The sequence below is a fragment of the Sapajus apella genome, unplaced genomic scaffold, assembly GCF_009761245.1.
Source record: "Sapajus apella isolate SASKATOON/1434 unplaced genomic scaffold, GSC_monkey_1.0 scaffold79, whole genome shotgun sequence".
Classification (NCBI taxonomy): Eukaryota; Metazoa; Chordata; class Mammalia; order Primates; family Cebidae; genus Sapajus; species Sapajus apella.
The window spans coordinates 8,649,570-8,712,842 of NW_022437019.1; the positions used below are offsets into that span (position 1 = coordinate 8,649,570).

General features: G+C 34.7%; 1 protein-coding gene across 3 annotated transcripts; it reads right to left on the reverse strand.

The window, feature by feature from the left end:
* Positions 1-28,725: 28,725 nt before the first annotated feature.
* Positions 28,726-45,525, reverse strand: GABRA6 (gamma-aminobutyric acid type A receptor subunit alpha6). Of its 3 annotated transcripts, none has more exons than XM_032252721.1 (9): positions 45,062-45,525; positions 44,741-44,859; positions 44,090-44,157; positions 41,939-42,159; positions 41,772-41,854; positions 41,329-41,472; positions 40,770-40,922; positions 39,193-39,443; positions 28,726-29,820 (listed from the first exon to the last, which is right to left on the reverse strand). In XM_032252721.1, exons 1-9 carry the CDS (start codon positions 45,097-45,099, stop codon positions 29,545-29,547), a joined length of 1,353 nt encoding a protein of 450 aa, XP_032108612.1. In that variant the 5' UTR covers positions 45,100-45,525; the 3' UTR covers positions 28,726-29,544. The 3 variants fall into 3 exon arrangements, with proteins under 3 accessions (XP_032108612.1, XP_032108611.1, XP_032108613.1); XM_032252720.1 differs by having other exon boundaries at positions 39,184-39,443; XM_032252722.1 differs by having other exon boundaries at positions 28,955-29,820; positions 39,184-39,443; positions 41,939-42,129.
* Positions 45,526-63,273: the final 17,748 nt, after the last annotated feature.

Genomic DNA, 63,273 nt, shown 5'->3' on the forward strand with positions numbered 1-63,273 from the left:
GCTCTGTCACCAGGCTGGAGTGCAGTGGCGCAATCTCGACTCACTGCTACCTCGGCCTCCTGGGTTCAAGCGATTCTTCCACCTCAGCCTCCCGAGTAGCTGGGACCACAGGCGCATGCCACCATGCCTGGCTAATTTTTTTGTATTTTTGGTAGAGACAGGGTTTCACCGTGTTGGCCTGGATGGTCTCAATCTCTTGACCTTGTAATCTGCCTGCCTCGGCCTCCCAAAGTGCTGGGATTACAGGCGCGAGCCACTGCACCTGGCCCCTCTTTGCTATTTCTTATCTGGCTTATATATTTTGGAAAGTACTTTATGTTACTAATTATAGTCACTTTATTTTTAACATCTTGTTTCTTTTGAATCTTCTGTCTTCTCATCTATGTCTATCTTCTTTGAGATTTTTGTTTCAATGACATCTTTTTTAAAAAAAAAATCTGGCAATATGGATACATAGTTGCTTTCTTATGGATTTCTTATTCTAATTTCTATTTTTCCATGCACCTCTTTTTGTTTTATGTTTTCTTTTTACAAAGAGTATCTGTATATGGTGATACGGTTTGGATCTCTGTCCCCACCCAAATCTCATGTCACATTGTAATCCCCAATGTTGGAGATGGGGCCTGGTAGGAGGTGATTGGATCATAGGGATGGGTTCTCATGAATGGATTAGGAACATTCCCTTGGTGCTATTCTTGTGAGAGTGAGTGAGTTCTCATAAGGTCTGGTTGTTTAAAAGTGTGTAGCACCTCCTCACTGTCTCTGTCTCTTGCTCCTACTCCTGCCATCTAAGAAGTGTCTGCTCCTGTTTCAACTTCTGCCATTATTGTAAGTTTCCTGAGGTCTCCCCAGAGGCAGAGCAGATGTCAGTATTATGCTTTCTGTACAGCCTGCAGAACTGTGAGCCTATCAAACTTATTTTCTTTATAAATTACAGTCTCAGGTATTTATTTATAGCAATGCAAGTATGCCCTTAATGCAATGGCATATGTAAGATGGATCTCAAGACATTAATTTTTTATTAAATTTTGAATCATTGATTTGGAAGCATTAAATCTAGATGTGCTGCATGGTAAAGACAAACCTGAGGAAGTGCCAGTGTAATAATTGGACTTAGAAGCAGTCCTTGGTTCAGAAGTGTTATATTGAAACTCTTCCTCACCAGTTGTCTACAACCAAGGCTTTGATAGAGAGATGTACACCACTGCTCTGTTTATTCATGTCCTAATCTCTCATTCACTACATCTAGAGATCCACTTTTTATATTCCATTGAAAAATGTTTCTATCAAGACATTAGTAACACATCTTTTGCTTAGCCATCCCTTCTGCCTACAAAAAAACTTATTTTTGACCCCTGCCTCATTTCAGTATTAATATTCTTCTGTTCTTGAAATTCTTCTCTTGAATTTTGAAGACACTAACATTGTAGTCGTCTTCCTATCACTCAATAACATGTTAGTATTATCTGAAAGCTATCCCTCCTATTCCAATTAATTTTTGCCACAGCTCAGTTCTCATCTTTCCTCCTTTGTAGCTTTGCTCATTTTCCCTTAGTGAAATCAACTCTTGGTTTATAGCTTTTTAGACACTGTTAAATCTTGAACCTAGATTTCTCTGTTGAGTGCTTGACTATACACACATTCTATGAAATAGCCAAACCTGGGAATTCTTAAAATATCTTAAGCTTACAATATCTGTATGAAACAATTGATTTTCCACACCAAATTTGATTTTTGTTCTTATTATTTCTATCTCAGTGAAAGAAAACTCAATTCAGAGCTCTCAATTATGTGATATAAACAATAAGACTTATACAATATGGCGTCATCTTAGAACCCTCCCTGTAATTTCCTTCATATTCACTCAACAGTTTTTAATGTGATTTCCACAATATTTCTAGATTCTGTACCTTTGAGCTCAGGGATCTGTTTTCTATTGTGTACAACAGATATATAATTGATCTTCCAAATAATATTTGGTTCTTTCTAATCAGATCTCTGTACTTGCCATTAGTGTAATCTTTCAAATTACAAATATAAATATATAGTTCAAATATAGCAAATCTTATGTTATATCCCTGCATAAGCCCCTTCAGTGTCATCCCAATACCTCTTGCAACAAATAAAAAAATTCAACATGTACATAAATCCCCCACTAGAAATATTCCCCTTCTCACCATCTCATACCATAATCTAAACTATTTTCATTATTCACAACCCTTTGACTTGGTGATTCCACTAAATTAGTCACTTGCACAGCATGAATGGATCAAAGTCTCAAGACTTAGCACTTTTCATGTCCTTTACTTATAACTCCTTCTGCTTTTGTTATACCACTGATATGGTTTGAATATTTGTCTCCTCCAAATCTCATGTTGAAATATGACCCCCAATATTAGAGATGTTGCCTAGTGAGAGACGTTTGGGTCAGGAGGGAAGAACTCCATGAATGGCTTGGTGCTTTTTCTGAGGTAATGAGTGAGTTCTCACTTTATTAGTTCACAGGAACTCTGGTTGTTAAAAGAGCATGGCACCACCTCCTCTCTCTTTTACTTCCTCTTTCTCCATGTGGTATACCTGCTCCCATTTCACCTTTCACCATAAGCAAAAGCTTCCTGAGGCCTCCCCAGAAGCAGATGCTCATGCCATGCTTCTTGTACAGTCTGCAGAACCAAGAGCCAAATAAATGTTTCTTTATAAAGTACTCAGCCTCCAGTATTCTTTTATACCAATATAAAATAGATCAACACAACCAACTATTTTCAAACCAAGCCAATTGCTGCTTAAACTTAAAGATTTCACTTTAGATGTTACCTTGTTTCCTCCTGGAGCAAGTCTTTACTCATCTTTTATGCTTTATCCTCCTACCTACCTTCCTCCAGTTGAACTTGTTTCCCTCCCAGAGCTTCCGTAGTTCCTATTTATATCACTCTGAATTGCACTAGTGTCTGAGGAAAATGATTTTTTTATGTTTAAGAGAAGGATATATAGCTTTTAAAAATATGTGTATCTTCAGTTCATAGCACCATTCTTGGTTTAGGAAAGTTAAATAAATCATTCTTGAATAGAAAATGAATGACTGAACACATTGCTCAAAAATAAATTAATCTGGAAGTTCTTGGTATAAAGAAAATAAACCTAATAATACATCTCAATAGTCTTTAAGAACCTCCATATATTACAATGCAATAAAAAATCAATATTCATAGTAAGGTCAATTAAACCTCAAGAAAACCCTAATTAGTGTTAATATAAATATATGGGGTGCATTTTAGAAAGATTTTTATCCAAAGTCTAATATAAATTTGTTTTTCAAAAGTAAATAAATGTGACATGGTGTTGCATATAATTTCCCAACGATTTCTGAAGAATAAACCGTAAATCTACCTCATGTTTACATACCTCCAAAGCCCATTAACTTCCACACTAAAGTCACTTTTTAGCCTCTTTTTTTAATTTTGGCAATCATATTTGAGATACGAGAACATTAATATGGGATAATTAAAAACAATTAGTTATGCAGATTCCCTGCACAATGTCTAAGAAATTTATATTTTCTAACAAATTTCAGTCTTAAGATAGAGTTATACCTATCTATCTACATATCTCACTAAATACGTATATCTATCCACCTATCTTACTACACAGGTTGCATCCTGTCTGCATGTAATTTTCCATGTTAAAGATTTCACAGATAAATCCAAATACATAATGCAGAACAGCAAACGAAATTATGTATCTTAAATTCAAAAACAGAATAATAAAAAAACATGGCTGCATTACTGGACTATATGAATATCATTTGCACACAACCACACATACACATGCTATGAAAGAGAAAGACAGTGAGGAAAATGACAATTAGTGATTACGGGTACTGGTGACTATAACAGTGACACACTTTCTACAGAGTTTATAATTCAAATCACACAAGAAACACTGTTGATAATAACACAGAAAAGAACTTTACATAATAAATACACTGGGGTATGTTTAAAAGCAAAGCAATAAATATTATTGATTATTATGTCTAATATGGTACTTAGTATCTGGTAGATGCTTCATTCATACTTATTGATTGATGGTTTTACCAGGCTGCTATGTAGCCAAGCTATTAAAAGAGTATCTCTTTAATATGGATTATCTACTAGCTACTGTTTTAATGTGCTATTCTTGGGGAACTGTACATACAAAACTCAATAAAATCTCTATCTTTTATAGGAATTTTACAGGAATGATATTTTCCCCACATCTCCATATCTTCACTTCATCCAAGTATTTCATCACAAGGGAGGAAATGAATAATATGACTTAATGAAGATATATATATATATATATATCTTCATTATTAATTGAAGTGTGAAAAACACACTTTTAATTAAAGTGTGAAAAAAGATGAAAGTCAGACATAGTGAGAGAGATCAAAGGCACATTATACGAGGACATTCAATTCATTGAAAAGAGGTGAGAAATTCTTTAGTATAAGAAAATAAGCCCTAAAAATAAGTATGCTTGTTTTTTGTTTTTTTTTTTTTTTTTCTGAGACAAGTTCTTGCTCTGTTGCCCTGGCTGGAGTGCAGTAGTGCAATCTGGGCTCACTGCAACCTCTACCTCCCAGGTTCAACAATTCTTCTGCCTCAGCCTCCCGAGAAGCTAGGATTATAGGCGCCCACCACCATGCTCAGCTTATTTTTCTATTTTTAGTAGAGAAAGGCTTTCAGCATGTTAGCAAGGCTGGTCTAAATCTCCTGACTTCAAGTGATCTACCTCCTCAGCCTCCCGAAGTGCTGCTATTATAGGCAGGAGCCACCATGCCCAGATTAAGTGATGCTTTTAGAATGTAAGTCAGATTTTTTTATTCTGCTTAAAGCAGTCCAGTGACTTCTCATTGAATCGAAAGCTGAAGTCTCTAAAACATTGTTTCTCAATGGTTGGAAAGAGGTGGGGTTTACCTCCTCTGAAGACATTTAGCAATATCAGAAGATGTTTGAGGTTGCCCCTGAAATCTAGTAGGCAGAGGTGAGGGATGCTGCCAAACATCTTACAGAGCACAGGACAGCCCCCCACAACAAAGAGTCATCCAGTCCAAATATCCATAGTGCCGAGAGAAACTACTCTGCAAGGGACTAAGGCCCTTCACTAGCAGGCTCCAGTCACCACTCCTTTTTCATCTCCTCCAATTTTCCATATGTTTGTTGAACTCCCATCATATTGGCTCCCTTGCTCTTTCTTATATTGTTTCTTCCTGAAAAGGCTTGTACTAAACCTGCTCTCCTTATAAATTATTTTTCTCAGAGAATATGACATGGGCCATATTATCACCTCCCCCAAGGCTATGTTCTCAGTGAGCCCTTCCCAAATTCTTTGCTTAAAATATTCATTTCTGTCACTGCCCACATTGCCTAGCTTCTTTCTTTATTACACATTGCATTTATTTATTTTATTGCCTATGCCTTCACACCATCTAAAACCTAAAAAGGGTAGGGATTTGATCTATTCTATTTACTACTATATTTCTGGCTTTGGGAATAATTGTAGGCACTCAAATCATATTTTTGAATGAGTAAGAGGAAGATATATACAAAGTAACTCATGTAAAAAATATTCTGTGTTTATGAACAAAGCAAAAATATACAACCAATGCATTGAACATATAGGGAGACTGATTTCAACTCGATAAATAAAATTCACTAGACAAGGTTTCAAAAATAGATTGATGGAGAACTGTATCTTAAAGTGCTCAAGAAAAGACGAAGGAACCACTTAATATGAACGGATAAACGCAATTCAGGCATCAACTCTTCAAGTTTCATACAAGCTCCAAAAGGTGGTGATAGGTACAGGATTTGGAATTAGACCAGTTCAAGCCTGGCTCCAGTTCTGCCACCCTTTTACCATCTGCAAACCCTTGGGCAGATTATTGAATCTCTTAATAATAAAGCCCAGATTTCTTTTTCTGTAAAATAGGATTACTAATAACATATTCTGCAAAAGATTGATTGGAGGAGAAAATGTGAAATTGTTTGTGAAGCATACCGTATATAGTCACATGTATAATTAGTTAACAACTCTTATTAGTGTTATTATTAATAAAGTTTCCAAGATACGTAATTTATCTTTTTATATTTTAGTAATTCTAGACTTTATTTTTACCTTATTACTCACCATATTTTTCTTGGCATCTTTCTAAGGACAGAAGTCAAATCAATCTGAAATACCATTATAGGATTATTACACTATTTTTCTATCATCCCAGGCCCTCCCTCCTCAAAATCCTCAGGATAAGCTCTTATTCTCAATGATGTCCATACCTGCTATATTTTAAATGTCTAGAAATTAGAATAAATATATATTTTATTCACAGATATTGTTCTTCATCACTTCTCAAGGAGTAAGAATTGTATATGAAATGAGATGTCATGCATTTGCCTCCTTGTCATATATAGCTTTTATGTGTTGAGGTACATTTCTTTTATAATTTGTTGACAATTTTTATGATGAAAGAATGGTGAATTTTGTCAAATACGCTTTCTGCCTATACTGAAATGTGTTTTGTCCTGCATTATGTTAACGTGATGTATCACATTTATTGATTTGCATACGTTAAACTATCCTTGCATCCCAAGCATTGTGAATAGTGCTATTACTGTGCTTTTGAATTTGGTTTGCTACGTATTACATCCAAAAACTGTTAGAACTAATAAATAAATTCAGTAAAGTTATAGAATACAAAATCAACATACAAAAATCAGTAGTCTCTATACACTAAAAACAAGCTTGCTGAAAAAGAAATCAAGAAAACAATCTTTTGTAATAGCTAAAAAATAGAATATTTAGGAATAATATAATTAAAGAGAAAAGAACTATACACTAAAAAATATAAAACGATAAAAAATGCAAGAAGACACAAATAAAAAGATTTCCTGTGTTTCATATTGTTAAAATGTGCATATTACTCAAAGCAATCTACAGATACAACAAAATTCTTATCAATATTCCAATGTTACTTTTCACAGAAATTAGGTGCTAAAAATTGCAGTATTCCCAACATTTTAATGATTACAATTTGATTACAACACTACCTCCAATTATTCCATTAGATTCACGACTTCAATCATGCATTTCCATAAATTCTGTGATTTCATAATTTCATCTAGTAATTGACCAAAATTGAGCAAGTAACATAAATATACACTCCTGACTTGTATTCTTCTTAGATCACCCTTTTATAACATCCAGTTTTTATGCAACTAGTAGAAATCTAATACTTTACTAACCCCTACCCTAAGGTATTTCTGTTGATAACTCTAAGTCTAGAAATTTAATGCATAACTACTGTGCTGAAAACACATTGCTGTCTTAATTCTTTATTAATATATCTTTAGACTATTTACTAATTTATTTATTTTGAGATGGAGTCTCACTCTGTCGCCAAGGTGGGAGTGCAGTGGTGCCATCCCCACTCACGGCAACCCCCGCCTCCTGGGTTCAAGTGATTCTCCTGCTCAGGCTCCCAAGTAGCTGGTGTTACAGGTGCCCACCACCATGCCCAGCTAATTTTTTATTTTTAGTACAGACAAGGTTTCACCATGTTGGACAGGCTGGTCTCAAACTCCTGACCTCAGGCAATCCTCCTGCCTTGGTCTCCCAAAGTGCAGGGATTACAGGTGTGAGCCACCACATCCAGACATCTTTAGACTTTTCTAATGATCATATTATAATCACACAAATTCAATCCTATTTTTTTTTTTTTTTAGCTGTGGGAGGAAAAAAGAATGGGGGTGAGCAGAGAAGAGGATTTCATTGGATTGATCATTCCCCTCTGACATGGCCTGGCTCTTTGTCCTTATCCAAATCTCACCTTGAATTGTAATCCTTATAATTCCCATGTGTCAAGGGTGGGACAACGTGGAGGACATTGGATCATGGTAGTGGTTTCCCCCATGCTATTCTCATGATAAGAGTGAGTCCCACAGGATCTGATGGTTTGGTAAGCATTTTGCATTACCCCTGATAGTACTTATTCTCTCTCCTGCCACACCTCTGTGAATAGGTGCCTTCTGCCATGATTGTAAGTTTCCTGATCCTTCCCAGCCAGGTGGAACTGTAGTCAATTAAACCTCTTCATTTATAAATTACCCAGTCAGGTATTTCTTCATAGCAGAGTGAAAATAGACTATACACTCACCATGATTATACAGCCAGAGTGAGCTTGAACTAGCAGAACTGTCTTTTCTATTTCTCTCATTTATTCCCATGTACTCAGAGTATTCCTAATGACATGAGATTTTAGGGTTTACATATATATAATTTCAAACACAGAATCCTGTTTTGTATGTACTAAACATAATTGAGCATACTGTAAATTCTATATACATTACATTATCCATGAGCATTAAAAAAAATTAAAGGCTATTTTTGATACCACATAATTCTTACTTTAATACTGACTTTGAAAGCAAATCCCACATTCAATGTTTCTTCATTACATACAACCTAATTACAGAAAAGTTAAATGTGTAACATTTTGTATTGTAGATATGGAAAATGTAAATTAAAATATTGATGCAGCTGCTGCACAGGGACAACACTATTGTCTTGAAAAACTGGTGCTTTTCAAGAATAGTAGCTAAAATATCTGAATTTTCTTTTAGGGTAAAATAAATACTGATCTCTAAAAGTAATTGTTCTCTATAATTTAGCCTAGTATACATTATGATACACCCAATATATCTTTTCAAAAACATATGTGATCTCCACCATTACACAATATTACTTACACAACAAACTTGCACATGTATACTCTGAAATAAAGAAACAAACCAAAAATTATAATTTTTTTATATCTTTAAAGATAAAAATTAAATATTCACATTGCCTCCTTTGTATGGAGACATTTTGTGGTAGGAATAGACATTTTAATATTTCTGAAGTACAGATATTGCTATACTCAAGAAATGTCCAGAATCCAAATTACAGTAAAATGATTTCTGCCATGACAGATTGAAAACCAAAATTTTTTAAACCATCAAGATATGCAATACACATACACACACACACGAGTGTGTGTGTTTGTGTATCTCCAAATTTACCACGTTGGTAATAACAATAAAAAAATGAGAACACAATCATGATAAAGGTAAAATCACCATTTCAGATATTAATGAAATGCAGCTATTTCCAGAACTAACATCTTAATTATGAAGTTTTACTTTTATTAATTTTCCAACCTGTCAAGAAAAGCATGCTTATATGTTACATTTACCAGAATGCCATTACCGGGATATTAACAATTAAGCTGTCTTTAAGAAATGTCAGATTATAGGCATTCTGAGTATTCTTTTTACTATCTTTGTGCATTTACTTATAAATGTGATCCATAGAGAAAAATATTCACTCAAGTATTAAGGTCAATTCTATTAGAAAATTTGAAAAACAGTTCTACTGTTTTACCATAAATTCTAGATCCTTTGAAAAATATCATCCAGTGAATTACATTATTTGTAAGACTAAATAGTGGGTTAACTTAAGCTGTTATTTTGAAATAATAGCAATTAAAGAACTTTTATTATCAATGCTATATTATGAAAACAGTTCTATAAAGTCCTTTTATATAAAGTCATACCAAAATATTGTAAGTCCTTTGCCTGCTTGAAAAAGAGAATTAAAATTTTGAATATGTCTACAAGATAAACAGAAGAGGAAAACTACAACAACATATTATAAATAACTTAATTAATTTTTCTCTAATCCTCTCATTTTCAATCATCCATTACAATGTTTCAGGATTTCTTTTACTACTTGTCCCAACTTTAAATTTTTTTCCAATCTCACAGCACATAATCTCAAAAAGATATAAGTAAACACAGTATAAACCATTTTAGATGTTGTTTTTTCCTTTCTAATTTTCCACAGTGGCTCAAGAAACACATCAAGAAAAGCTTTGAACAACAGCTTTAAATCTGTGTCATAGCGCTATAACCGGAGTTTGATGTAAAATTATTGCCTCTCTTAAGGTTTATAGAAGACATAGAGAAACTGTAACTACATTATACATTTAGCTTCGAAGAAATAGTCCAAAAATGTCTTTAAAATGTAAAGAAATGAGGAAATAATATCTGTCCCCTTTCCTTTTTCAAAAGACTTTGAATAATTTTGCTGTACTGGAGAGCTAAGAAAGATACTTGAATAAAGAAAATTCTCTGAAGTCTTTGCCTTTCTAGTATGCTTCATGTTGTCAGTAAAATACAATTAGAAAAGTGAAAGTTTCTTCCTATTCAAGAAATAGGAAAAAAAAAAAAAAAGAAAAGAAAGTCAGACTAGATCTTCCATTTGAACTTAAAAAACAAATAGCCCACTTGGGGTGTGCTGGCTCACACTTGTAATTCCAGCACTTTGGGAGGCCGAGGAGAGTGGATCACCTGAGGTTAGGAGTTCAAGACCAGCCTGACCAATATGGTGAAATGCCATCTCTTCTAAAAATACAAAAATTAGCCAGGCATGGTAATCTGTGCTTGTAATCCCAGCTACTCTGGAGGTTGAGGCAGGACAATAGCTTGAATTCAGGAGGCAGAGGTTGCAGTGAGCCGAGATCGCGCCATTGCACTCCAGTCTGGGCAACAAGAACATAACTCCATCTCAAAAAACTAAAATAATAATAATGGCCCAGTCGTTTAAAGTTAAGCTGCTACAAATTCAAATTAAAATATTATAACTTCAGCATTTTAAACTCAACCTCCATGGAATCACAAATAATACAGCCATAAAATAATTACAAAAGGAAATGAGAAAGATAATTAAACACTTAACTATAGGAAATTAACTAAACATGAAAGAAAACAGTAATATAGGGAGTGAGGGACAAAGAGCTGTAAAGCATGTTTAAAAAAAAAAGCGGCAAAAAAAAGTTACAGAAATCTCCCTTTATCATTAAGTATTGGCAGAATAGACAAAAAGAGAGATATAAGAGACTCATTTATATCCAAAAACTCAAGTAGATTGAAAGTGAAAGGACTGAAAAAGATATTCCATGCAAATAATCAAAACAGAGCAAAAGTGGCTGTACAAATATCACACAAAATAGACTGTAAATCAGAAAAGTTTATGACACAAAGAAAGATCATACATTAATAAAAGTTTCAATACAGTAGGAGGATGTAACAATTATGAACATTTCTTCAATTAATGGCAGATCATCAAAATATATAAAGCAAAATGGACAGAGTTGAAGGCAAAAATAAACCCTTCTACAATAATAGTTGAAGACTTCTATACCCCACTCTCAACAACTAGACAGATAAGTTAGGAAACAGAAGACTTAAGCAACACAATAAACCAACTCGATCTAACAGACAGATACAGAACTGTCCAACAACAGAATACACATTCTTTCCAAGTACACATGAGACATTTTCCAGGATAGACTATATGTTGGGCCCACATGGGGTATGGTGGCTCACAAATTAACACTCGAATAGATTTTTAAAAATACGTATATGAACATGGTCAGGTATCTTCCCTGACCATAATGAGATGAAGTTAGAAATCAGTAATGGAATTATATCTGAAATATTCACAAAATTCTGGAAATGAAACAACATACTCTTATTAGTAAATAGCCAGTGAGTTAAAGAAGAAATCACAAGGAAAATTGGGAAATTTCTTAGAGTCTAATAAAAATAAAATATACAAAAACTTATGGGATGCAGCAAAGTGGTGCTGAGGGGGAAAATAATACCTATAAATACTCACATGGCAAAAAAAGGTCTTAAATCAACAACCTAACTTTGCAAATTTAAAGAACTAGAAAAAGAATAATTTGAACCCAACCCTCACAGAATAAATGAAATAAGGATTAAAGCCGAAAAAATGAAACACAAAAAAACCAATAAAATCAAAAATTGTTTTTTTTGAAAAGATTAACAAAACTTTATCTAGATGTTCTAAAAGAGAGAGAGAGGGAATTCTCAAATTACTAAAAACAAAATGAAAGTGGGGGCATCACAATGGATTCTCCAGAAATTAAAAGTATTATAAGAGATTAAAGTGATCAATTGTAGCCCAACAAATTGAATAACCTAGATAAAATGTACTAATTTTTGAAACACAACACCTAATATGACTAAGTTAATGAAGAAATAGACCATCTTAACAGACTGATAGCTAGTAAGGTTGAATCAGTAATAGAAAAATCTCCTGACGAATAAAAGTCCTAGACCTGATGGCTTTACTGGTGAATCATAACAAAACGTAAAACCAGGAGTGGTGGTGTGCATCTATAATCCCAGCTACTCAGGAGGCTGAGGCAGGAGAATTGCATGAACCTGGGAGGTGGAGGTTGCAGTGAGCTGAGATCATGCCACTGCACTCCAGCCTGGGTGACAGAGTGAGACTCTGTCTCAACAACAAAACAACAACAACAACAAAAGAATTTCAATTTATGATTGCTCATGTAAAATACAATTGATTTTTGTTTTTAAAAATTATTTTTAGTTTTATTTTTTTATTTTTGTATAGAGACAGGGTTTCACCATGTTGCCCAGGCTGATCTCAAACTCCTGGGCTCAAGAGATCCTCCCTCTTCAGCTTCCCAAAATGCTTGAATTATAGGCATGAACCGCCACAGTTGGCCTGATTTTTATTTTTTATTTTTATTTTTTAGAATTTATTTTAGTTCATTATTTTTTTTCCTCAGAGATCCTTGTCTTGACCAGTCAGATTTTTAAAATACTGCTCTTATATCTTTCAGTCTTGGTGAACACACTTATTATCCCTGATAGTTTAAAACAATTCCATCAGCTAATGATTTCATCAGCATTTCTGCATCTAATAGTGTTGTTTGTAAAGACAGTTTTACTTCTTCCTTTCTAACTTAGGTAACTTTTGTTTGTTTTCTTGACTTATTTCACCTGCTAGAATCTCTAGTGCAATGTTAAAAAGAAGTGATGTGAGCAGATTCCTTATTTTAAACAAGACAGAAACAAAGTAACAATGAACAAGTGGGATTTATATAAATACCTGTACCAAAATATGTGTACCTGGTAGCTTGGAAGACTTAACCACAACGATAATTACATTAAATCTAGTCTTTTACCATCATGCACAATATTAGCTTCAGGTATTTCATAAATGTCCTTTATTAAGTTGGGAAGGACCACATTATTCCTAATTTGTTTTTGAAAAAAATCAGTTAAGTGTACTAGATTTTGTTAAAAACCTTTTCTGTATCTATTGAGATGTTATAGTTTTTTCTTTTTTAGTTTGCTAATATAGTAAATTATATTGGTTGATTTCTATTGTAAATCATCTTCATTCCTGAGATAAACCCTACTTAGTCATGCTGTATTTTTCTTTGTATATATTGTCAGATCTGACTTAATAAAATTTTGTTTAGAAGTTTATATTTTTTGTTTATGAGGAATATTGGTCTGTAGATTTATATTTTTGCAATGTATTATTTTTGATAGTGGTATCACATAATGTTGCCCTTATAGAATAAATTGGGAAGTATTTTTCCTCAAATTTCTGAAACAGTCTGTTTAGAACTGGTTTCATTTATTTTTAAATATATGGTGGAATTCACCAGTGAAGTCCTGTTGACCTAGGAGTTTTCTTCGTGAGAAGGTTTTAAATAATAATTCAATTTCCTTAACTGATGTGGCATATTCATATTATCTATTTTTCTTCAGTAAGCTTTGGTAGTTTCTGTCTTTCAAAAAAACTGTCCACTTTATGTTTTGAATTTATTGTTTAAAATTTGTTTCATCTTTTTAATTAAAGTTTTTTATAGCATTCCTTTACTATCTTTTTAATAGCAATAAAATTTGTAATGATTCTATGTCAAAAAAAAAAAAATCATCAACTAACATCAGTGCTTCTCCAACATCACAAAAACACTGAAGAGGAGGGAACACTCTTTAATTCATTTGATGAAGCCAGGATTACCCTAATACCAAAGTCAGGCAGCAGCACTACAAGAAAAGACAACTAAACACCAATAAACCTTATAAACGTTAATGTAAGATCCTCAACAACATACTAGAAATGTAGCAGCATTTAAAAAGGATTATACACTTGGATCAAGCGGAATTTAATTCTAGAATACAATAATGGTTCAACATACAAAAGCAATCAATATAGTACACCAAATTAACAGAATGAAAGAAAGAAAAAACAAATAATCATCTCAATGGGTATAAAAAGAGCATTTGGTATAATTCAGCACTTAACAAAGTAGAAACAGATGGAAAAAACTTCAACATAATAAAAGCCATATATTAAAAATCCACAACAAACATCATACTCAATGTTGAAAGACTGAAAGCTTTTCCTCTAATCAGGAACAAGGCTACCTACTTTCTCTAGTTTTTTCAACCCAGAGTAATTAGGCAAAATAAATAAATAAACAAACAAACAAAAGCATCTTAATTGAAAAGAAAAATATTATCTATGTTTGCACATGATATAATCTTATATGTTAAAACCCCTATAAATTTTATTGAACTGTTTAATAAATGAATTTAGCAAGTAACAGGATATGAACTCAACACAAATGTTAACTGCATTTATATACTAACATGAACAATTTGAAAAGGAAGTTACAATTTTATTCACAGTAGCATTAGGAAGAATAAAATACTTTTGAATTAACCAATTAAATGAAAGACTTACACAATGAAAACTACAAAACACAGCTGAAAGAAATTAGATATATATATACATAAAAATAATACTATGTTCAAGAATTCAAAGGCTTAATATTGTTAAGATGTTAATACTACCTAAAGGAATCTGTAGATTTAATACAAATGTTATTAAAATTACAATAATATCTTTTGCAGGAATAGAAAAATGTATCCTAAAATTTATATGAAACCTCAAGTTACCCTGAATAGCCTAATGTGTCTTATAAAACAGAAAAAAGCTGGAGAACTCATACTTTCTAATTTCAAAACTTATTACAATTTTACAGTAATCAGAACATTGTGGTACTGGCACAGAGACATGCAACAATACAATAGATAATCATGAAATAAACTCTCAAATATTTGGTTAAGTGATTTTTGACAAGGAGGCCAATACCGTTTAATTGAGAAAGGACAGTTTTTTCAACAAGTGGCGATGGAAAAATTATATATCCACATGCTGAAGAATGAAGATGACACCAAAGGCATAGGGAACACTAACTAAATAGAAAAAGTAGACTTTATTAATCATTTCTCAAATTGTGCATCAAAAGATATTGTCAACAGAGTAAAAAGGCAACCCATAGAATAGAAGAAAATATTTTTAAATCATGTAACTGATAAAAATTAATATCCAGAATACAAAGTGATCTCCTAAAATTCAACAACAATAAATGAAAAACATGATTTTAAAAATGGGCAAAAGGCTTGAACATTTCTCTAAAGAAGATATAAAATGGCCAAACAGCATATGCAAAGATGTTCAACATCACTAATGATGAAGAAAATGCAAATCAAAACTACAATGAGATACCACCTCATACCCGTTAGGGTGGCTACTTCCAAAATACCCAGAAAATAAGTGTTGCTAAAGATGAAAAATTTTAAACACTTGTGCACTGTTGGTGGGAATGACAAAGGGTGTGGTCACCATGGAAAACAGTATGGCAGTTTCTAAAATTATCAAAAATAGAATTAGCATATTATCCAGTAAATCCACTTCTGAGTATGTATTGAAACAAACTGAAAACAGGGTTCAAAGAGATATGTGAATAACTATGTTTATAGTAGCATTATTCACATAGCCAAAATGTGGAAGTAGTCCAAGTATCCATTGACTCATGATTGGATAAGCAAAATATGGAATATACACAATGGAATATTATATAGCCTTCAAAGGAAGGAAATTCTGACATTTGAGACAACATGGACTAAGCTGGTAAACATTGTGCTAAGTGAAATAAGTCATAAAAAGATTGATACTTTCTGATTCCACTTATATGAGGTGCTTTACAGTAGTCAAAATCATAGTGACAAAAAGTGAAATGGCAGTTGCAAGAAGCTGCTGGGAACGGGGAATGGGGAGTCAGTGTTGTTTAATGGGTTGAGTTTCAGCTTAAAATAATAAGAGTTATGGAAATGGTTGGTGGTGATGTTTGTATAACGTTATGAATGTATTTATTAACACAGAACTGTATACTTAAAAGTGGATAAAATGGTAAAGTTTATGTTGCTTGTGTTTTACCATGATAAAAAATTCAAAAAAACAACGTGGTCTATGAAAGTCCAAACAAAAGCTGTCAAATACAGCTCTAAGATAATATTATAATGATTTTGAATCATATTATTATATTTTATCTGAGCTTTGCTCAGGTTTCGCATGAATTATGGGTTAGAATGCTATAAAATTACTAAACTTTGAGAATCACAACACTTCTAGACAAAGCATAACAATTGATTTGCTATCCAAACTTCAGAAAATCATTTGACCACCCATCTCCCTATTTTCTGATTCCCAAAATTGGAATAATGTCAACTCTTTCTATGGATTTCACTGAGATTCCAAGATGATCAACTTGGAAAATGGATTTCAAGTGCCTTGAAATGTATAAAACATGAGGACATCAGTCAAATATTATAAATGAAAAAATAAAGATGAGTAAAATTTTATACCATGAATAAAGATCGATGCTATTTTGCACTCATTAAACTTAGAAAAATTTATTTGTTCTTGCACATTAAGATTTATATGCCAAGGTGACATTTAAATTTGTTTAAAATGAAACTGCAGTACAGACACACACACACACACACACACACACACACACACACACACACACAGACACACAGATACATTAAAAGATGTACTGTGAACTTACTCCACCAAAATTGATAAATAATTCACCATTATAAATTATTGATATTGCATTACAAAGCTAATTCCAAACAATGTGAGAACTGCATTGATTTTAAAAAATGAAAATTTAAATGTTAAAAAAAATTTTAAGAAACCTTGCAGGAAATGGTGTTTTATTATTCACTCCCTTTTCTATCAAGACAAATAAGTTGAATCAGGTAAACAGGAGTGCTTGAATGAAATGTGATTTATAGCATTATTTAGATTTGTTTGGTCATTAGTTTATGCTAATTTTTAAAACAATTTTTTTAAATTATTTGAACTTCTGAGCAATTGACTCCACAGATTAATGTTTGATTGGTTTCAAGAGGAAATCAAGAAGGTACAATTACAGTGCTTCACAGGAGTCTAGAATTTATGTTAAAACACAAAAGGAAAGAATTTTGCAACTTAACAAATGGACTGATATGGGTTGAATGTTTCTGTTTCCCCCAAAACCATATGATGAAGCCTAAATCCCCAATGAAGTGCAGTTTGGAAGTGGAGTCTTTGAGAGGCACTTAAGTCATGAAGGTACAGAGCTAATGATGAGATTAGTGTACTTGAAAGAAGAGAACTGAGAGATATGATTCTAATCTCCCTCTCCACTACATGTGAGGACAAAATGAGAAGAAATCTATTTGCAAACCAGGAAGAGTGTCCATACCAGACACTGAATCTGCCTGTGCCTTGATCTTGGACTTCCCAGCCTCCAAAACCATGAGAAAATGCATTTCTGTGGTTTAGGTCCATTAGTCTATGGTATTCTTTTATGATCATTTGAGCTAAGTAAGTCACAAATAGAACACTGTTTATACCCATTGATTTAGCACTTTTCAAGTCAGTTGAACATTAATTTTTTAGTTGTGACATCATAGTAAATATCCAATGGAAAGTTTATTTTTTAATCTAATTTAGAAAGAAATAATTGATATCATTGATTTAGTGAGTTCAAAACAACTGGTTAGCTACATTGGTTATGCCCTAATAACTTTTACTTTACCAAGTAAGTATATTTTCTTTTTTCCTACCAGAGTCCAGAGTGTTTTCTACATCTGTGAGTGGATTCGTGACTGTCAACATCTTGTGGTAATTCTAATTATGGACATATTCTGACCAAGAGTTACCAGTTGAACAATTCTCATGTTACAGATAAGCCCTGAAGTTAGTGAGCCCCTGCACATGTCAACTGTTAATCTAAATGTTTTTGGTGTTTTGTTTGTTTCATATATCATAAATAACATCTGTTCCTTATGTTTCTATGAGCACTTAAACCCAAAATGCTCACAGACTGAAGAGAGAAACATTGAACAATCTAATAGAATGAGAGGACTGGAAGTCAAGAGTACACTAAGCACAAGTATTACTTGTGGTAAGTCAATTTAATATTCTGTTTTTTATGTTTTTTAATATCAAATAGAAGGGTTGGACTAATTTCTCTCTCTTATTCTCTCCTGCGCTGTTATTTCATAACTTGTAACTAAAACTCTGCTAAATCCTTTGAGGTGCAGCTGCCAAACAGTGGAAGTACACTTGTTCTGGGGAATAAAGATGTACAAAATGAGGTATTCATTAAAGTTTGCATCTCTTTACCCTTCTCATAACCTCTTCTTTGTTTTGTTTTGTTTTTGAGACAAAGTGTTGCTTTATCTCTCAGGCTGGAGCGCAGTGGCACCATCTCGGCTCACTGCAACCTCTGCCTCCCAGGTTCAAGTGATTCTCCTGTCTTATCCTCCCGAGTAGATAGGACTACAGGCATGCACCACCATGCCTGGCTAACTTTTATATTTTTAGTAAAGATGGCATTTCACCATGTTGCTCAAACTGGTCTCAAACTCCTGACCTAAAGTGATCTTCCGCCCACCTCAGCCTCCCAAAGTCCTGGGATTGCAGGTGTGAGCCACTGTGCCAGCCCCTTCTCATAACCTCTCAAAAGAGACTGTGCTCTAGCATTCAGTGATTTTCTGTTTTTCTCAAAGAAGCAATAAAAGCTATTGAAATTTAAATCAAGAAAGGGAAAAAATGGGAGATAATTGTGGTGAAATTATGTTAATAATTTAAGATACTCAGTTTCTTTTTTAAAATAAATAATTCTCTAGCCATGATTCAATTAATTATCATAATGTCCCCTTGAGGAAGTTAAGTTGCTGGCATTTTTTGATTAAAAAAAAAAAAAAAAGCTAAATGTTACTTAAGAGGTACCTCTCCCAGCTTTATTTTTAACACTAACTGCCCTTTGCCTAGAGTATGCTAAAATATTGCAATAACACCACATATATTCTTTTCATGTGGTCAAAAATTACATTGTCTTCAGGTTTATTTTATGAACCTGATCTATCGTGAAATGTAATTCTGTACTACAGTTTGGTAAATTCAAGCTCTTTTAGTTTTCCAAATAAATAAGAATTTAATAACTAAATTGACTTTACCAGCTTTCATGAGCTTATCAGCTCTTCCATTAATTTACTGTGTGGTGTTGCTCAAGTTCTTTAAGTTTTTTGTTCCTCATATTCTCCTTTACAAATGGTTGACCATTAAATTATCCTGTTAATATTTTAATTTCTTAGATGCACTGTACAAACTTGAAATAATTTTGTTGTCATTATGCCTAATCTTTATTGCTTAAAAGGAAAAGTGCCGCGGAAACAATGACTAGATGTTTCATACTACAACGTTCTAACACTTCCTCAAGTTTGCAGAAATGTATGTGCAAAGCATACATCTCAATAGATATCCCTTCCTAATTATTTTGTTTGCCATTGAAGAAGAGAATTACGGATAGAACAGAAATAAAGTTCAAAACTTTCTTTAGAAATTTTAGGTATATATAAATTCATAGAGTCCTAGAACTGGAAATGACCCAGTCCTGCTCTCTCATTTTTAAATGCATGAGAGCTGTGAAGGATAGTGATTAAGCAAAAGTGTTTGGAGACAGATAGACCAGGGTTGGACAACTAACTCTACCACTGAAGAACTCTATAGACTTGGCCAAAACCTAGACCCTGACTTTTTTAAGTTTTATAATTGAGTTATTCGTTTCTAATTTGTCAAATTATTGGCATTTAAAAAGGCAATGCATTCAAAATACTTGTATGGAGAGCAAAGGAAGGAGGAATAGGGAATTTAAAAAAAATAGAGTGATGTGCTTTTCTTTCCACTGACCTGCCAGATTTTTTTTTTTTAACTACTGTTGTTCTTTCATTCAATTTTCCATTTCTCTTCTCTTTTTCCTCTTCTAGACTGGGCCATGGATAAGGAGCTTATAGGCACTGGACTGTGGATATGTAACTTTGCCTCCCTATCTGTTAACCCTCATTGCGGTAGTTTCCATTGAGAACTATAAAATGAACAAGTCTGAGGAGAGAGCCAATTTGACAAAGATCACTTTCTCTTTGTGTTACTTAAAGCCCCAGCAGACTGTGGCATTCAACTACTATTGTCTTCTTCATTTGTGCCATGTTGTGTTGCTAATATCCCTATTAGCACTTCTTTTCTTGGAGCCTAATTATCTGCTGATGTTTCTTTTAGTCTGAGTTACTTGAGGGCATAGGGTATATATTACTTTTTGTTCTTTTAAATTCCAGTGCAGTTTTGGCACATGATAACTGTTCATGATGAATGGATAGAATTTACGTTTCAGGTTAATAATGGAAAATATGTTTATAAAAAGAGGAAAAATAGAAGGCCTTGCATATGATGTGCATTGAATTGCAAATCAATCTATGAAGTTGTGAGAGCTTGACATACATAATTAATGGTCATGATACTTGATAAGTTTGCAAGTGTTTAGCATGGCGCTGTCTATGTGGACTCTCTTTTAAACTTAATGATTACACTTGATTTGCTTGATATATGAAGAGTGTGATGCTTTCTTTGACATTGGTTAATCTTTGGATACTTCGGTTTTAAAAGACTGCATACTTCATCTCAATTGCTATTCCCAATGTGCTATAGTCTATTGATCTCTTAATATGTGTCAGGAGCTGTAAAAGAATCTCATGTTTGACATTTTAATCCTTACAATTATCATAAAGGAGTTTTGGTATCCCTATTTTTCAACCTAGTACATTGAAACATTCTGGTGATAAATGACAATACTACTTTCTTAGATAATTTTACAAGCATGTTAGTGGGATTTTTTTTCTCCATTGTGACCTGCTAATTAATTTCCTAACGGACTGTTCTAAATCTGTTTTCGATAATAACAATGAGATAAGAGCCAGTAAATGGACAATTACTAGAAAGATGAAATAGTATGAATAATGCACATACTGGTTAATAGACCCATTTGGATTGTCTCTGGGACAATAGCAAGAGCACTCCACCTTCATCTACCCTCCCCTACATACTGCTTCTAAAAAAGACTCACACACAGAAAGAGGTGCATGATATAACGAGGGGCATTTGTTCTTAAGAGGTTACTGCAACAAATTCACTAACGTAAACAAATGCCTCATATTAATGTAATGCTTCTCAGTATTCTAAGCCCTTTCTCACAAATGAATTTGTAATACATAGGATAATAGAGAAAAGCAACAAAGCATTCTAGTGCAGACACAAGACAGACTTAGATTCAAATTCTGGCTCTCCCTTTCTTTGTTGACTGTGAGTAAGTCATATGATCTGTCTCCTTGTCTTTAAAGTGTGAGGCAAGTGTCTTAATAACATCTTCCTCAACAGGCTTTATAAAAGCAAACATATTATATGAGCTGTAATGACCCATTCAGGTAGGCAAAGGTGGTATTTTGGGTCCACTAGAGATGAAAACAAACAAACAAACAAAAATCTTTGAAGAAGGTGAGATTTATTTTTAAAAATATAGTGCATCTATAATATACCAAATACTGTATTAGGCAGTAGGGGGATCAAGAAAAATATATCCCAATGCATAATGTTGAGATATCTCTATCACTGGGCTAATAAGATGTAGTTCTGATGCAGCAAACAACAACTTTTATCCAATATGTTATACGTGAGAGGCTACTTTACGTACTTATATATATTTATTCATTTAATTATCACAACAGCCCAATAAGCTAAGAAGTATTAATTGCTGGTGCGAAAGCAATTGTGGTTTTTTCCACTACTTTCAATGGCCAAAAATGGAATGATTTTTGCACCAACCTAATATTATTGTCACTCGTTTATAGATAAGAAAATCAAGGTTTCCAGAGTTTAAGTAACTTGCCTAAGATGGCGTAGTTAGAAAGTGTTTGGGTGTTAAAGACCACCTTCACAGTCCATGCTTTCTGCTGTGAAATATTACCTCTTTTGTGTTATTTCCACACTTGCATAACTTCTTGGAGAAAGTGGATAATAACTTATGATCCAGTTGTCATGGGTGAATATTTGTGCATCCTTCTTTACTCAAAATACATAGAAATGACATGCTTTTTAAAAAATATATAAGTAAATAGTCATATTGAAAAAGAGAAAAAAAAAAGAAAACATTCCGTATATCAGAAGGCCCTTAGTAATAAAACGGTATTGAAGTTGTGCGATGTCATAGAGTGGGAATCATATTCAATTATTTGAATATTTCTGCAGAAACTTGGGCTACCTAGTGCAACAGCAGAATCTATTGCTGCACATAGCAAAGGTCAGGAGCAATGCTCCTAACCACTGACCACAGTTGGAACAGCACTAGCCGTATGTCCAATTTTGAAAACCAGAAAATTTGTAGTTGTCTGGGTCTCTGTAAATCGGAAAATTATATATACTACTTAAGGAAATAGTACAAAGTTGTCTAGAAGAAAAAAATAAGTCTGGATCTTTTCTCACCATGATATATTATGCAATTAACATCACCCATCTGAGCCTCAATTTCCTCATTTATACAGTATGTATCAATGCAGCCTAATTAATAGAAATATTGCAAAGATTAAACCAAGTTATTTATATATATAAAAATATCCATGGAGAAATTCTAGACACATGCTAATCACAAGTATTTGTTAATATTAATAATAAATTACTTTTGTTTACTTTAACAATTTTAGTAAAAATATTTTAAAAGGTGTCATACTCTTCTGACATTTTAAATAAATGTCACTGAAAACTCAAATAATATTATTATAAAATAATATAAATTTAGATTCTTAAAGTATTTTGGAGATCATCAAATCAAACTCTGAAAGTATAAAGATATAGAGATGAAGGCCTCAAGAATTAAGTGATTCCCTGTGGATTTCCTGATCCAGACGGAGGATCTGTTGCAGAGCACTGATGGGATCAGGCCATTAAGACGATGCCATTTTACTTTCATGCTGGAGGGCTGTATGCCTCCAATGTACAATGTGCTCATAATTTTGAACCTGATGTTTATATTCTTTTGTCTTACTGCTTCTCAGAAGCTGTCGTTTCTACTTCTGCTCTGATTTTAAAGCCCCCCTATTTCTTCATATTTTATTTCTCTTATCCAGTTTGGGCTAAGGAACAAATCAACTATTTGTACTAGATTTAATATATGAGTGAGAAATCTTTGAATGAAGATGTCGGGACTACTGTGAATAAAATGCTTACCTTTCAGTTCTTTTACTTTGGTTTATTTATTTTGACTGTGTTCTACAGTTGAAGATGGTGGCAAGAGTTGGGAGGATTCTGGCCTGAGTATAACATAACTGATTTCCTAAAAAATTAAGAAAAGTGAACTGCAAATGAAAGTGAGGCATTGCTACATAAACATTTGGGTAAATGTTAAAGTCAGACATTTAAAACAAGGTAATAAACCACCACCAAAACAGCAAGAAGAAACAATCCCAGATTAGTAGCAAAATTGTGGGATTTTAATGTGTTCAATTAGAGCAAAAATGTAGAAGTTATACAAGAAAGTAGTCATGTCAGTTCATTTTGTAATCATTGAAATGCAAGCGATCTAATTTTAGAAATGCTAAGAATAGGTATGTGCATATTATCTTTCTGACTCTGTATGTAAAAAGTCTAGTTTAGAAAAATCCCATTCAAACAAGCTTGCTGTAATTAGATAACTACTCTCAGGTTTTCCCTCAGTATTTACTCACAGGCTCGCTAACATACACAGTCAGAAAGATGAATGAAGCCCAGGTTCTGGAATATTTAAAACAATAATTGTCATCAATTTTTCTGGAACAGAAAGCATTAAACTGCCAAAATTGTGGGCTAAGGACATTATTAAACAATGAAACATAATCGAATAGTGAAATTTTGTGGGATGCTCTTTAAAATATACCCATTTGATTACCAGCACTGCAAACAACCCAAACTTTTCAACAGTGATTTGCGTTTTTGCTTTGTTTTGTTTTTGGTGTAATAGCAGGTGTTTTATTTTTGTCTTATCTAACATTTATTATAAGCAAGTTCATTCATGATTACATATTTTGCAAATCAGATATGAAATGCTTCTAACCTTTATTGTATCAATTGTCTATCAATGCTTAATGCTAGGATATAAGACGATATAAAGATGATACTGTCAATAATTATTACATATATCAAACACTGTTCTAAGGAATTTACATTTATAAATTCATTTGATGTAGCATATGCAAATGAATTTTTAACTTGTAAATACTTTATGACAAAAAAATGTGTCTTCTCCTGTATAACTCTTGCAACAGATTACGGCTCCTGATTTACACTGGATGCCCACATAGTTTAGGTCTCAGGATGTATTTGTGTTAGGCTATTGTCTCTTTTAGTTGCAAATCCACCCTTCTATAGTTTACTTTGTAATGCTGGTGCTGATCTGCACAGCTTTCCTTTCTTCTTTTAAGATGCTTCCTACTCAGTTCTGAGAATAGAAGGCAGGATAGGGAGATAAAAAGTAGGAGAAAAAGGGAAGAAGAGACTTCTTCAATTCATCCTAATATTGTTCCTGCATGGGGACTGTCCTGATAATGGCCCTCCAGCCCGGCAGCAGCAGTGTAACAGACTCTGAATTCTTATTATATTTCCAGGGTTAACCTCATTGGGCTAATACAGATACTACTTCCTTATTAAAGGTTTGGGTCCCAGCTTCTTGGGGATCTTCCCCCATGAAGATAATCCCAACCCCTTTCTTCTCTTGTGACTCCAGCCTTAGGAATGGAAGCTATTTTTCCTTCTGGAATGCACTTGATGCCAAAAGGTTATGGGATATATTTGGTCATGTCTATGCCTTTTAATGAAATACATCCTTGCAAATAGGAAATGAAATACTAGTAATTCATGACATCAAGTCACTTCATAGTTAATTAAAATAATCACTTCTAGTTCATTATAATGCAGTAAAGTACACTAAGTCTTCTACACTTAATTATTATAGCAGCTATGATGACTACAAAAACTGTGGGTGGGATGGCCTCTTCTCACTGAAGAATCTACAGACAGAAAGTGTAAGTTTGGCATTTTTAATTCTCAGTTTGAATGACAAAAGAACAAAAGTGTTCCGATGGCAGCCAAAATAATTTCTTAGTTTTTGTAGCTGCAGGACTGTCTTCTCTTTAAAAAACAGGGGCATATTTTATTTGTGCTAATTGTAGAATTTCAATATAAATTGAAATCTTATACTTCCTATGCTACTTAGGAAAATTTGGGACATGAATTGTGAAGAAAAATGAGGCTGAAACTTGTGTGGTGACATCTGAGTGAATTCAGTTAATGCTGAGAATCTGACAACTCAAGAATTTCTAAGATTTTCTTACTAGTGAAAGGAATCAATCTTCCTGCATGTGACAAGACTTTGGATTAAGACCCTTCAGTAACTCTGCCAGGTAAAGAACTCCAAATTAACCAGTAAGATGCTGACTAAGAGAAAAGGATAGTAGAAGGAATTTATAAATATCAACTACAGCCATGAGGACTATAGCACATATACATATCTTAATCTTTACTGGTTATCCTTTTCACAGATACAGATACATCTATATATGCATAACTATCTATTTGCATAACTGTCAAATAGATATTTAGATATATTTTCATTTGCATGTATAAAAAGGTCTCAACTCTCACCTTACTATTTTATGTAAGTCTTATTTCATCTTAGATATTTGGTACAGTTTGGCTGTGTCCCCTTCCAAATCTTTTCTTGAATTGTAGCTCCCATAATTCCCATGTGTTGTGGGAGGGATCTGATAGGTGATAATTAAATCATGGGGGCAAGTCTTTCCCATGCTGTTCTTGTGATAGTGAATAAGTCTCATGAGATCTGATGGTTTTATATAGAGGAGTTCCACTACACAAGCTCTCTTGTCTGCTGCCTAGTAAGACGTCTCTGGCTCTTCTACCATGATTGCGAGGTCTCCCCAGCCATGTGGAACTGGGTCAATTACACCTCTTTCCTTTATAAATTACCCAGTCTACGGTATGCCTTGATTAGCAGCATAAGGGCACACTAATAAAATATTTTGTAACTGAGTCTTTAGGAAACAGAATATTCAGGTAGGACTATGATTGTGAAATAGTAAATACCATCACTCAGAAATAGATACTGTGATGATTGCCTAGAGATGGATACTGTATCTGTTGGGATTTTGTGTACTTCCTTTTTGGACAAATGATAAGAGTATATTTGTTTGTATGAAAGATACTTGCATCTTACTGTTGTGAAATAGCATAAATATTAATATACACAGAAGTGTGCATATGGTACTGAATAACCAAAGGAGAAAGCTATGCTAGTTAGTAAGCACTTATCTGTCAACTCTATATCCAACTTCTATCTCTATTTTAGTGATACCTGGGCTGGAATTCTGTAATTTTCATCTCTTCTCTGACACAGGATTTCTGTGAGGTTCTGCTTATACCAGGGGAGTCGGACAGGAAGACAGGAGATAAAGGAAAGAAATTGTATCTTTCATTGACTTACTTTTTCTCTTGACGTTACCTTTCACCTTGTGACAACAGTTGGTTTCAGTCTCCAGTTGTTTGCATTCCCAGAACCAGCCTCATTGTGTCCTGCCAAAGTTATCAGTTTCAGGCAAGCATCCCTTCTTCAGAAGCTGAGCCCAACTCTGAAAGTGTTCTCCTTCAGGCTCCTGAGATTTTAGCAGCCATGGACAAACCATGGAGGTCTGAGGCCTGGCTCAAAGGAGCCTCTCCTCAGAGAGAATAGAATAGTGTCTACTGTGGTGTTGTCTAAATTGTTTTCTGGAAAATGCTACTCCCATGATTTCCTCCATGCAAAATGATACTTAGAATTACATGAATTTGGGAAATGTTACAGTGTTAGAGATTTATAGTGCACATAAGTATCATCATGGCTGTGAGAAGTCCAGAGGAAAAGACATTTGTTTCACTCTGACTCAACATCTCTCCTCCAGTTTTTTAACTAGAGAAACTGTTTTATTTTCACTTAACCACTGTTACCATCCCATGAGATACATTGAGAAACAGCATTCTCTGGAATCCTGAGAATTTGAAAGTTTTACAATTGAATAAAGTTTTTCCTTGAAATATCCCTTCATAGGGGAGGAATACAAGGTCTATAATTCTTTACTTGATTTTACCTGTTCTAGCTCTAAGCATAAATGCTGACTGAGCGTAATGAATGAGATGTAGAATGAATGCTGGAGGGACATAGGTAACGTCAGAACCCCCGGAAAATTATTACAAAAAGTGACATACGAGTGAGACAATACTAGAAAATACAAGAGGGGAAAAAGAACAGGGTCATATCATATTAGATGAGGACATGTATAGGTATGGTTAAATGAATAAGCTATGGATTCACAGTGCTTGAGTTTATCAGTTACAGCACTTGAATGCTCTTTGATTTTGAACAAAATTATTCATCTTCTTTAGCCCTAGTTTCTTCATCTTTTTTTCCCCCATTTATTTATTTTATTGCATTTTAGGTTTTGGGGTACATGTGAAGAACATGCAAGATTGTTGCATAGGTACACACGTGGCAGTGTGATTTGCTGCCTTCCTCCCCATCACCTACATCTGGCATCTCTCCCCTTGCTATCTCTCCCCAGCTCCCCACCCCCCACCGTCCCTCCCATATTTCCCCACAACTGACCCCAGTGAGAGGTGCTCCCCTCCCTGTGTCCATGTGTTCTCATTGTTCAACACCCGCCTATGAGTGAGAACATGCAGTGTAGCAGTATATTCTTTACAGGTTTGTGAAGTAGATTAAATGTGACCTAACACATAAGATGATTAACACCCACCTGATATTCAATTATTTAATACACCCTGTATAATTACACCCATTTTATTTAGATAGAAAAGAATAATTACAAAACAAACATACATAGTTCAAAATGAAAGGGTCTTTAAAGAGCATCTAATCATCTCCCTCATTCTATAGATGAGAATGTAGCTGATTCTCCCAGAGACAAAGATATTGTGCTAAGGAGCTAAATAATACAGAAGTTGGACAGAGACCTTAGTCTCCTCACTCTTAGCAGAGTACTGTTTCAATTAAACAAGTTGTTTAGCTGTAGTATGGTTTGCATTTTTCTGGGTCAAAGTAAGAGTAGTAGTATAGAAAACATTTTTTTTTCTGAGATCTGGTCTCAAGGTGATCTCTCTGGTGTTTAAGACCCAGGAGCATACAATGAGGGGTTTGTCTGTTTAGACGAACCATACCCCATGCCTTCTCCTACTCTCAGTTTCTATTTCCCAAAAACAATTCTATGTGGGAGAAATACTGTTACAGTGAAGCATCAGGAAAGAACGGGAGTAATGGAAAGGGAGAAGAGTAGTCTTATTCATTGTTTCATTGTTGATAGAGCAGGAAACAGAGGAAAGATTAACTATTTGAATATTAAATTCAAGTCTTTTATCAGGGCTAGGTAACTGAGTCTGGTTGTCCCATTGTTCATGGGGCAATAACATTGGGGTAGAGATAACCACTTCGCTTCTCCATACTTCTCTAATTTCAAGAAACATCCAGAGAGCCATGTTTACTGTTGTTTTATTTAGTGTCATAATTAGAAATGTGGAAAACACAAGGGATAACCTTAGTCATAATATACAAGGCTTCCTTATAATGACTACTCTTTTCTACAACCTCATAGAATATGATAAATGTATTATTTTAAAAGGAGAATTTAGTAGGATGAAACACACTAAATTTTAGTTCAACTACAGCTATGTACATATGTGTACATAATTTATGAGCTATGTATAATTTATATGTATACAAACACCACATTTATTGAGGTAAAAGAGCACAGCGAGGTTAAAAACAAATGGCTAAGCTCAATGTAGGCTTTACAATGCCACTGAAAGCCATTTTACTAGCATAAAGGTCTCCAACATGCTGGTATTAACCTACTGATAAATATGTAGACTGTATTTATATTTTGCTCTCTTGGGAACTAAGCCAAACCAAACATATTTTAAGGCAACCTTTGGAAGTGTCAGCATTTCTTATTTTATCTGCCTTATGGTAAATGTTATTCACAGTGACAATTAAAAATATTGAACGATGAAGAACAAAGGTTGACAAATTCATCTTGAACCCATTTTATCCTCATAAAGTTTTTCTCTAACATACAGAAAAGTCATATTTTTCAGCAATCTTCAACTTTCTATTTTGAGGAGTAGCATTATTGCTTTTTTGCTCACACATGCTTACTGAAGCTGCGTAACAGATTTCCAATTTAATTTCATGTTCTGAGAAGCATCTACACAAGTCTCAATGCTATTTTAAAAAGCAACACACAGGAAACAGGAAACAAGAACTTATAGAATACAGGTTGTCCTGGATGCAAGCTATTCAACACTGCTGCTCACTTCCATTGTATCTTTGGAAAGATAAACTATCCAGTACACAAGGTTGAATCCTGCAAATGCAACTGGGAAGAGAATTCGAGAATACTGGTCTATTTTACTGGTGCCTCCAAAGGCTGGCGAGAGTGGTGGGGGCGTGACAGGTGTAGATTGTAGGATGGGTGCTCTAGTGAGAACTTTATTGGCCTCAGGAGATGACACTATCGGCAAGGACAGAGAAGTGATTCTTTTCTTCAGATGATATTTGGAATCAGGATGCTGTGGAAAGAAGACAAATACTAAGCTTAAATAAAAGAATAGATGTTGCTTAATTGCTTATTTATTTGTTCTTTCACCTTTGACAAATATTTATTGACTATTTACTTTCTACGTAAGGTCAAACATCAATGAATTCTCAATAGTATGTGATGGTGTTACTTTTCCAAGTAAGGCTTAAAATACACTGTAAAAGATTTTACTTGCTTCCATCTGACATTCTATTACTCAATACATCATCAAATGACACAAAGCATGTCCCATGTCCTAGAACCTATGATAAGCATTGTATCGTTAGGGAAAGACGAGCCAGGTTGCAGAGGCATAGCCACTTCTGGTTGTGCATTAGTCTGTAGAGCAATGAGTGTGGGCAATGGTGTGTGCTGGGAAAAGGGGTGAATTCCAATTTGGAATATGTGGACAATTAGTACAAAAAATCACAGCTTGGTTTATTAATACTATTCTTCTATACATATTCCCAGCCTACATTCTTATCTTTGCACACTCATAAGCTTGAATTAGCTAAGATTAAAAATAATAATAATAAAATTAGCATATGTATGTCAAAGGCCAGTGACAAGGAATAAATATCCTTAAGTTGAATTGGATGACTGTTCATGCTTTGAAATATACCTGCCTCTTAACTCAGAAATTCTATATTGTACACTTCTTACTTCCCATTCAGAACTCTCTAACTGGTCTTTCTCTATCCTCAGTCACTGAAAATGATTCATTTACTAAACTCAGAATTGTTATATGCTCCTTTCTATCACTAAACTTCCTGTTTCACTGAAATCATAAGACTATCAACTGTAGTCTTGAAAGGGATGTTTAACACAATAACTGGCAAGTGAGGTTAGAGTCCAGAGCGGGGAAATGCCTTGTCCATGATGGCAGGGCTAGCAACAAATTCTACTGGTCAACTTCATGCTAGTTCCATCCCAATGTTTTTCTCATCTTTGTTCTATAAAGTATTGGGCCTAGTTCAGAGTCTCTGGTTCTGTTTGATTTAGATTCCTTTCATGCTGTTGGAGTCTAGGGGGCCTTCCTCTGATTTCTATCTTTTCTTGTCTGCATCCTGTAACAGTCACCCTCCTTGTGACCAGCTTCTCCTTGCTGGGGCTCTGTCTTCAAACGCTTGCTGTGCATTACCCCTGATCTTGTAAAATGGCCTTGTTTCCTCCCTGGCAGCAAAATCACCACTTTGCTGCCTGGCAGGGTATGTGACCCATGTGGGCAAACTCCCGTGGTTTTAGCCAGAAACCCTGCAGCAACAGGATACGACAGCTGCCTCCTTTGTGCTGGTTGAGCCACAGGACCAAAATGACCTGCCGATGTGGCGACATTTACTGCAGGGACGAAAACTCCAAAAACTTCTTTTCTATATTCCCCTTCCTGATTTTGCTATTTGATTTGCCGTGAAACTTACTGGGTATCTAAATAATAATAGTTCTCATAGAGAGCTTAAGTTCACTGCTTTTAGGGGCCATGGAGAAATCTTTCTTTACCAAAAGCAAAAACGAACAGTATAGTCAAGATTTGATTTGAAAACGCCTCTGTGAATTCCAAACAAGAGCTATCGTTCTTATCTATTGGCCCAGTACTGTGGTATCCTGGACAGAATTAAGCAAGTCATAGGTTTCGGAGGTAGAAGAGAGTTTAAAACATTAGAAGGGCTAGTATGCTGCTCTTGAAGAGGAAAGGAGGGAAACTTTCTATTAAAAATAGATGAGCCAGGCATGGTGGCTCGCACCTGTAATCCCAGCACTTTGGGAAGCCAAGGTGGGCAGATCAAGAGGTCAGAAGTTCAAGACCAGTCTGGCTAACATGGTGAAATCCCGTCTCTACTAAAAATATAAAAATTAGCCAAGTATGATGGCAAGTGCCTGTAATCCCAGCTACTCAGGAGGCTGAGACAGGAGATTCACTTTGAACCCAGGAGGCGGAGATTGCACCATTGAACTCCAGTCTGGGGACAGAGCAAGACTCTGTCTCAAAAACAAAACAAAACAAAACAAAGATGACAGCTGAGGACTACCGTGCCCAGGGTCACCAGGCTGTGTGGGGATAGAACTAGAGTAACTGTCTCAGTGCTTGCTGCCTCACCTAGAGAGCCTAGAACCATTTTTCAAGAATTTTCTATCATGTTTCTCAGACTCTAAATTTTCACCTATTAAATATTATCTACCTGAAAGAGCAAAAGGTGTCACTGTTTCCACCTCCAAAAAGAGCCATCCTCCTCCCACACATGGAACACCAAAATACTTTCCTCTAGCAAAAATTTCTAAGAATTACGACGGAGTAAAAAGAAGCCAGCCTTCAGAGCAGAGTTTCTTACTATACTCATTTTGACTTTTAACAGGATGCAGTAATCTGTCTGAAACATGTTTTTCTTTCCATTTTAGGTAGAACGAGGGAAGGCATGCCTAGCTCATTGAAATAAAGCTGTCACTATAAAACATTAAGTACCATAAAAATGTAAAGCCTTGCTTATTCTCTCCTCCTTTTTAGAGATGTTGTAGGTGCCGTTATTTGTGAATCTGTGCATTGTCACAGTGTCACAAAAGACTTAGTGAAGATTGCCAAATAATTATGGTCCAGACATCAGAGGTATCATTCAGGACCAAACACCATGAAAAATTCAAGTAAAATGGATACCGTCATTTTACCTAAATTAAAACATTAAATTAAAATTAAATTAAATTGAAATTAAAGGTCTCCTACATTAGCACTCCCCTTTTCCTCATCTACTTTGGCAAACAATCCCTGTGAAGGGTTCCCCAGGAGCTGAGAGAGCAAGGAAAGCCCAAAACCCTAGATTACAGTTTCATAGCTACTAGTTGCTTGCAATATGATTTAAACACCCCATAGGTGCCATACACTCTAATTCTCCCTAAGTTTCAAGTTTCTATCTGTGAAAGTAGGGACAAATATTAATTATTATGTAAGTCTTTTCCAGTGTTTTTAATAATTTGAGGAAAATGTCTGATATACAGAAATACACACAAATATATATGTATATATATAAATATATATATACACACAAATATTTTTTGTTCAGGAATCTTAGCTATAACTATTTTTTAAATCATTTGCAACATAGGTCTGCTTCTCATTCTCACTACTCACCTATCTTTATTACTTTTGTCTGAAAAAACATCTACCTGTCACCCATTTTTATCTTTCCCTCGCCTCTTTTGATATCAAACTCATTAACACCCACCATCACTGATTACTCTAGACTTTATGCATTTTTCTGCCTAGTTATTGTGACTCTTATAGATATTATTATTTTCTTTCTTGTAGATAGAATTGTTCCTGTTGTGGCTTATCTCCTTTCCTAGCCTGAAATCTCCTTAATGGCGGAAGACACATTATTCATACGTATGAGAATGCCACAGTGCCTAGCGAGTACTTAGAACACAGTATTTGTTTAATAAACAAATGCTGAATCAACAAATGAAAAAAATCTAAACATTTCCCAATATTTGCTGGAGAAGGTAGACAAAGAGAGGGGTGAAAAGTTTTATGATTATGTTACATTGTATTTTAATACAGTTTTATATTACATTATAAGTACCAGTTCTAAATGCTTATTGTTGACAAACATTATAAAGCAATTTTCAAACATTATTTCACTAATTTCTTAAAAAAAAATCCACAATGTCATATTAATCTTCATTTGATAGATGAGCAAACTCAGGCATAAGCAGGAAGCTCACTCCTGCTCATACATAGCAGGACCTGAATTCAATTTTCCTCCGATGCCATAGACCACACTCTGAACAATTATTACGCTATTCTTTCTATCAGCTTTAGGGTTTGGGGCACAGTTTCTCAAGCTCAGAACTACTGACACTTTGGGGCCAATTACTCTTTGTTGAGGACCAACCCTGTTTCCTGGGATGTGGAGTAGCATCACTGGCCTCCACCTACATGATGTTAGCCACCTCCGCCCCAAGTTGTATCTCCAGACCCTGCCAAATGTCTTTTGGGGAAAAATAGCTCCCCATAGGAAATCACTGGCTTAGATTCACAACTGTCCCACAGCCCAGGAGTGATTGAGGGAATTTCTAACAGGCTAAAGGAAACGCAAGAGGCCTGGCTACCCTACATGCTGTAAAATCAGCTGCTAAATAACTGGCAATTGGCAACACATGGAGATGGAACATCAGTTTAGGAGGAACACGTTGAATTTCCAAAATGAAAAGAAAGCCAATTTTGTAAGCCGTTTAAGCTACAGGTTTGCATCAGTCCCTGCCTGCTCTATTGTAAGCATAGCAGCTTCAGCTGATGGTAAAATAGGCTTTTGTCAGAGTCCAGATGAGGGCTCAGCTTGAGGCTGTCACTGTTTTGAGTGGAACACCTGTGGTTTTGAATTTTTCCAGGGCTCCCCTGCTGCTGAGTGCCATCCTGCTTTAGGTATTTATAGAGCACTGCTTTGTTTCAAGTAACGCCATATTGCAAAGGTACTTTGAGTCAAACTGGACTTTATGACAATCAACTATATGATAGAAGAAAAAGGTGTTTAGGAAGTGTGTAGACAAATCTGTATATGTAATTCAATGAGTCTAATATTTTTAAACGGTGAGGGCAATAGGTTACCTCTCAATAGAGATATTCTAACCAGGGTAGCCCTACCAAGGGGATAAACCAAGAATTTGTTTTTAGAAAGAGCAAAGAGGGCAAAACAAACAAGAGAAAATATTTTTTTTGAAAACAGTATTGACAGTTTTCAAAAATAATCATATTAATCATTATGGGGAAAATTAGAACTCTGTTGAATTTTCTTGTGTTTGTGTTACAGCCAGTAGAGTTGAAAACAGACACAACTTCAGAATTTCTACAGACAAGCAGCTTATTGGAAGCAATGTATTAAATAGTTGATCCATGGTGCTAGGGAACATGTCTAGAAAACGTGTTAGAATGTTTGGAGGTTCATCATGAAGTATTGGTTCAGGATTTGAAGGAAGGTATGGGGAAGGGCTAATCACCTACACCCCTCATCTAATCCACCCTGCCTTCCCCCAAAATCATACAATGGCACAGCAAGAAGGGCACTGTGATCTTTCCAGTACATAGAGTCTTTAATGGTCTTAATTCAATCCTTAACTGTAGGGAGTAATGAGAGTACTCAAAAAAAAATCTGTGCCATCTTTGGAGCAGGCAAGGTAAACGTTTCAGTATTCTATTCTTCACATCTCTCTACATAGAGGAGAGCAGCTTGGTAATGGCCCAGTACACCTTGTCACCTTAAAAAGGAGCACAGGAAGGGCATATACCCTATTTCCCTCTCTATGGCCCAGTACACCTTGTCACCTTAAAAAGGAGCACAGGAAGGGCATATACCTTATTTCCCTCTCTATGGCTTTTCGACCAATTGAATTAGACCTTCTAGCATAGAGCCAGGCTAATTTCTTTTCTGTTCTCAGCTTAGACATCACTCTACTAGAAAGGAACACCCCTCCAGACTGAGTTAGACACTTTTGCATGGTTCTTCTGCGGCCCATGACATATCTCTAACAGGCTTTATCCCAAGGTATTATGAAGTTACATTGATCTCTCTGTCTTCCTGCTGGACAAGAAGCTCCATGAGGCAAGAGGCCGTCACTAATATATCCTCAGCAATCTACAAAAGGCCTGGCACATCAAGGCACTTATCAAATACTTGTGGTGTGAATAGTCAGTGATGCGTAAGTAGTCAGTAAATAGATGTCAGATGAAAAGGAAAAATAGAAATGAATAAATAATACAGAAAGCATAAATATAGTTATTGTCCTGACTAATGAAATTTTGGTCAATTTTCTGTTATATAATTTACAAAAAGCATCACACTCGTGTAAAGAAGAAAAGTTACATTGAGAGTAATGACACTGCTCGAAGGGGTGCAGATGGGACGGGTGAGTGTTGACTGTCAGGAACATAGTGATGAGGGCTTCGACCTTTCAAAAAACAAAGAAACTAGCAAACTATGCCAAAAGGACCAAAGTTGGCCTTACATGCAGTATAGTTATAGTTATACTCCAGACATGTTAATAGGCACGGAAACTCATGAAGACAGAAATAACTCTCTAATGCTAAGGTAGCATACCAGATTACTTATTTCTACAACAGTAAGAAAAAAATCACCATATAACCAGGAAAAACACTTGAAAATTTCTTTTCCAGAAATAATAAAAAAATAAAATGTCCGATTCCATGTGTCTTAAAAACAGAAAGATAATTAGTCTATAGAGGATTTCTGAAGATTAAACTTTAAGATGGCTTTTTGGGTTTTAGACCTGGATTTTAAATGCTTGAGTTTCTTTATTATTATTATGCTTCAAGGTCAGAATCAAAGTGATAAAATAAATAAACTTTACCCACATTCATTGTAAGTAGTTTCCTGTGAAAAGCAATGAACATATTAAAATATACAACATAAAATCACATGAAATATCCAAGCACTTAATTTCATTTCAGCTTCACCACATTAGTTTGCTATTTCAATGTCAAACTTATTCACATAATGTTGTTTTGATTACGACTGAATAGGTATTTTTAAATGTCATGGTATTTGGAAGAAAATGTCTTGCAATCAAAATATACCATTGTGTAGTATAAATTGCAAATGCATAATTTATGTTTGTTCCTCTACATCATATAAGACGACATGCCAAGGTTTAACATAAACAAATATAATGCAAATGTCCTGTGTAAACACCTATATTTAGTTTTGATTCCTTCAAGATCTACATTGTTTGATTTGGTCACTTTTGGTTTTATGTTTATTTTTACACTTCAGCCTTTTAAAATCTGAATTTCCCTATATATTCCTTTAAAAAATATTTTGGGTAAAACCAGGTTTAGAAATATAATTTTTCAGAAGAAAAAAAATGCTGCCTGCAGGAAAAAAGTACTTGGGGATTATTTACATGCCATTTTTTAAAATATAGCTTCCCAGAGGAACTACTCATTATATGTTACTATTTTAGGTTTATGGAAGACAGTTTATATTGAAACCTGGGATCTTAAATTCCATCTTAAATTAATAAATTATACCTTTAAAATAATAGCCTGAGGGGGTGATTATGTTTTCTCCAAGTATTTGAAATCATACTTTTTTCAGTATTGCATATTTTAAAAAAGGTAAAACAAAAAATTTGGTCTTTATTTTTATTTCAATATCTGACCTATGAGCATATTCAAAAGCAATCCTTTTTTTTCTGTTTTTGACCATCTTTTACCTTTTTATTTTTACTTTCACTACATTACTCATATAAGAAACTGGTAAGCTGAATTCTGATAAGCACTTTTTTATTTATAGATATATATTAATATGTATATGATCTATGGACAATATGTAGATTATATACTTATATGCATACAGATAGCCTATAACAGAATCACTTATTTCTACAAACATGAAATAATTCTCAGAAACCTTTGGACTTTATCATGACAAAAAATAGTTTTAATATTGTGGACCAAGTTTGCAGACTAGCATATTTTGTTATAAAACTTATATTTTGGTGGCCTTTCAAACTATACATACATAAAAAAAAATTCTTAAGTCAAAGGAAGAATTTTTGGAATGAACTCAATTACATTCTCAACATGTTTTATCCTGTGGTATGCATCCTGGTATGTTTCAGTCTTTACAGAATTATTGGGGAGGATAGCCTCAGCCTCTGTAATATTGTGGATATCGGAGGTTCTTCTTCTTCTTCTGATTATTATTACTGTTATATTATTACCACAGACGCAGGATCTAAATGTATTGCCCACAATGGTGTTCGGTGGCATGATCATGGCTCACTGTAACTTCAAAATCTTGCATGCAAGCCATTTTCTTGCCTCAGTTTCCTGAGTAACCAGAACTGCAGGCATATGTCACCACCACCAAGTAATTTTTTTTTTTTTTTTTTTTTTTGCAAATATGTGGGTCATCCTGCTATGTTGCCCATGCTGATTTTTAACTCCTGGCTTCAACTGATCCTCCCACTTTTGCCTCTCAAAATGCTGGGATGACAGGCATAAGCCACCATACATGGCTTATACAAAGTTTTTAAATCAATTCCTAGATTTCTACCAGCTAGAAACTAATATGTTCCCTTTTGTAGACTCTTGTTTTCCCACTTGTAAAAGGAGATAATTAAACTGGATCACTGAATGTCATTTTTTTCCTTTTTCCTTATTTTTAAAATGAGGACTAATAAAAAAAACTTGTTTAAATTGTATATTTCTACATAACATGGGGATGGCTTCTCATTTCTTGGAGAAAATACAAATTCTCAAACAATTTTCTAGGTTTATCAAAGACAAAAATTTCAATACAAATTTTCACCTTTTTAGTCAACAAGTGCCACTGATTTTGAAAACTAAAAAACATATAGCTTTATAACTTTATCATAAAGTTAAACTGCAAATTACTGGGCTGCATGTAGTTTTCAGATATGAAAATGCTTACTAGGATTGATCAATTGTAAAAATATTTTCAGTTCAAACTATCTGCCTTACTTGACTTCACAGAGCAAAATGTTCCTCTTTTCAAAGAGCTACTCATTAAGATTTGTATTAAAATAAAAATGTATGCTTGTCAATCAGTTTTATCATTCATTAAAAGAAGTATGCTCAGCTTAATTGTTTTTATAATTTACTTGTATGCAAAATTTAAATCTGGTGGCATATTAATGGCACTTGAAATGTTAATATTACCATTTGTTTCTTATTCAAAAACCTCTGGGGACCAGAGCTTAGCCATAGCAAATTTAACATAAATTTATAACTATTTCTCACTAAATGTAAGGTGTGGAATATAAACTCATTGATATACATATATTTAATTTACAAATGTGAGTATGAAAATGTTTTAATATGAATCGAATTCTTGGGTTATGATTCAACATTCAGAAAATCTATTACTCATTATTCACAGATGCCTTGCCCTCTTGAAATAAAGCAGCAAGCAGATTTCTAAGAAAAACCGTCCATTCTGTAGAAGTCCCTGTTTCTTTCCTGCAGACTCGGAAACCTCATTAGCAAAAAACTTTTTAAAATTTACTCCCCCTAGTTGGTATAAGTGATCCTGTTCTAAAGAAACATCTAAAGGCTAGGAATTTTCTAGTCTCCTCTGAGAGCCTGGAATCTGCCCGTATAAGTGAGGATGATGAAAGAAGAATGCCAAAAGTTTAGAGCAAAGATAAATGAAGGATTGTTCCTTAGCTTTTCTCTGTGAAGTTGGAACAGAAACCAGCCTTGCTCTTGAAACTAGAGTTATATACCTGTGCTCAACTCATATTACTTTTGGACACTTCAGTTGTTTCTGATCACTATTTGGGCTGCTTTTTCCTACGGTGGATAACTATAGAAAAGGCAAACAATTACCAGAACAACTTCAGCTTCCAAAGGTTCAGTAGCTTTTGATATTGTCACTGGGGGTGGGGATGCAATCTGTGCCTTCCTTTTGGCCTTCTGTGTCTGAAGATTGGTGAAGTAGTTGACAGCTGCGAACTCGATAAGAGCAGAGAAGACGAAAGCAAAGCAAACAGCTATGAACCAATCCATGGCAGTGGCATATGACACTTTTGGCAAAGAGTGCCGGGCACTAATGCTCAAAGTGGTCATAGTTAAAACAGTGGTAATCCCTAAAAGAAAAAATAATAGGAAATGTAATATTAGTACTGGAAATCCTATGGCAAAATCAAATGAGAATGTGTCAGTAGAGAAGATAAAACACTCTGCCAAGGCAAAGTAAGTTTTTAAAAAATTTTTTGTATTATAATTGTTCATAATTATTATCATAAGTAGTATCATTTCTATATTTAGTTATTTAGTAAAGTATCTTTCAATACTTTTTAATACTTAGTGAAGTGGAGTGAAATCTTTTCAATACTTAGCGAAGTGACATACATTATCACTGCTCAAAAAATTTTAAGTTTGCTGAATTGAACTAGTTTAACTACTGTAAATTTAAGTCATAAATATTTCTAGTTGTTTAGGCTTGAGAGATCTTATAACAAATTATTATCACTTAAGAAAAAAACTTTACATTTCAGATCAATTTTACCAGCTAACATCTTAAATAATAGTTAATAAATAAATCCGGTGTAAATATTAGCATAAATTTAGGTTATTCAATTTGTTTATATTTCTAACTAGATTTTAAGGTATAATATTTACTCATTAGAAAATAAAATTTATCACTCACTTCCTGGCAGTTTTCCTTCTTGAACTATGACCTGGGAAATTTATACAGTTAGGAAATGTATAATATTGATGATTTACATAATTATATTGGCATTCTTTTGTAATTTTCAAAAAGATCTATTTTAACATAGTATATCTGAAAAATCAAGACTCACGATTTCAATTCAATTCAGTCCTGACTTATAGACTACTAAATTTATAATCATGAAAGCCAGGGAAAACATTGGATTTTGTCATCAATGTTTTCACATTGGTGACAAAGCTCTTTTTCTTATTATTTAATTTTGCTTTATCAAAATTAGTAGTGATTTTATATGCAAGTAAAACTAAATATGTAGGTTGAATCATAGAAAATTCATGAAATGACAATATTATATGGTTCAACCTAATAAAAGGAGGATACAACTTATGTATTAGTGTATTCAGTATCTTAATCTTTTGCTTTCATGGATTTGCATGCAGTTTTTACCTTTCTGCTTTTTCTTTGTTACGACAAAGCAAATCAAGATAAAGTACTGCAAATAGGACATATGAAAGTCATAGGAAACCAGCCAGAATTCTTGCTGAGACAAATTTTTTGTTGATTCACCATACAACTTGTAATATAATGACAGTGATTTAACATGATACATATGTCTGGATGAGACAGGAACATATTTTCTTTGTGGATTGAAAACACGCACTGGTGTGAATATTTACTCAAAATACGCAAGCAATGAAAGGTGGAAGATGAACGTACATGGCGTACAAAATGTGAGACATACCAAAAACAGTTCTTGCTGGGACGGACTCCTTATTAATCCAGAAAGACACCTGGGAAAGAATGACCGTCATAATGCAAGGAGTGTATATCTGTATCATGAAGTAGCCCATCTTCCTTTGCAAGTGGAAATAAACTGTCATTATAACGTATTCACCTGTTGGAAGACACATACATCAGTATTATTACTGCTGACAGTCTGCAAAAAAAATGCAGTTGAATATAAATCTTGACAATTTTTGAATTAACGTGGGCTGGAAGAAAACAAATAAAGGTACATTTCAGTATATGAGAAAGCTACTTGATCAGCAGAAGATAGAACAAAGAGTCACATCAGTAGGGTTCTTTATATCACATACATAAAAAAAAACTACTTATTCCAAGACTACACAAATCTGTATATGCCTGGTTGCAAAATGAATTTTAAGGAAAGCTACTCATCACTTCAAAATAGCATGCTTAGCTAAGAATGGCTAATGCAAATAAAAAATAAATAGATATTTTGAAAATGTGCACTGGAGTCATCTTGCAGGATTATTTCCATCCCTTGGTCAAATGCTTACCTGTGTTAGATTTAATTGTCTCACTAGATACTGTCTGTCCAATCAGATCATACTGGAGAAGGCTTGAAGATTCTTCTGGGACTTCTACTGAATAAAGTGGTCCTTTTTTCCATGTATATATGATTTCACTTTTGGGATAAGCATCTAAATATTTGAAACAAATTAAATATAGCAGTGACTTTGACTAGTTGTCTTTTTTTACTTCAAAGTGCACATTGTCTATAAAAAAGGAAATAAAAACATAAATTTTATTTAATGTTTTCTTTAATCTTAATGACTAAAGCATCAATTTATGAGGCTCACAGAATGATTAAGTATATTCCTAGAATTACATTGATAGTGTCATAATGATATTTCCTCCTTGATTTCCAGTATCAACTAAAACCAAGTAATTATGTATTCTTGATGTATTATTTGACTCTCAGAAGCCTGTTATAACTTACAGCTCCCAAACTTGAGTGGACAAGCATGCCCATCCATGGGAAAGTTCACCAGCCTCATGGGACAGTCAGCATTGATGGTCAGCCTGGGAACATTGAAATCAATGGTTCTGCATTAATATTACGGACATATCATTTTGACAAGGGAAATAGAATTGGAGAAACCTCACCTCATGGTGTATAAAATGGTTCCATTCTGCATTATTCTGAAGAGTTTGTTAGGAGTTGTCATGTTGTGAGCAATTGACTTTTTACCATTTCTGAAAAAAGTGTCAGGTGTCCAGATTTTACTGACCATCAAGTTATTCAAACTCAGAATCTCAGTTGGCCCCCCAAACTTCAACCTCTCATCAGTCCAAGTCTGGCGGAAAAAAACATCCATCGTATACTCCTAAGAGAAAATAAAATATTCGTGCACTCTGGAGAGATAGTTGGCTAAGAATAGTTTATTCACTAGTCTATACACCCAATCTCAAAGCTTAAGCAATAAAGCAACTTTTTAAGGCAACAATTTCTCACAAAACTATATTTTGAGTGAGTCACTATTCATCTCAAACTCAGAAAGCTTGTAATGTTATAAAAGATAGTGCTGTGATGTGTAAACCTCCCTCCTCCACCTTGACTTTCCTTAATATTCTTCCTCTTTATCTATCCAGTCATCCATATTTCCATCTATCAATATGTCACTCCTTAATTTAGAAAAAAGACTTATGGAAATATTTAGTTTAGGCTTTGTGCTGGATGGCCTTTCTATCATTGGCTAGTCTAACCCCCTTTGCACCTCATTCACCCTCAAAGGGTTCTCAGAGCATCAGAGTATCATTCAGTAAAATTCTACACATAGATAAACTTTCCTTGATAAACACACTATAGCTGCACATCAAAATTATTTTATATTGTTCTCAGGGAACATAAAAACAAATGTTAACATGATTATTCTAAAGAGAGTATCATTTAAGTATCCATAATCAAAATTATGAGTTAATTTGTGGCTTTTATGAAATAACATTAAAATGTTTAAGAATTATAATAAGTGTTAACGCAAAAGTCAATGATGACAACTTGCAATTATATCAAAGTATTGCCAATAATTGCTTTGTCTACTATTTAAATTCCTTTATGAAACTTACTATGGCAAGTAGTGATTACATTTTAAAAATATAATTTGACAAGCAATATACTCACACAATAATGACCCAGGATATAATAGAGATCTATTGTACAAATAAACTGCAAAAACAGACACAAGCATAAGATAGAACACTAAGTATATCCAGACTTAAAAGGCAATACCAAATTGTTGTGATTGTTTATATTTGGAGTGGCTCAGAACACAAATGAAAAATATGATACTAAATCTAGGATTCTGAATAATGCTGACTCTTCTTTCTCCTTATATAGTAAGATATTTAGCTCTTGAATAAAGCCCTTTTTCCCTTTCTTTATTATTTTACTTCTTTCCTCTTTTCCTCCATATTCCTTTCTCTTTTTCCTTTACTCCTTCCTCTTTCCTTTCTTTACATCTTCATTTTATCTTCCTTTCTTGCCAACTTAAAAAAGCAGAAAATGAAAAAGTCTCCAATAACTGTTTATTTAGAATCACATTTCCCCAATAAAACCTAATGACAAATCTCTTTAAAGACAATTATGTTTACTTCAGCATTCATATTTACATTTTAGTTTTAGAGAGAAATGCTACCTGAGAACTATAAGTGAATAATACATTTTGTTCTAAAAGATGAGTTCAAGTTCTCATTGCCACTAACTATAAATACCCTCTTACGAATGCTACAGCCATCTGTACCTGGAACAGAGTCTTCAGAACACCTACTGGTCCATCCTCAATGTAAAAAGTGGAGAGCATTAGCCCTTCCAAAAGACCTCTTTTCTGTTTTAATAAAATATACTGATAATGATGTTACCACAAAAGACAATTATATTTTAACTTTCATAGATATTCAATAATCTTTTACATGGCATAGGATATGTGTGATTTTTTTCTCCTCCAATAAATTTGATAAGGCTTCGCAAAGAAGGGGAAAGAACTTTTCTCTTTGGACAGAAGAATAAGTGCATAATACATGGATGGAAGAGAGGATATAATCTTCAAAAGTCCCTCAGCTTAAAATGTTCAAGCCGTTAGTGACATGAGAAGATCAAGCCAGCAATCTGCTCTAATGGTCATGCCCTCCCAGCATGAACACACATATTGTGTCATGAATCTGGAACCAAGCTTGGTGGCAGTGCCCATTATCGTTAGTTTCGGGACTCCACTCTCCTCCCTGAAATGAAAATATCCAACTCACTTGGAGCTCACTCACCATCTCCACATCTGACACGGGCCCAAAACTGGTCACATAAATATCTGTTTTGACTTCAGTGACAGCACCTGAAAGTAGCCCAGAGGGATGGAGCAATTATCACCATTGATGTTAAGGGGATCGAACTTAGCACTCTACCACCAAAACCCTTGTCATAGCCAATATTTGCAAACATCCTATTGTATTCCAGTAGTGGGGATCTTTGGGTCTCTCAAGGCTGAAAACTCAAATCAGTGGCCTTATTTTGAATTTATTCTAGTCAGTTGGGAGAACATTAAGGAATGAAAGAACCTGGATTAGTTCTAAAGAAAATGATAATACCTAATGTATATTAATGGCTTTAATGTAAAAATGCTAAGAAAACTGTTTTACATGAATAATCTCATTTTACACTCATGCAAGTCTACGAGGCAAACATCGATCATTTAACTGCAGTACAATTTAGGAGATGAGGGTTAGAGAGTTCATAGAACTTGAACAAAGCCACTAAAGGTGGATGAGGCAGAGACTGCATGAGAACATACACCTGGTTTCTCTCCAGTACCCCTGCCCCTTCCCCCTACCTCATTTCTGACTCTTCTGGGTCTTCCAAGGGAAGAAATAGGGAAAGGAGACTACAGATGTTTGTGCAGCAAAGATGCAGCTTCTTACCTCCAAATCCCGGTCGCAGCCGATTGTCATAGCCTTCAAGCAAGTTGTCCAGGATCCGACTGATGTTTTCTGAGTAGAGGTTGCCTTCATCTTCGAGTTTCCCTAGGGCATTTTCTAGCCTGTGAGTAGAGAGTCAGTGATCCTTACTCCCGGGCTCAGAGAAGATGTTTTGTCTAAACCACTCTAGTCCACCCTGTTACAAATACATGCTATACCACCTCTGGCCTCTTTCATGATTTGATATAGGAGTCACCCAATGGGTATATACTTTTCCTTTCCTCTGAGATAAAAATAAAAACCAGGAAAAAGAATCTTACTCACCACAAAACAATGCACAGCCAGGGCAGAGGCGACGCCATCCTACAGCGCACTGAAATGCACAATTCACCCTCCTCCTACCGTCCTCCTCCCCGCTAGCCTGCTCTCCTTTGCCAATCAACTGGAGAAATCTTTCAAACCCTTCATATCTCTGTTCCTTGTTTGCCTCAAGTCAGTAATCCAATAGATAAAGAGGTTGCCAGAAAATTTGCAGGGTTCTCCTTTCTTTCTTGTTTCCTTCTTCTCACTTGGAACAAGGTGGTTCGTGGTCTTAGATTAAGTCCTGCAGACACCCGGGCTCCTCTGACTCACTCAGTTGGGAAATGAGAGTCTGAAGGGACAGTGCATGGTCGGAGACCAGTGACAATGATCGAATAAGGCATTAGGGGAGATTAGAAGGAAGAAATCCACTGCCAGTTTTGGCATGGAATTAGCAGGGCCCTGTGAGAAATCTGGAAAGCAGTGGCATCTTGCTGATTGAGATTATGTTCCAATGGGCTCAGCGTTTATTATTTTTATGATTCACAGAAGGATTCCTACACAGCTCTCACTGTTTAAAAAGTCTAACACTATTGGGACCCTCTTGGGTTCTCTTTCTGATTTTCATCAGAATTATTGGCTACAGCCACACCCTTCTGTATTTAAAAATTATTTCTCATGATTTATTTACCAGCACTTGTAACAAAACAGAACAACCCCCAGCCATCTTGCTGTTAAGTGTTTTTTTAAAGGTACTTTGCTGACCCTTCTTGTCAAAGGTGTGTCGTATGTAGCTAAGGCAGAAGTGAGATCTACTGCTATCATTAGAAACTTGGTCAGTTTCTTGAATGCCACCTATAGGATACAATGCCTGAGAAATAGTACGTTAAGGTCTCCTCATGCAGAAATGTTGCAAGAATAAAGCATCTATACATGTGGTTAATGCTGATGACTCTGGCGCTATTTACTAGGCTTGTCACAGGTGGAAAGGAAAATGTCTGAATCCAAATAATAGCATTATATTCTTAGTTCTGGTAGGAGGAAGTTGCAGTAAAATAAGAAAGTCAATTTAAGCATAAAAATTTTAATCTTTGCTTGAAATGAAAATTATAAAAAGTATTGTGAATATATATGTCTGTGTGTATCTATTATATGGAATATATATTATAAAATATAATACACACACATATTTAAATTCAGGAACATAGATCAAGGATCAAAAGTCTCAATTCACCATTCTCCTACCAATTTCATTCCTTACCCGGTTCACAGTCTGTACATCTGGAATCCAAATTCTATAAAGGGCATGGTAACTATTGCAGATATATAGCACAGACTTGGGACATAAGCGTCAGACTTGAGAACATGATAGAAATCATTTGAGGAACATTTGGATACATTATTGTCAGGGAAAGACACGTGGCAGCCATTTAAATGAAGATACCTATGATGTTCTCTCTAATTTAAGGAAACACTTCTAAAACCTTTTCATATTCATAACGACATCCAATTTCCACATCTCTACTCATTCTTTTTATTCTCCTTTAAACTTACTCCCACTGGTGACGATAATATATTTTCAACTCACATTGATAGTGCTGTTACCTAAATCCCCTAAATATCTGGTATATATGATTCCATTAAATAATTCTCTTTAGATTAATCCCAACTTTTTTTCAACCAGGAACCCTATATTTATCCCTGTTCTCAGATCTATGTCCTGTTTTTTTCTATTGAAATGTTTAGCATTCATCTATGATTTGTGTCACCAGTGAGAAAGCTTTGTGAGGGTTTCAGACCAATTTTTTTGTCTTTTCTTTTTAAATTTAATTTAATTTAAGTTCCAGGATGCATGTGCAGGATGTGCAGGTTTGTTACATAGATAAACATGTGCCATGGTGGTTTGCTGCACCTATCAACCCATCACCTAGGTATTAAGCCCTGCATACATTCGCTATTTATCCTGATGCTCTCCCTTCCCCCAAATCCCCAACAGGCAACATGTGTGTTGTTGTTCCCTTTCCTGTGTCCATGTGTTCTCATTGTTCAGCTCCCACTTATGAGAACATGTGGAGTTTGGTTTTCTTTTCCTGTGTTATTTTGCTGAGGATAATGGCTTTCGGTTCCATCCATGTCCCTGCAAAGGACATGATCCCATTCCTTTTTATGGCTGCATAATAGCCCATCATGTATATGTGCTACATTTTCTTTATCTAATCTCTCATTGATGGGCATTTGGGTTGATTCCATGTCTTTGCTATTGTGAATAGTGCTGCAGTGAACATACATGTGCATGTATATTTATAATAGAAGGATTTATATTTCTTTATACCCAGTAATGGTATTGCTGGGTCAAATGGTATTTCTGGTTCTAAGTCTCTGAGGAATTGCCACACTGTTTTCTACAATGGTTGAACTAATTTACATTCTCATCAACAGGGAAGAAAGTTATTTCTCCACAGTCTTGCCAGCATCTGTTGTTTCTTGACTTTTTAACAATTGCCATTTTGACTGGTGTGAGATGGCATCTTCTTGTTTTGATTTGCAGTCGTGTTGAGCTTTTTTTCATGGTTTGTGGGCTGCATAACTGTCTTCTTTTGAGAAGTGTGTGTTCATGTCCTTTATCCACTTTTTATTTTTTTCCTATGAATTTGCTTAAGTTCCTTGTAGATTTCGATATTAGACCTTTGTCAGATGGATATTGAAAAAATTGTCTCCCATTCTATAGGTTATCAGACAGAAATTTTTTTCACATGTAAAAAATAATCATGGATGATATTGTACATTTTTACATATATTCCTATAGAATAGGCATGCTTTTCTCATTAAAATGATATTTTCAACAAGAAACACATAATAGTTAAGTTAGTGTCTCTAAACAAAAGATTAACATACCTGATTCCATTTTTCATAGATTGTAATCAATAAGAAATTAATGTAAGAGAAGGAAGACTTTTTGTACTCTCAATAGGAAGAATAATACTAGAGCTAGAAGGGATAACAAGCTATGTAATCTTGATCATTTTACCTCTGCTGAGCTTACCTTTAAATGAATGTGATAGACCTAGAGATATCTAAGATACTCAACATCTGTAATCTGAGTTTGTATTATACGTTAGTGTCTATATGTAATAAAGTCCCTTGTTCACACATCTCTGTCAGAATTAGGATAGACAAGATCTATTAGCAACACTGTTAGATTGTAATTATTACTTTCCTGTGGAACTAGGAAAAAAAAAAGGAGTTTACGAATATGACAATGGCTGCAACTTTGGGGGATGTATGGTCATATTTACGTTGCGTTTTGACTATACAAACCAGTTATCAGAACTCCCTCATTTAGAGAATTACTTTCATTTGGCAAATTTGAGAATATTTATTTCACACCTGTCCATTTCACAGCTGTTTCTCTAAAGAATGTTCTCTTTTATGTCACCTTAGACAAACATTTGCATGCCCTGTTGTTTATCTCCACTGGGAAGCATGGAACTACCATCCTCCCCAATAATATTGCTATTAACATGCTGGATTTTGTAATATAATAATAATAATAATGTGAAATCATTCCTTTTGTGTCCTGTACTTTAACTCCATATATCACCCACACCAACACAGCTTTGTGTATATAAAATGACTTATTAAAGATTTAGTGATAATTAGAGAAAATTATTGCACAGAAAGAGCAAACTTGGCACCAGACACTAAATGGCAATTTTCATAATGCAAAAAAAATCAATAGTACATGCATGCACATATAAACAAACCAAATATTCAAGATAGATACAGAATTGCTTCTTGGATAACATTTACTTTCACCTTCTCACGAAAAATCTCTATTGATCTTTTCAGAAAACAACATTGAAAGTGTGCTTTCTGTAAAAACTGTGTTCCTCCACAAGTGGGGGATTATATACACTGGCAGCCATTGTGTAGAGGCACAGAATGTTGTTATTCTACAATGCACAGGACAGTCCCCTCAAAAAATAATTATCTTGCCACAAAACATCAGTAGTGTCAATGCCGAGAAAACTTGCGGTAGAATAAAACCACTCAAACTTTAGTAGTATGTTTCTAGATGAATGATTTAGCCTATCTTGCCACAAAATATCAGTAGTATCAACGCCGAGAAAACTTGTGGTAGAATAAAACCACTCAAACTTTAGTAAAATGTTTCTAGATGAATGATTTAGCCTCTCAAGTCCACTCATTTCACAGTCTCTACATAGCATCGTAAGTCTTTACTTGTAAGTCTTTACTTCTCCCTTATAATATATTGAGGATAGCTACTTGCCCACACATACAAAAATACCTATGTTCCTGAGATAATTAAAGATGTTAAATGAGCACCCTATTAAAGGAAGTTAAAACAAGCAACACAAATATAACGATTATAGTTGCAAATTTACAAAAGGATTGCTATGTAAATATATAATTAATTAAAAACAGGCAAATAACTTCAACTGATGTATGGTTATATATGTTTACAATTCACAATGAAAATAGTCAAGAAACATGAAAGACAGCCATTATTAAGAGAAATCAATTAAATTCAAATGAAACAAAAACTGTAAATTTATTTCATGGTCATAAATTATTAAGAATTCTTATAGATCGATATTCAGTGTGATGTTGTCAATGAGATATGCAATTTATATTTGAAGAAGGGCAATTTGTCATAGGCGAGACTGTCCCATACATTTCAGGATACTTAGGATCTCCTGTTCTTACCTGCAAAGTGTCTCTAGTATTCTCTATGCATGCTAACAACCAAATATTCTCCCCATATTTTAAAATGCTTTATAGCGGGGAGTTATTTTTCCCAGTTGAGAAACTCATGAGTGCAACATGCAAGAATTAGACTAGAGCTCATAGTTAAAATTAAAATGTGCTAAAGGCTCTGCAGGCTGAGTTCAAAGAAATACCTGTTCTTTGGGCCAGTCATCTTTCTGCATCCAAAAACTCAGATTAGATTACAGTATATTAGTAAAACTAATCTCATCAACCTTTCTCTCCCAAATTAAGTACATAATTGGGGAGAAGAAAAAGGACATAGATACTTGGGAAAAGCCATTGGCTTAGAGTTTCCTATCACCTTCTCTAGGAAGGAAAAGCCAATTCCCTCTCTGACAAGCGAAGGAGACGATAAATTGATAAATTATTCACTCCTAATAATTGAAAATGTCTAGAAGAAGAACCTATTGACGTCTTTTTTTTTGGCAACACACTTGCTCTGAAAAAACAGAAGGCTCACATGGAGGGCCCAGGGTGAGACACGAGGGAGTTTGGTATTGTTCCCCTGAAGCATGGGCATATGAACATATATATGAACACATAGACTGGTCTACATATGAACACATAGACTGGTCTACCTTCAAATGTATGGGCAGGAGGCCTCCCAAAATAGCAAATTTTAGTGGGTCTTGAACACAGCGTGATGTAGTATGATTAAGAAAAGAGGGAAGTAACCCTCTCCATTCCAGTTCCTGGAAGAATTGCAAGAGTGCACAAGTGGATTCTAGTGGCCCACGTGGCTTTGTATGAAGGAACATAAAGGCAAATGGAAAGGCAGGAATATTGACCACCCCACATTGCCACTTGATCATGCAAGAAAAGGCCTACCTCCAAAAAAGGTGTCGAGGGCATATAGCAATTGGAACCTGTATTGTTTGTCCAACCTGTCACAGAAGGGGTTAGAGCAAGGCTGAACAGCAATTTCTTCTCACCTTCCAATGCAGTTTTCTTTAACAGGCTCATTTATTCTAGCATTGTTAAATGGCATCTAAATCTACACAATAAAGGATGTATTCCAATAATCTTTGCATTAGCTACAGGAACAAATCTCACCAGTTATATACTGTACATTCTGCGTTTTGTAATTTGCTCCTCTTTAAACATATGTGGCTTAAAAATAATCCCTAAATACTCTAAAGCCTATTTGAAGATTGGTAGAAAGAATAATATTAATGACATTAAGCCAAAAAGGTAAGCAGATACAGGATTTTAATATAATTTCCAGAAGTTCTAAGAGCAAATTGGATTTAAAAGTTTCTTTTGAGATATTTGTCACAGGCGAAATTATTGGTAACATGTAAGTTTGAGACTATGTAAACATATGATATAATTCGCTTTCATTGTGCAGCACATTCAGGTGCATAAATCACTTACAAGTACAATACATCATTTTTATGCCCCTCTCCAAACAAATTGAGCAGAATGGTGTTATTATTTTCATTTCTTGGGCACATATAAGTCCTGAAGAGGTCAAATAATTTCTCCATGATTGCAAAGCTGTTAAAGGGTAGAGCTGAGCACAATCTGTATATTCACAGTCAAATGATTCTTAAGTAAGCCAAATGAGGCAATATGCTAGATTCTTGTTGCCACTAATTTGATTTTGACTAAAGTAATTTTTATTCATCATTTAATGACAGGAGAGAATGAAGCTGAGTTTATAAAATCAAAGCCCATGCTTTGTCTAGTGATAACTCAAGTTACTTCTTTCCAAGCATTAGTTTTCTCAATGGTATGAGGGTCTTGAACCAAAAGATTTCAGTATTTGTGTAACTACTTCCCATCCAGTACCAGAATACTTGGAACTTTTTCCCCTAACTGTCTTGGAACCTGTAATGAAGATAAAATCAGTCAAAAAACAATAAAATATATGGCTGTGTATGGATAAATTAGTATAATATCAATAATATCAAATGTTTAACATTTGCTGTATACCAAGAATTATGTTAATAACTCTACACACTCCAACACATTCACTGCTAAAACAAATGTCTATGAGTTGCCTATAATGTGCCAATTTGATAGACCATCAGGATATGTAACTTGCTAAACCTCACATTGCTATATGTGGCAGAATCAGGATTCAAAACTAGATTATTCTAACTCAAAAGCAACTAGGTAGAAGCCAAGACCAAGGGGCCAGAAATCAGTGAAAAGTAAGATTCAGTTCTATTAAAGGAAAAAGTTCTGACCATTATTATCTATTCAAGGGTGGAATGGGCTATCATAGGAAAAAATAGTTTCCTCTTAACAACAGTATTCAAGTATAGTATGGAACAATCTGTTTTGGGATATATGGTTTTTGTTTTGTTTTGTTTTGTCTTTTTTGAGATGGAATCTTACTCTGTCGCCAGGCTGGAGTGCACGATCTCAGCTCACTGCAATCTCTGCCTCCTGGGTTCAAGTGATCCTCCTGCCTCAGCCTCCTGAGTAGCTGAAACTACAGGCACATGCCACTACACCAAGCTAATTTTGTATTTTTAGTAGAAACAGGGTTTCACCATGTTGGCCAGGATGGTCTCTACATCTTAACCTTACAATTCTCCCATCTCAGCCTCCCAAAGTGCTGAGATTACAGGTATGAGCCACTGTGCTTGGCCAGGGATGTATGTTTTATGAAGAAATTACATGGTCTCCATGAAAATTCAGCAGGACACTGAGGCTACTTAGGGGTATTCTAAGGAAGACCTGATAGATAGAGATGTTAAGTGAATATTTGGATTAAAGAAAACTCTATTACAGAGTTTCTTTGGAGTGATGTGAGAAAGAAGATTTAAAGAGATTCCTGGTGGTAAAATGTACTTTAAAGGAGAATAAAAGGAGAGGGCTAAGTTATACTACAGGAGGGAGCAAAAGTGATGGATTCTATAATAACATTTATTGAACACTTAACATATTGCAATCATATACAATGATACTGTTTTCAATTTGTGCAACTACCTTACAAAAATAGCCATTTTTTTTGTTCGTTTTACAAAAGGGGAGAATGAGACTCACAAAAATATGTTATTACCCTAAGGACCCAGAGCTATTATTACCTCTGATGCCAAAATATATTTTTTATACATTGTGCTTTATGTATTATATCAGATCTGATCCTTTCTCTAAAGTTAGGGCTCTTAAACTCTCTGGACCAATAATAGTTTTTATATTGTTGTTAAATAATACCCACCATCTCAGTGGACACTGTAACAAAATCCCATGTGATCCCTTTGGAGGATCTGGTGCAATAAGGATATAATTGCTCTGGGAAGCAAAGGACAATAAAGAGACATTTCTCTGAACTGCAGCTTTAAATTGTCCTGGCTTGGTTGGGAGTAGAAAGTTGAGTACACTATAGGGCACTCCGGGGCCCGCAAAAAGTATAGGCAGGGAATAGCCATTCAAACCTCAAAACACAAATACTTCTGAAAAAGCACATGTATATTAATTTACGATTTGTATTTGCTCAACTGGTATTCATTGTAACATCAGGTGCTTTTTATATTCTGAGAAAGATCACCTTCAGAAAACTTACATTCTAGGTATTCATATGCAACATAATAGTACTAATAAGATGTCAGGTGCTAAAAAGTAGAATTGTTAGCCATGTGCAATGGAGACACTGAATGAGGAGGCACCAGTGGTGGAGAATGAGATCAAGAATTATTTCATCAAATAATGATATTTAGGCTAAAATTCTGAGATTGAATAAACCATTAGTAGGTTAGAAAAGGCCATTCTAGGCTGCATTATGCCTCAGAGGTGATACAATGCATGTTGTGTTTGTAAACAACAAACCAAGAAAATATAGGAAGCAAAGACAAATTCAGTAGATAAAAAGACTGGAGGAGAGGATGGAGTCCTATAGAGGAGCATGCTCCTCACTGGAGGAGAAAAGGCATGGACTTCTATAGCAGACCAGAACAGGACTGTTCAAACCTTTTCTCTCCAGCATTTAGAAACGGGGCTAAGAAATTAACATTTGCTCAGTGTCATTTCTCTGTGAATTGCCCTCAGGAATAAAATCAGGGAGGCTGTTAGAAATTCAGACTTGAAATAGGGCCTTGCAATGTTTGTGCTACAGGTTTAACCCTGCATTGATTAGATGCCTTTGGAATTGGGAAACTTGAAGTCACTAGCAGGCAAGTTACTTAGGAAAAATATTTACTATCTATAGGTATCATCATCATTAACTATGAAATGGGATAATAGGTTCATGACAAGGATGAAATGAGATGTGCATGGAAGTAATTATCATGAGGAATGTCCGTAGTAAACAGTAAATAAAAATATCTATCAACATCATCGCCACCATCATCACCATAATCATCATGTCATCACCATTTTGGGCCATATCAAACCTTTTCTCTCCCGCATTTAGAAATGAGCTGAGAAATTAGCGTTTGCTCAGTGTCATTTCCTAAGGCTGTCTGGTTTTGGGGGTGGGCATATTTGACTGAGTTCATGAAACAACAGAGAAAGAAAGAAGCAGAGCTGCAGCAGCCCCATGGAAGGAAGCATAGACAAGAGTCACCGCCACCCCCAAATCTGAGAAAGCAGCTGGATTTCTGATAGCCTCCCTGATTTTATTCCTTCATAATCTAAGTGTCACTTTTGCCTTTGGTTTCCCCCAAAAAAGGGTTGCGTCTTTATTATAAATTCCTCTGTTTTGTTCAAGGCAATTTAAATGTTTTTGGTCACTAGGTTCTTAAAGGAGCTTTAACTCAGAAGACTGTATCCCAAATATGAAAGCAGAATTAGAGATTGTGACAATACAGTATGACATCTGGATAGGTTGTGTGACCCATGAGAGAGCAAACCTAGAAAAAATGGAAACCTGGCTCTGCTTCCTGAGCCTTCTGGAAAGGATCAAGCTAATTGGCAGTTACTGAATGAACTGCTGCTTAATGAATCTCTCACACCTCCGTGAAACAGAATAAGCACCTTAGTAAACTGCATGAACTCCTTCAGGCCACTAGGGGACTACTGAGCATCGTCTTCTTGCAGTGCTACCCAGGCCCTGGAATCTGCCTATTTATCAAATGCTTGGAGTATAGAAAAGAGAGGACAGAAATTTGGGTTCGAGCCCAGTGATGTGCTCTGGGGAAATGTCACAGAAGCACAAGCAGAATGGAAGTCAATTAAATATGGATTCTGTTGGACTTGGGTAAGATGTAAACTCCAAAGCTACTGCCATGCACAGGGACAGTCTCAGAGCCAGTAATGCAAATAAAATGTTGGAAGGCCTTGGAAAGGTCAGAGGCCTTCATGGAAATGAAGGTTCTTCATGTTATTATATGGAGAATATGAAGGTGTTCTTTATATGATTATTTTAAAGACAATGTTTTGTATTATGATTAAATGTAAAACAATTGTCATTTTTATATGAGTGATTTGATGTGAGAGAAGAAAAAATAAATAATAGTGGGTTCAGGGAGCTCAGAGAAGAAGCTAGGAGGTGTTTGATACACAATTTGGAGCTATCGACTCAGCGGTGATTGATAACACTGCACCAAAAAAAAAAAAAAATGGTAAAGGTTTTCTCTAACAAATCCTGACTATCCAAGAAACAAATAAATTATTTAAAAACAGATTTTTAGCAAACAGACTTTGGAGAGAACGTGCTAGGAATAGAGTATTTGGTACTGTCAGAACTAAAAGAGCTATATTACTGGGGATTTGCTGTGGGTTTATTGTTGTCCTTTTGGTTATTAAGGAATATGTTAGATGTAAAAACAGAAAGATCTAACTTGCAGTGGCAAAACGAAATGGCATACATTTCTTACACTAGAAAAAATACGGAGGTAGGCAACTCCTGGATTTGGCAGCTAAGAGATACCAGAGCTGACATGTATGTATTTCATGTTGCCTTATCTGGTGTTTGCCTCAGTTTCAGGCATCATATCGGCATTCAACAGAAGAAGTAAAAAACTGAGTCACATGGCCACCTCTAGCTACACTGTGGCTAGGGAAATTGTAACTGCCCCTTGATTTCTGAATTAGAAAGTTAATATATACAGATTAATGTTCAGATGAATCCTACAAAAATCTTTTGTTACTATTGAAAACTAGGAAAATGAACAGATTTCTACAGCAAGGGATAGTCTTATTAAGTTTTTTATTCTTTAAATTGTAGGTGGCAGAGAAAGAAGAGAGTTGGGAATCAATATTAAATTGGCCATCTGAAAGATTTGACACAGTCAGAGAACTCCCTCCAGGCATGTTAATTACAGTAAGGTATCCTTGACTCTGGGATGAATACTTAGGGGGTAGAGTGCAGCCTGCATTTCTGTTGCCACTGCCCACTCAGCTTTTGGGCCATGCTCAATCGGCACACATATGTACAAAAGCATAGTGAACAACCCATTCTAATATGAATTATGAGAAGTTCTTTCCTAAGAGTCATTAGTATTTTTAAGATATTCTGAATAATTCCATTGCCATTGAATATTGGTAATGCAGCTACTTTGCAAGATCTGATGGAAAGTGAGACTTGATCTTTAGTTAAAAAGCCCAGGCTGTGTGCAGTGGCTCATGCCTGTAATCTCAGCACTTTGGGAGGCTGAGGCGGATGGATCACCCGATGTCGGAAGTTCGAGACCAGCCTGACTAACATAAAGAAACCCCATCTCTACTAAAAATATAAAATTAGCCAGGCATGGTGTTGCCTGCCTGTAATCCCAGCTACTCAGGAGGCTGAGGCAGGATAATCAACTGAACCCAGGAGGTGAAAGTTGCAATGAGCCAAGATTGGGCCATTGCACTCCAACCTGGACAATAAGGGTGAACCTCTGTCTCAAAAAAAAAAAAAAAAAAAAAAGGACTCAGGCCTTCAAAAGGCCTAAAATTCATGGAACACATTACTTTATCACTTCCCAGAATTTTCCCTTCTGGGCTGTATTTCTAAGTTATATACTGGCAGTTTGGCAGTTTTTAAAGTTTTTTACAGATTAAAGCTATTCCATCAATTAGTATTCATTTTATTAAGTCTCACCTGGGAAATTTCATATAAAATTAAGTGACAGAAAAATCTTGTCTTCCTGTGGATTTAACATGCTTTCTTCTTTCTACAAATGCATAACTGAGGGTGTTTCTCCTTGCAGCCTTGCGGCCTGGGAACTCAAAGTCAAAACTGAAGTGTAGCTGACTTTTGTTGGTGTAGGTCTTCTACTATTCTTGTGCCTATTTTTCTATTTCTACTCTGTACTTTGTACTTGTTTTATTTTGGGAGATTTCTCAAAATTCTGCAGGAAGAAGTGGGGTGCAAATAAATAGCAGTGAATGAAATTGTAACTGGTGATTTTCTTGGGCCACTGAGTTATTCGAATCAATTATACTCATATTACCTATTGATCACTTTATCTAGAGTACTGTTTGAACTAAACTCAAGAACAAAATGGATGAATCTAGAATGGGGAAGACATTAACTCTTAAAGGAGACTTAGAACCAGAAGGTTCTAGGAAAACTAGACACTAAACTGTAGATTATATGTTTTACAGAAAGGACACAGTTACTATTCAATTTCAGCCAATCTATATTTGAAACTACTTGAGTAAAATATTACATATCTTCCGGTCTTTAAAGAAGAAATCTTTTCTTTATGTGAAACTGCCTTTTGTAGTGTTATATTTTTTAAACCTAGTTTTTACATACATTAATATTTACTTATTTTGGTGTATAGCTCTTTGAATTATTATAAATGCAAAATTTTATTCCCCCAAATTCCCTTATGCTGTTGTTTTATAGCCAAACCTTTCATGCTTCCCTAATCTTTGGCATCCACCAACGGTGTTTTTCACTACTATAGTTTTGTCTTTTGCAGAATGTCATACACACAGCACACAATCTTATGGTTAGGTTCTTTCACTTAGCATAATTCCTTAGGGATGTGTCCATGTTGTTGATTGCATCAATAATTTGTTCCTTTTTTTTGTTTGTTTAAGAAAAGCAGTATTTTATTGTAACAATAATATACCACAGTTTAACTATTTATCAATTAAAGAACAACTGGTTGTTTCCAATTTTTAGTGATTATGAATAATGCTGCTATAAACATTCATATAGACATTATTGTGTAAGTGTTAAGTTTTCAGTTCCTTAGAGTACATATCTAGGAGTGAGATTGCTAGGTTGTTTTGTAAATTTATGACTAATTTTATTTAAAAACTACCAAAATATTTTCCAAAATATATGTATTATTTTATACACCTGTTAGCAATTTATGAGAGTTTCAGTTGCTCCAAATTTACACCAGTGCTTGGCATAATTTTTTTTTATCATTCTAATAGGTGTATAGTGTCATCATATTGTTTTAATTTCCTTTTCCTGATGAGCATAATTTCTTACTTGCTATATATATGTGTCTTGGTTTAAACTTTTGCATATTTTGAAAATATTGGCTTGTCCATTATTTTTAAGCTTTATGAGTTCTTAACATTTTCTAAATAAGCACCTTTTCAAAACATGCAATTCTCTCTGTCAGTAACTTGACTTTTCGATATTTAACAGTGTCTTTCGTAGAATAAGATTATTTAATTTTGAGGAAGTCCAATATGTCAGTATTTTTCTATAATAAAGTGTAATTTGGTGGTAATATTTAAACCACAATGAGAGAAAATATAATGCCAGTCAGAATGGCTATTACTAAAAAGTCAAAAATAACAGATGCTGATGAAGTTGTGGAGAAAAAGAAACACTAATACACAGTTGGTAGGAGTTTAAATTAATTCAGCCATCATGGAAGACAATGTGGCAATAACAACATGAAAACAGCAGATGACTTAGCTAAGCTTGCAAAGCAAAAGCAACTATTACAAATTTTTACAAATAATTCATAGCAACATAAGAAATACATATGGAGTTACATGAAACAAAATTCAGAATACAAAATTGTTTTTGCACTTTGACTACAACCATGGCAAATACAATCTATAAATACAATAAACACCTAGAAGAAAATTTTTCAAAAACTACCTAACTCAAGATTTTCTCCTGTTTTCTTCAATATTTTTTCAATTGGAATTTGTTTTACAGAATGCCAACTGTAATTCATATAAATAGTGGTGAAGAAATTCTTTCTTTTTCTTATTATCATTTTATTTGATGAGAGGTTTTAAAACACAATGTTGAGAGAATAGTTAACATAACTGTGCACAGCAACAGAATCACAAACATAAGCATGCTTTTCTTTTTTTTTATTTTTTTTTTTTTTTTTTTGTGACAGACTTTTGCTCTTGTTGTCCAGGCTGGAGTGTAATGACACAATCTTGTCTCACTGCAATCTCCTGCTCCTGGATTTGAGCGATTCTCGTGCCTCAGCCTCTGAGTAGCTGGGATTACAGGCACCCACCACCATGCCCGACAAATTTTTGTATTTTTAGTAGAAATGGGGTTTCACCACATTGGCCAGGCTGGTCTCAAGCTCCTGACCGTGGGTGATCTGCCTGCCTCGACCTCCAAAAGTGCTGGGATTATAGGCATGTTTTCTTATAAAACATTCCAGATAAAGTTGAAGTCTGTTTTAGCAATTCACAAATTCAACATAATTATTATATGAAAATTCTTATCTATTTTGTACCAAATTTTGATCTTGTCAGGATTGTTTTTTTTTTTTTTTGCTAATCTGACACATATGATGTTCAAGCTGTTTTGCTAATCTGAGAAGGTGGTATTTTATTTAATTTGTATCTGTTTACTATTAAGCTTGAACTTTATTTTAATGTTTAATGGTTATTTGGATTTCTTCATATTTGAATTGCCTTTATATATTCTATAACCTTTATCCATTTTATTACTCGGTTATACAGATATTTATTTATTTAATACTTTGCTTTTATATGTTTACCCAGTGCTTTTTCCCCCAATCTGTTGCTTTGTTTATTGCATATTTTGTCACACAGATTTAAAAATAATTAATGTGATAAAGTGTATTTTGTTTTTTCTTATTAACAAGTGATCTCAGGGCTTATCTAAGAAAGTATTTCCTTCTATAAGTTAAAATATCTTACACATTTTCTTCTGATAGTTTAGCAGTACTCTATTTAAATCCTTAGCTGGCAGAGAATTATTACACTGAAATTTTACCATTTAAATTCTTAATTATCTGGAATATACTTTTTTGAATGAGGAGCAATAAGACTCTATTTTATTTTTCTAATTATAATACAATCGTTATAATAGCAAGTGGTGAATAGCCTATTTGTTCTCCACTGGTTTTGCTATGGTTTGAAGCATCTCCCTAAAGTTCATGTGTTGGAAACTTAATTGCCATCTATTTGTTCTTCACTGGTTTTGCTATGGTTTGAAGCATCTCCCTGAAGTTCATGTGTTGGAAACTTAATTGCCATTGTAACACATACATTGTATTACAAGGTGGAATCACTAAGGGAAGATTAGATCTTGACAGCTCTGCCCTCATGAATAGATTAACACCTTTATCACGGCAGTGGGTCAGTTATCATGGGAGGGGCTCCTGATAAACGGATGAGTTTGACCCAATCTCTTCTCTCTGTCTTGCATGCTCACTTCTCCTTTCACCAAGAAATGACAGAGCATGAAGATTTTTGCCAGATGCTGGTGCCACATTCTGGAACTTTGCAGCCTACAGAATCATGAGTCAAACAAACTTCTTTTCTTTTTAAATTACCTAGTCCATGGCCTTTTGCTATAACAGCAGAAACTGGACTAAGATACATTTGTAATATCCACTCTATAATATAATTATTTTCCACTTTTGCTGGAGAATGTATTTTGAACTCTCAATTCTGTTTCATTGATTTTTAACTTATATGTGCATGTTTGTTTCAGTTTTTTCCCTTAAATAAAATGTGTGCTGGCTATTTTGCTGTTCCTCTTCCCACAAATACCCTTGTGAGACCTAAGGATTTATAAGACCTCTTATAAATTCCATTAGTTGAATAAACTTGTTGAATCTTTACTTGGGCAGGCAACATTCAATGATATAGATAGATAGATAGATAGATAGATAGATAGATAGATAGATAGATAGATACGATAGATAGATAGATAGATAGATAGATAGATAGATAGATAGATGAACACATAGCCCCCTCTACAACACTTAAAACACATTTCTAGGATCATCTCATCTTCAGAGGTCCATGGGGTTGGCTGAGGCAGCTTTGAGATTGCAATTGTTAAGACTGCAACTTTTCCAGCCCAATCCTTTCCTTTCCACAGGTAGTAATTCAACAGGAACTCACTACTAAACCACCTGCAGGCTAACCTCTGTTTCAGAATCTGCTTTCTGAAAAACAAAGTTTCTGACTCAAATCAGATTTTATTGACAATCTGCCACTTTGTGGTCTTCAGCACAGTTTTAAATATATATTAGTTTTTATCTCCTATCTTTTTAAGTGGTCTGCTATGTGTTCTTAAGATCTGCCTCTATGTCAAAATGGAGAGTTAGATCATATACGTAATTTCAAAAGTATCACTAAAGAGTGTTTTGAAAGATTATATTATGAAAATGTAAACCCTATGCTTTTTCCAAAAAAATTTGAAGTTGTGTTTATATCTATTTTGTACTACACTTTATACATGACTCCAGAGGTTAAAAAAAGGGGAGAGTGGGACTCTTATCATGAAGCCTCTTGCCCATCCATTGACGTTCTTTTAACCACTATGCCAATATTTCTATTTGACTATATGTTCGAAATGCTGTGATTCAAATACTCCTCTTTCATATTCATTAATTTGCTTAGTGAATATTCAGTGAACAATTATTATGAGCCCAATATTGAAGTGTTTTTTGTTAAAAGAAAACACCTAGAAAAGCAGGAAACTATACCTGTCTCAAGGAAGAATATGCCAGGTATAAAATAAAATGATGCAAACAGACTATTATCAGCACGACGCAGAGGTACAGAATGCAGGGAGAATACAGAATATTGAGATCTCACTTGAAGGCTTTATTTTATTTCAGTTCTAAATAAATTATTTGTCTTTGTCCCATTTTTAATTATTTCTTCTGGGAAATTCTTATTCCATATTTGTTTAAAACATATTTTGAAATCTTAATTTATGTTTTATTTTTCCCCCCATGAATTTAATTGTATATTTTTTTCCCCTTCAAGTAGTAGCAAATTCTGTCTTTTCTTGCCTCATGAGAGTTTGTGGCAAGGCAGAAAGCAGATAATACACTAGTTTCTAGATTTGTTTTCAGAAAGACCCGAAGGTGTAGGCATAAGCAAGGTTGCTTGGAGAAAAATAAAAGGAGCAACATTTCACACAGACTACAAAGAGATTCCCCTAGGCTAGGGGAGTAGAGAAACATGGAAATAAACGTAGGTCTGAAAAGTACTAAAGAGCTATGCCACGCATCCTAGCTACACCACCTGGACACATGGTACCAGAGTAGAAACAGCGGCATGGGAGGTGAGCCAAATAGGACTGCAAGCAGATGTCTGTCCCCCAGGAATAGCTCAGAAGCCACGGAAAACTGCTAGATCTCACAAGTCTATGCAGACAAAGACAATGATATTTCACAGTCAACTCAGTGAACGGATGCTTAAGAACAGGTGCCCTGTCCTCAGTCCATATCTTGGCACTGCATAAGATCCTATTGCTGTAGTATCAGAAAGGAGAAAGTTTCACTTCTTGTGTGCCACAATTTGTCAACTGGGAACTATGTCTGCAATAAAAGTGTAATGTTTTGGTATCTTATTTATTATTTGCTTTTTGTTCAAATACTACTCCATTTACTATTTCATAATCCATTTTTAGGATTGTTGGGGGTCAAATGAGAAAAGAATTTATGCATAAAACAATACCTAGAAGAGAGAAACAGAAGCAATAAACTAGATTTTCTCCTCAAAACCATTTTTAGCTTCAGTCTCGAGTTGCAAAATCTCATATGTAATGGTGGTAGAGGGCATTACTAAATACTCACTTACTTGATGCCTAGGCTTTTATTCATTACCTAAAGTCTTTCCCACCAAGGCATATCCCTGAGGAATGTATGAATTTATTATCTAAGGAATGAACATATTGTGATGTATATCACTTGCTATTCCTCATTAACGTGCAGCTTATACTCCCAAGTCGCAGTTTAAATGTCAGTTCCACAACTAAACCTGCCATTCCCAACTTCCAAAAATAGCAAGTTTTGATTTTTCAGTTATGTATTCTCACAGCACATAATACTTCTATTGTGCAATTTTAATCATAGTAAAATCTTTTCTGTGTGTAATTCTTTGTTTTGGGACCTCCTTCCAATTAGAATGTAAGTTGATGAGTTATTTCCATAGCACTTGGCACAATGGTTGATGCATAATAACGACTTAATAAATATTTCTGCCTGCCACAGAGAGGGAGTATGTGACTGAATAAAGTTCAGTTTATTGTTTCAGTTCTTCTCAATTGTATATATATACACATATATGTATATATACATGCATGTTTGTGTATGCTGTATATGCATATATTCCATGAAAAGACAACA

Coding starts and splice junctions, on each gene's coding strand:
- GABRA6 (XM_032252720.1), bottom strand. CDS start 45,099: ATGGCGTCGCCTCTGCCCTGGCTGTGCATTGTTTTGTG. Junction 41,473..41,771: donor TCCACTCAAGTTTGGGAGCT/GTAAGTTATAAC, acceptor TCAAATATTTAG/ATGCTTATCCCAAAAGTGAA. Junction 40,923..41,328: donor GACAATTAAATCTAACACAG/GTAAGCATTTGA, acceptor GTCTTCCAACAG/GTGAATACGTTATAATGACA.